This window comes from Felis catus, chromosome D2, assembly GCF_018350175.1.
Source record: "Felis catus isolate Fca126 chromosome D2, F.catus_Fca126_mat1.0, whole genome shotgun sequence".
Classification (NCBI taxonomy): Eukaryota; Metazoa; Chordata; class Mammalia; order Carnivora; family Felidae; genus Felis; species Felis catus.
Window position 1 is genome coordinate 70606169 of NC_058378.1, and position 51613 is coordinate 70657781.

The 51613-nt window shown below is 43.0% G+C and overlaps 1 protein-coding gene and 1 long non-coding RNA gene across 9 annotated transcripts; one reads left to right on the plus strand and one right to left on the minus strand.

The window, feature by feature from the left end:
* The first annotated feature begins 7414 nt into the window (after positions 1-7414).
* On the plus strand, positions 7415-45088 carry PLEKHS1 (pleckstrin homology domain containing S1). Of its 6 annotated transcripts, none has more exons than XM_045040699.1 (13): positions 7415-9402; positions 11376-11422; positions 19792-19880; positions 19992-20098; positions 20725-20859; positions 22215-22290; positions 23153-23272; positions 25045-25170; positions 26203-26309; positions 26801-27007; positions 27707-27808; positions 28914-29049; positions 43731-45088. In XM_045040699.1, the coding sequence occupies exons 1-13, from the start codon at positions 9398-9400 to the stop codon at positions 43746-43748; spliced, it is 1275 nt and encodes a 424-aa protein (XP_044896634.1). In that variant the 5' UTR covers positions 7415-9397; the 3' UTR covers positions 43749-45088. The 6 variants fall into 6 exon arrangements, with proteins under 6 accessions (XP_044896634.1, XP_023096728.2, XP_023096724.2 ...); XM_023240960.2 differs by lacking the exon at positions 43731-45088 and adding an exon at positions 29180-29351 and having other exon boundaries at positions 7416-9402; XM_023240956.2 differs by lacking the exon at positions 43731-45088 and adding an exon at positions 31699-33326 and having other exon boundaries at positions 7444-9402.
* Positions 20087-25049, minus strand: LOC123380920. 3 transcript variants are annotated; one of them, XR_006587334.1, is made up of 3 exons: positions 24833-25049; positions 21110-24278; positions 20087-20225 (listed from the first exon to the last, which is right to left on the minus strand). It is a non-coding gene; the product is annotated as an uncharacterized LOC123380920 (long non-coding RNA). The 3 variants fall into 3 exon arrangements; XR_006587336.1 differs by lacking the exon at positions 24833-25049 and adding an exon at positions 24511-24582; XR_006587335.1 differs by lacking the exon at positions 24833-25049 and adding an exon at positions 24380-24515.
* Positions 45089-51613: the final 6525 nt, after the last annotated feature.

Sequence of the window (51613 nt, forward strand, 5' to 3'; positions counted from 1 at the left end):
GAACATTGTCCCTGGGTTGATTTAGTATCTACTTGGCTGCTAAAGTCTTTCTTCAAAAGCCTTGACACTTCTTTCCCTCAGGGTTAAAAATAAGGTTTCCAAAAATGTATATTCATCTTATGGGTTGCTGTATTGTCAACCATTAATCTCTCAGGCCACCCAGATGGCACGGAAGAGGTCTATCCAATGGTTTCCGAACCCCAAGGAGCTTCAGGAAGCTAAACAGAGCAAGCTAGACGACTTGACTAGCAAAGCCACAAACTCTTAGTACCACCTTGTTTTCCTAGCATGCTAGTTAAGAACAAAGGCTCTGGACTCCCGACAGCCCTGTTCAAATCCTTGCTTTGTCACTTCCAAGTCGAATGACCTTGAAGAATCTCTCAACCTCCATAAACCTTGTTTCTCCATCTTAAAATGGAAATTGTCCTATGTAGGTAGAGCCTGTAAGGAGTAAATGAAATAATGAATACAAAACATTTAGCACAATGCCTGGCACACAGAAACTCCTGAATAAATGTTTGATGGTGTTTTTTGTTTTTGTTTTTGTTTTTTTTATTTTTGGGACAGAGAGAGACAGAGCATGATCGGGGGAGGGGCAGAGAGAGAGGGAGACACAGAATCGGAAACAGGCTCCAGGCTCCGAGCCATCAGCCCAGAGCCCGACGCGGGGCTCGAACTCACGGACCGCGAGATCGTGACCTGGCTGAAGTCGGACGCTTAACCGACTGCGCCACCCAGGCGCCCCTGATGGTGTTTTTTAAACCAGTCTGAACTTATAAATAATTTAGGCCACAGAAAGAAGAGAGGGAAAGGTGGGAAAAAAGGAAGTACAAGTGGATTCTAATATCCAAAAGAGCCTCTTTTGAGAATAATGGCTACCCATGCAGAAGAGAGGAGGGACACAGGCAGGAGCTCAAGCTGGTGAGTTGCTAAAAGATCACAGGAAGGCAAGAGAGTGTTATAGCCTCAAGCCAAAGCTTCAGGGTATACAGATGCCCAGGAAAATACAGGGTGCCCAGTTAAGTTAGAATTTCAGACAAACATTTTTGGGGGATAAGTATATCCCAAATATTGCATGGAACATACTTATGTTAACAAAAAATTATTGCTGGGGCACCTGGGTCTCTGAGTTGGTTGAGCGTCCGACTTCGGCTCAGGTCATGATCTCACATTCGTGGGTTCAAGGTCTGCATCAGGCTCTGTGCTGACAGCTCAGAGCCTGGAGCCTGCATCGGATTCTGTCTCCCTCTCTCTCTGCCCCTCCCCTGCTCGCGCTCTGTGTCTGTCTCTCAAAACTGAAATTAAAACATTAAAAAGTTAAAAAAAAAAACTTAAAAAAATTATTGCTTAATTGAAATTCCAATGTAACTGGGAATCCTGTTTCTGAGAGGTTTTTTGTTTTTTTGGGTTTTTTTGATTGTTTTTGTTTGTTCTGTTTCATTTTGTTGTTACTGTTTTGGTTTTTTGTTGTTGTTTTGTTTGTTTGTTTTGCTCCATGTGGCCGCCCTGGCCCTAACTTCGCAGACAGCTGCTCTGGCTGTCCTCACCTCATCTTGGCCCTGAATTCCCACCTCACGTTGAGAGGAGTCAGAGAAATAATGTGTGGGAAATGGCTTTGCAAACTCCAAAGAACTATAACATCAAGTAAGGAGACATTTCTTTCAGTGGGCGTTGTTATGAAAACACTGAGTCATCAAGCAAGAGCTGGGTCTTTGTGAATTTAAGGAGATGTATGGAAAATTCCGAGGAGTTTGGGGAGTGTATTCAGAAGGGGAGCCTCAAAGGACCCCAACGAGAGGGACTAGACGTGATGCTGGCCAACTGTGGCTGCACTGAGACTTACCTGGAGTGCTTTTCCGGTCCCCAGGGAGCACCTAGACCAAGTGAGTCAGGACCTCTGAGAGTGGGGCCAGGACCAGTGTCATTAAACCTCTCCATGTGATTCCATTTTGTAGCTGAGCTTGCAGACCAGTGGTAGAACACACCTGTAAAAGGGACGTTGAACAGGTGAGACACCTTGGGCCCTGGGGTCCCAGGGAGGGATAGTTAACACCCCTTAGTGAGGTTGGATGTAAGAAGGGGAGGGGAAAAAAAGAAAAAGAAGAAGAACAAGGGAGGAGGGAATTTGTAAGGATAAGGTGTATCCCATCTGCTTTTTAAAATTCTTTTTTTAATGTTCTAAAATAATATAAATACCCAGGGCAAATTTTTTAAGCCAGGAGGTTTGAATGTGAGTGAAAGGGAGTGGGTTAAATAAGAAAAGCAGGCGGGAATTTTCTATATTTAATCAAGCAGCACCTAACAGCCACACACCCAGTGGGGACAGTGGTCCCTCTCATTTGGGAGGGCCAAAGGATCCATTTGTGATTGAGAAGAACTGTGTTGGAGGGTTGTACTTTCCGTGAAGTCACAGATGGCTCACAATTTTTCTTCTAACTTATGACAGGACTTGTGGTAGCTGAGGACCAATTTCTCTTTCAGGCACAAAGATTTAGAAGGTGTGGGTGGTTATGTAAAAATGTAGGAATTCATGTGCTGAGTAAGTGACACCTACATGAGAAGCCACCACTTGTCTTTGATTAGCCATGACAGTCACCTAACGGGAAGTGTGTATTTTCAATCAACAAATATTTATTGAACTATGTGCCAAGCACTGTTCTTGGCATTGGTATAGAACAGGTAATAAAACCCTCTTGGTCCTCGTGGAATTTATATTTCAGTAGAAAAGACAGTTCATATCATTTCAGAAAGTGAGAAGAGGGTATACGGAAAGATATAGGAGGATAAGGAGCTCAGGAATGGTGGAATGGGCAGAGGGCAAGTTAAGTTAGGTGGAAGGCTGAGAAAGCCCTTTCTAATGCCTACATCTGAGCAGAAGCTTGAATAGAGTGAAGGGTGCACCATGTGGATATGTGAAAAAGGGTTGTAAGCAGAACAAGCAGCAAGTGCAAAGGCCCTGAGGCAGCTACCACCTGGCCCTGTTTAAGAAACATCAAGAAAGCCAGTGCTGCAGAGCAGGGTGCTGGGAAATAAGGATGAAAGGCAGACAGGACCAGATCATGTAGGGGCTTTCGATCAAGGTGAGCACCTTGGGTTTTGTGCTAATGCAGTGGGATGGAAGCCATTGGAGGAATTTGAGCAGGGAAGTGGTAGGATCTGATGAACTGTTGTGAAAGACACAACAGAGGGAAAGAGTGGAAGAAGGGAGCCCAGGTGGGAAGCTGTTGCTGTCATTGCCTAGACTAGGTGGGATGATGGCGGGTTGGAGCGGCCATGGAGGTTATGAAAGTGGTCGGATGTGGACTTTATTTTGGAGGTAGAGCCAGCAGGAGTTGCTGACAGATTTGAAGTGAGATTTTGAGAGAAAGCTAGAAACTGAGGATGCCCCCCAGGTTTATGGCACAAGTAGGTACGTAAATGGTGCCAATTCCCAAGATTGGTAACACATTTGGTAGGAAGGGTGCAAGCAGTGAAATCAACATTGGTGTTTTGCACAAGCTGCGTGAGCTACCTATCAGACAGCTGAGGTGGACCCTTCCGCGAACCCCCCCAATCCCTATTCCCCCTGTATTAGTTCTCAATGGCTGCAGGAACAAATGAGCCCACATTCAGTCACTTAAAACAGCACCAATTGGTTCTCTTAGAGTTACAGAGGTCAGAAATCTAAAATCCAGGTGTTGGTAGAACTGTGATCCTTCTGAGGATTTCAGGGGAGAATATATTTCCTTGCTTTTTCCAGCATCTAGAGGCTGCCCACATTCCTTCTCCCTTGGTCCCTTTCACTAGGTTCAACCCAGGAATGTAGCATTTTCTCTCTCCTGTAACCAAATGCCTCCCTCGTCTAATGACCCTTGTGATCACATCAGGCCCCTCTGGCTAAACCAGGATAATCTTTCCATTTCAAGATCCTTAACTTACACCTGCATGCAAGGTAACGTAAGGTAACGTATTCATAGACTCCCGGGAGTAGGATGCAGACATCTTGGGGGGACCATTGTTTAGCCTTATCACTACTTCCTTATCCTCAAAAAACCCTGATGGAGGTCAAAAGAGCAAGGCGCCTAACTGAAACACCACCTTTCCCAGGCCTACTTGCACAGAAAGGTGCCCAGAGCATCTTGGAAAGGAAACCAGTGCATGCTGATGGTGGTCACCCCTATCCCTCATTTTCATCACTTCAGGGCAGTGGCCTGCTCTCAAGTGCCAACAGCCACAGGCCTTTGCCTGAGGAGTCCCTCTGGTCTCCTGAGCCCACTTTGCTACATGTACGACAGGCCAGAAGTGCCCAAAATTAATATCCCCCCGGTGATTGACAGGAGTCGGTGTATAAATACCCCAATTCCCTCCCCCTGGATGAGATAACAGGCAGGGGGTATGCTGGCTCCCCGAGTTTCTCAGTGGGCTTCAGCTCCAGTGACCCTTAATGGTAACTTACCTGATATCAAGCCTTTTATCAACCAGCTTCCCTTCTTGGTTGTGAAACAGGAAAAATAATATAGTATCTGCCTTGTGTCCCTCAAAAGGTTTTTGTGTGTCCAGAAGGAGACATTGCAAATGCTTTGTAAATGGTAAACTACAGAATCATTTAAGGGGGTATTACGAGACCCACAGACTATTAGGGCTGTTGAGTACCTGAAGGTCATCTTGTTACCCCAGAAAGAGAAAGAGGACAACTCCAAGGGCTAATGAATGGAAGCAGACCAGAAGGATAAATGTGGTGTCCTAATTCTGGATCTGGTGGGGTTTGGCTCTATCATGATGTTTATTACTAAGTTCTCTCTTAGATGATTTCTAAGCCTCCTGGGGCCTCTACTTATTCATATGAAACATAGAAAGAATGGCCTGCAGTGACACTGTCACTATGTAGAGTACTTTGGGAGAGTCTTCAAAATCAGGGAGCCCAGCCCCTCTCATTAGAGGTGGGGATTATGCATAATCTCAGTTGCAAATTGCAGACACAATGCCATTAATTTATTTGACAAAGATTTGTAAAGAACTTACTACCTTCTGAGCACTATTGTAAATTCTTTACAAACATCTGCTCATTTAATTCCTATAACCACTCTATCAAGTAAGTACTATTATCATTCTCACTTTAGAGACGAGGAGACTGAGGCATAGAGAGGTTACATGACTTCTCCAAGATCACAGAGCATAGCAATGAACCCGGGAAGTCTGACTCCATGCTCAAAAATGCTGTGCAGTGCTGGGGCACTCGAGGGGCTCAGTTGATTAAGCATCCGACTCCTGGTTTTGTCTCAGGTCACTATTTCAGGCCCCATGTCAGGCTCCATGCTGACAGTGCAGAGCCTGCTTGGGATTCCCTCCCCCTCTCTTCTGCCCCTCCCCTGCTCACTCTCTATTCCCCCCCTCAAAATAAATACATAAACATCTTAAAAAGAACACAAAAAAACTATGTCAAAAATACTGTACTATGCTGAGTTGCCTTCTTTTTTATCATTTTCTCCTTCCAAATTACCTCTCACATCTATCCCTGGGCCAGTTCCTAGTGTTCAAATCATAACATCTCTCAATCAAAATGATTTCCATTTGCACAAGACAATTTAATGTAAATTGACTTAAATAGTCAAGGGAATATCAGTTCCTCCTAATCAGTGAGTCCAGAGGAAGGATGGAATTCAAGCATGGTTTGACCCTAAGTTTGCCAGTCATCAAGACAGAAGCTCTGCATCTCTGTAATTCTTTCAGCTCTGCCCTTTCCTTATCCTGTCTTTTTATTTATTTATTTATTTTGGTTCGCATCCCTCAAGGAAGCAAAATGCTCTTCCATCCACACATTGCACTATCCAGAGAAAGAAAGGGAGCCTTTGACCCAGCATCCCACTCATGAGGCAGGTTACTTCTGCCTCTGAACCAGTGGCTGAGGCCAAGGCTGGGATCCAGAGAGTGTCTGCTATCTAAGAATCATGTGCACCCCAGGGATAATTAGGAGGAAGTGGGAGGGTAGGAAGGCTTCAAGGCCCAGATGAGGTGCCACCTTCTCCACAAGATCTCCCTTTTGGTCTCATCATCTTCCATCTTTGGAAGAGTAGCTCCTTTCTCTGAATTCCCGTGACTCTTGATCTGCGTTGCTCTGACACCATTCACCACTTCATATTCATCATTTTGGATTCCTCCTGGATCATCTCCACTTGACTCTCCACTATTTTCCACTCTTTTCTGCTCTGTTCACCCCAGCAGATGGGCCATTTCTCTTTTGTAACCCACTCCCATCAGATTTTCTATTCTACACCATGGCACGAAAATAGCTCTTGCCAAGATCGTGCCCTCCATCTTGCCAAATCCAGTGACCAGTGCTCAGTTCTCCCCTTGCTCACCCTCTTGGCAGCAAGTGACGTAGGGGACCCCTCTCTCCGCTCAAAGCGTTTGCTTCCATTCCCAGATACCACATGGTTTTGTGTTGTCATGCACTTCTCTGTTCTTTTCTACTCTCTTTTGCTAGCATCTCCCCCATCCTACCCCACCCCCACCCACCTCTGCTCTCTCCACGAGGGCCGTGGTTTTGACAGTGGCCACGTTCCCCTTCCTACAACCACTGCTCCCATGTCATGGCACCTGACCCACAGCTACTACTCTCATCAGAATCTGGAAACGCTGCCCCCTCTCTTCTTATCCCCACAGACCTGGAGTGGGTAAAGGTTTCCCACTATTGCTAGACAATGAATGCTTCATCATGCCTTGCTGGGTCTCTTAATGCAGCCAGCACCCCTGTAGACCGTCCCTTCAATAACTCTCTTCCATAAATCCTTGGAGTGTGCTCTTTCCTGATAGGACTGACTAGCACTCTGCTTGTTTCCTTATGTCACTTATCTCCCATATTAGCTTATAAGGTCACTAAGAACAAAGTCTGTTTTTAATTCTTTTATCCCCAGGAGTGCTTGCTATCCAATTGGTACCAATAAATGCTGAAACAAAGCATTCTTTCTTATTAACTGCTTTCAGCTTAAACAAGAAGTGAAAGCAATAAAAGCATTTAAACACACACACACACACACACACACACACACACACACACACCTCCCAGGACAAAAGGCAGAAGGATGAAATAATGCTAAATTCTGATGTTATGAGTTTTTGCCTGATTTTTCAAATTCATGATGTATTCAAAATCCATATGGATCATGCTTTTTCCTCTCCAGGCCCAGAAATTAAAGAGAGTTACTTCTATTACAATAGAAATTGAAGTACAGGGGCACCTGGGTGGCTCAGTTGGTTAAGTGTCCAGCTTTGGCTCAGGTCGTGGTGTTATGGTTTATGAGTTTGAGCCCCACTCAGAGCCTGGAACCTGCTTCAGATTCTGTGTCTCCCTCTCTCTCTGCCCCTCCTCTGCTCTCACTCTGCCTCTCTCTCTCGAAAATGAGTACACATAGAAAGAAACTTTTTTAAGAAATGAAATTGAAGTACCAATAAACTGAGAAGCAGGGAAACCCCATTGCTGACCAGCGGGGGGATCTAGGAAATACTGGGTGCTGGGATTTGCATCACACCCTATGCTGAGATGGGCTTTGGGAAAGAAGCTCTATGGGGGGTGCCCACCTTTGGGGGTCTCCTTCCTACTTTGCTTGTCTCTCTCTCTTCCTATTATGAACTACATTGCCACTCTTTCCCTACCAACCCTGATCCCATTGCTCCAGTGCCAACCAGGTGGGTAGTATAAGGATTCAGGGCAATAAGGGGAAAGGAAAGGAAGGAAAAAGAAACCCCCATCTTCCCTCCTCTGGCCCTAGTGGTGGTCTTATTAGCTGTCTCCTTCACCTACAATCTTTGGGCCATTCTCTGTCACCTATTGTAAATCCCCTAGTCCCCAGAAACTGGACCTAAATATTCTTTTGAAATAAAGAGGATTCTGACTACAATCTTCTATGGATTCCAGGGTCCTCCTTTGACATCTGTGTCTGCTATTGCTTTTACAAACGAATCCAAGTATAAAAATCGACACTGTTGTGTATATATGTTGGGAGAGATGAGTGGAGATGATTACGTTTATTCTGTTTCTCATATTTCAAAAATCTTTAGAGAGTTTCCAAAAGGATAAACTGAATGTCCATGAGGATGACCAAACACCCTTGCCTCTCAGTTCCTTGCCTTCCTCATTACCAATGACCTTTTGTCTACACTATCACAAAGCCACCCACTCCCTGCAACTGCTCTATTTTTAAGATAATCAGTCAATCATTCTGTCTCCAAGCAGCACCTCCTACCTTTCCAGCCAACTGGTTCCATCTTTCTTCAAGTTCATCAGTGCTTCCTCCCTAGGAGTCCCCTTCTAGTCTCTTTCCTCCGTATGTCCCTCTGATACCATGGTTCATCATTTGGGGCAGTCTTTCACAAATATCTTAACTTCCTTTGCTCCTTCATCTATCTGTGATATCTCCCTGGCATAAAAAAAAAAAAAAGCATTAACTTGAAACAAAGCTTACTCCCCAACTCCCCCATTCTTCTCCTAAATAGCCAAATGCTATTACTAGAGAAAACCATACATCCATCAGACAGGTCTCTTGGCAAATTCAAGATCACCCATCTCAAGAGGCTCTCAACTCTCCCAGCATCAAAAAATACTTGTAGAGTCGGGAAATATCCACGGAAGGTGCTCTGGGAATTCTGAAATGAATGGACTGCGTGGAGGTAGAGAAACAAACAAAGAGACAAAGCTAATAGATGAGGGCAGAAGGGAACCAAATGGGAAGAGTAATTTGGAAGCAAAAGGAAGACAGGATTTCAACAAGGCTTGACTGCCATTCCCTCTTGTGAGTAAAACTCTTATTTTTAAGACTTATTGGGTGGCTGTACAAGACAGCCTGTCTAGTTCCACCCTGTTGATGACAACTCTCTTATAGATGAAGAAGCAGATCATCCTGGAGATTGTTGGTGTGTGCAACTGTGCTGGGAGAAGGCAGGGTTTCGTTTCCTCATCTGGCACAAAGGAATCCTTCCTACTTTCCCCAGGAGGACATTGGGAGGAAATGGATTGGTGGGAAGCAAAAGGATTATTTCAGTAGTAATGACTGCAGGAGGTCAAGGCAAGGCTGAGGCTGTTCTCAATAAGAATCATTGTGACTAAAGACAACGGCTAGTGGGAATTTTTTTTCTTTGTTTGCTTTTATTTTTTGATGCTAGACAGCTGGAATGCCAAGGGCAGTTCTGTGCCAAGCCACAAAAAGACTGAAAGCCCAGGACTTCCCCTCGGACAATAGCTTCCATTTTAGCTTCGGGCAAGAGTAAAATCTGTCCTAAGATAGTTTAGGAACTTCCTGTTGGCTCACATTTCAAGCAGCTTGTATTTAATTTTCACCTTGCCACTCAGAGCTCAGAGTGAACAGGAGACCCAGGGACAGGGTACTTTGCTGAGAACTGACCAGCGACCGCCTGGCTAGAAATGCTGTAAGTACTGCTTGGTTTGAATGTTTTAGGTTCTCAAGGCTTCTAGTAGTCTGAAATATTAACTGAGCAAACTGCTGTTATGGGCTCTTGGTTCATAACTTTCTTGGATTGGATAGTCAGAAGGAAATAGGACCTCTTGATATCACATTCATCAAATCCCAGGTGACATTAAAATGAACAGGTTATAGACAATGATAGTGGGTGTAGATTCTCTTGAATGGGATCAAACAGATAAATCTGAAAGGCTTTTTTGTTCTGGGGTAATGACAAGAAATGCAACCAGAACTACAAAAAGGTTTAATTTTATTTTATTTTATTTTATTTTATTTTATTTTATTTTACTTGAGAGAGAGAGAGAGAGAGAGAGAGGGTGCACAAGCAGGGGGAAGGGGCAGAGGGAGAGAGAGAGAGAATCTCAAACAGGCTCCGTGCCCGACACAGAGCTTGATCTCACACCCTGGGATCATGGCCTGAGCTGAAATCAAGAGTTGGACGCTCAGCCAACTGAGCCACCCAGATGCCCCAATTCTCCTTTTTTAAATAGAAAGAGAAGCAAAGTGGTTCAGACAGCAACTCTCAAGTTAGAATTCTGGGTCTGTTTCTTTTTAATTATGAGATCAAAGGCAAATTGCTTAGTCTCTCTGATAACAGTTGCTCTATCTGTAAAATGGGTATTGTACCATTATAAAACTAGTATAAGCTTTATAGTATTATATATAAAAATATATGTGAAATCTATATGTTTTATATATAAAACACGTATGAAATTGAATGAGATTTCATATTTAGTGTATAATTTTGTTTATATAGCATAAGCTTAGGCTTATTTTGCTTATGTGAGCAAAATTTATATAATAGGTTTCATATATATAATGGATTTCACATATGTGAAATACATATACTGGTATTCACATATGTGAATACATATACTGGTTTTAATATATATAATATGAAATATATTATGTATGAAATCCAGTATTTATATACATACACACTTGAATCTTGAACAACATGGGGGTTAGAGGTGATGACCCCCCATGCAGTTAAAAATCCACATATGACTTTTGACTCCCCCAAAACTTAACCACAAATAGCCTACTATTAACCAAAAGCCTTACTGATAACATAACAAGTCAGTTAACACATATTTGAGTGTTATATGTTATTATATATAATACGCAAAGTATGTATCAAGGGCCCTTTGCCTCCCTCCCATTTTACCAGCACTGCCCGGGCACTGAAGTGCTCAATGCTTTCTTCTGTTTTGAAAGTCTTACTAATTCAAGGTAAGAATCGATCACCGACACATCCCTGGTTTCGAAGACCTCACCTGCCCTGAGGCCCTTTACCCTGTAGGATCCCCCTTCTCTCACGGCCCCACGTTGGTCAAGGGATCACCAGCATAGCTGCCCAGGACAGGGCTCCACCTCTCAGAGTCAGTTTCACCACGTGGACCTCAGTCCCCAGAGTCAGGCAGACACCTGTGGCAGTTGAAGAACAGGGTCCCTGGTCTTCAGTTTTCCCCTGGAGAAAGCAAGTTCCTGGCATGGAGAAGCACTTATCTTATGCTTCCTCTTGGCTAGAAATGCTTTCTCAGCTGCATTTGGTCCATAGCATCCTGCCCTCTGCCCTGTTCTTGTCTCTTCTCCTCCGTGCTCCTTCCCCCATGAACTTTGTGGTCAGAGTCACTTATGGAGCAGGAGCAGAGAAGGCCCAGGGAACGTGGTCCCTTCAGTCATGCTAGCAACCCCTCCACAGACCTGTCCACTTGGTGAGCACAAGCAGCTTGGATATATCCTTGTAACTGTGGCTACTTTCAGCCTTGGGAACAGAATGGAAAGTGGGGGGCTGATAACCCATCTCAGCAGCATTCCCGGGCACCATCCTGACACTGGATGTTTGAGTGGTTAATCAGTGAAGCACGCTGTTGTTTGAGGACTAACCGACATTTATTTAACTCTTCCTTTTGACAGAGGAGAACAGACAGCCATAATGGAACCCAAACCTCAGAAGAGCCCAGGTACCCAAGGAATATGCTCTCTTAAGGAAAAACTTTATTGAAAATGACAAACGATTCTCATCAAGCTACCCAGGATACAGGAGATAGTTTTAGTGAGGATAATGGGTGGCATTCTGGGACAATGATTCATGGTATGGATAGTGTAACAGAAGCTGCTGTGTTCAGCTAATTATTGTGTAAGCGCTCACCTATCTAGAAATTTGACATTTTCTGACTTTCATTAACCAGATGTTCCATCTGTTGCTTGGAGATGGTGCCGAAACAAACTATAGCCCAGAAGAGACCGAAGAATATTTCATAATTTAATAGGAAATTCTCCCTTGGAGAAACTGCCTAAATTGTTATTATAGGGGTAGCTCGAGGTGTATTATTCAAAGGTCCTTGTTCATGTTTACACAGTTCATTGCAGGTGGGTAGTTAGAAAAGCTGATTTAGGAGGAAATAATTTAGAAATCAAATGATCAAAGCACCTATCATTAGTAAGTCACGGTGCTTCATATTATAGAGGATATACAGAGTAAGTAATAGAGTCATTGCTCCCAATGAGTTTATAAATGTTGTTGGGAAGTTAAGATAAACACATGTGAGTAACTGTGCTGAGAAGCTAAGATAAGTACAAACAATCGGGGTATGATAGGAATCACGAAAGTGAGTGTGAAACATTATGGGAATCTGAAAAAGAAAGGGCATACAAGTAGTTTTGGGAATCTGGAGAGGTTTTATGAGGAGGCATTTGGACCCTAAAAAATGTATAGGGTTTTAAGAGAGATTGGTAAAGAGCACATCTCGGCAGAGAGGGATGGCATGAACAAAGCAATGAGTGGATTAGAGGCAGGATGTATCAGAGGGCAATGTGGATATAAAGTAGGACAGTGGAGAGTAAAGGGTGAGGCTGTGGAAATATGGCAGTATGTTGTACCAGACCTTGACCTCATTAGACCACCAATCCTTGAACAAGAGAATGGCATCATTAGATTTGCATTTTAGACTGGTCCTATTTTTTGAAATAGCCTTTTTCTTTTAATGTTTATTATTTATTTGTTTGTTTATTTATTTTGAGAGAGAGAGAGAGAGAGAGGAGGGTGGGGAGGGGCAGAGGGAGAGGGAGAGAGATGATCCCAAGCAGGCTTCACACTGTCAGTACAGAGCCCAACTTGGGGCTCGACCTCACGAACTGTGAGATCATGACTTAAGCCAAAATCAGGAGTCGGAAGATTAATTGACAGAGCCATTCAGACACCCCTGAAATAGCTGTTTACAGTAAAAATGACATACAGTAAATTGCACATATTTAAAATGTACATTTTGTTAAGTTTTGATATGTGTATATGCCTGGGAAACCATTACAACAATCAAGATAATATGCATCACTCCCAAAAGTTTTCTGTTATTGATTTTCGGTTTGATTCCATTATGTTCTGAAAATATACTTTGTAAACCTTGGATCCTTTCAGATTTATTGAGACTGGTTTTATGGACCAGAACATGATCTGTCTTGGAAAATGTTGCATGTGCCCTTGAGAAAGGTGTGCATTGTGCTGTTGTTGAGTGTTCTATAAATATCAATCAGGTCAAGTTTGTTATTGATAGTGTTGTTCAAGTCCACTAAATCTTCATGATTTTCTGCTTATTTTTTCTATCAGTTATGGAGAGAGGGATACTGAAATCTCTGACTATAATTGTGGATTTCTCTATTTCTCTGTGCAGTTCTAGCAGTTTTTGCCTCAAGTATGTTGAAAGTCTGTTATTAGGTACATAATTGTGTAGGATTATTATGTCCTTTTGGTTAATTGACCCCTTTATCATTATAAAAAGACATTTATCCCTGGTAATACTATTTTGCTATACAATCTGATCTTACTATAGCCAGTCCAGCTTTGTTTTGACTGCTGTTGGCATGGTATATCCTTTTCCTGACCTTTTACTTATAACCTATTTGTGTCTTTGTGTTCGTTTTTTTAATGTTTATTTATTTATTTTGAGAGAGAGAGAGAGAGAGAAAGTGCACAAGCAGGGAGGGGCACGGAGAGAGAGATAGAGAGAATCCCAAGCAGTGTCTGTTCTGTCAGCACACAGCTCAGATGTGGGGCTCGAGTCCACTCCCATGAAGCATGAGATCTTGACCTGAGCCAAAATCAAGATTCAGACATTTAACCAGCTGAGCCACCCAGGCACCCCATGTGTCTTTATATTTAAAATGTGTTTCTTGTGAGTACCATGCAGTTGGGTCTTGCTTTCTTATCCAATCTGACAGTCTCACCCTTTTAATTGAATTTTTTAGACCATTTACACTTAATGTGAATATTGATGTGATTGCGTTTGAGTCTATCATAGCATTGTTTTCTATTTGTCTCATTTTTTCTTTGTTCACCTTTTCCCTCTTTTTCATTGTTTTTTGAATTGAGTATTTTTATGATACTATTTATCTCCTTTCTTGGCTTATTAATTGTAACTGTTTTGTTATTTTAGTGGTCACACTAGGGCATATAGTATATCTTTAACGTATCACAGTCTATCTTACTACAAATGATATTACACCAAATCACATATAAGAATTTTATAAAAGTATACTTACATTTTCCCCTCCTGGGCTTAATGCCTTTTACTTAATGAAATTGCGTTTTACTTACACATATGTTATAATCTTCACAGTATGTTGTTAGTATTTTGTTTGAACAGTCGGTTGAATTTTTAAATGTTTTAATTAATACAAAAACAAAATTCGTATATTTGCCTTTGCAGTTACCATTCAGTGTTGTTCATTCATTCATATAAATTCAGATTTGCATCTGGTATCATTTCTTTCCACCCAGAGGGCTTCCTTTAAGCTTTCTTATAGTATAGGCCTCCTGTTTATGGATCTCTTTAGCTTTTGTATTATCTGAAAAATGTCTTGAAATTGCCTTTATTTTTTTTTTTATTTTTTAAACATTTTATTTTATTTTTTGAGAGACAAAGAAAGACAGCGTGAGCAGGGGAGGAGCAGAGAGAGAGGGAGACACAGAATCTGAAGCATGCTCCAGGCTCTGAGCTGTCAGCACAGAGCCCAATGCGGGACTCAAACCCACGAACGTGAGATCATGACCTGAGCTGAAGTAGGACACTCAATTGACGGAGCCACCCAGGTGCCCTGAAATTGCCTTTATTTTTCAAAGATATTTTTGCTGCATATAGAATTCTAGAATGACAGTGTTTTTCTTTCAGTACTTTAAATATTTGCTCCACTGTTTTTTTGCTCACATTATTTCTGATGAGAAATCTAATGTCTTTAGCATGTTTTTTTTTTTTTCCTTCTGCATACATATTTTCCTTCCTTCTGGCTGATTTTAAGGTTATTTTCTTTATCACTAGTTTTGAACAATTTGATCACAACATGCCTTAGTAGAGTTTTTTTCATGTACCTTGTGTTTAGGGTTCCTGACCTGCTTGGATCTCTGGGTTTATAGTTTTCTTTAAATTTATACACTTTTCAGCATTATTTCTTTAAATATGTTTTCTGTATCCCTACCTGCTTAGGGATTTCATTACTTGTATAGTAGGTCACTTGAAATTGTCCCACAGTGAGGCACCTGTGTGGCTCAGTGGGTTAAGCATTTGACTCTTGATATCGGTTCAGGTCGTGATCTCACAGATGGTGGGATCGAGCCCCGCATCAGGTTGTGCATTGACAGCATGGAACCTGCTTGGGATTTTCTCTCTCTCTCTCTCTCTCTCTCTCTCTCTCTCTCTCTCTCTCTCTCCCCCTCTCTCTCTTCCTCTCTTCCTCTCTCCCTCTGCCCCTCCCCCACTCACTCATAAGAGTGCAATCTCTCTCTCTCAAAAGAAATAAAAAGATAAAGAAATTGTCCCACTGTGCATTGGTGTTCTTTTAACATTTTTTTTTATTCTTTTTTCTCTCTGCATCTGTGTTGATAGTTTCTCTTACTTTGTCTTCATGTGCACTAATCTGCTGTTACTCCTATTCAGTGTGTGTGTTTGTTTGTTTCTGAGACATTATGGTTTTCATCTTTTGAAGTTCACTTTAGATCTTTTTTATATCATCTGTGTCTCTACCTAACTCCTGGAATATATTAAATACAGTAATAATAACTGTTTTTACAACTGTCTCTGCTAATTCGAACATCTGTGTCAGTTCTAGGCCCATTTCGATAATGTTCCTAATTATGGGTCATGGTTTCCTGCCTCTTTGCATATTTGGTAGTCTTCAGCTGGTTGCCAGACATCGAAATTTTTACCTTGCTGGGTGCTGCCTATTTTTGTATTTCTACAAATCTTGAGCTTTATTCTGGGATGCAGTTAAGTTTTTTGGAAACAATTTGATCCTTTTAAGACCTGCTTTTAGGGCACCTGGGTGGCTCAGTCGGTTAAGCATCTGACTCTTAATTTCGACTCAGGTCATAATCTCACGGTTCATGAGTCCGAGCCCCATGTCCAGCTCTGCGCTGGCAGCTTGAAGCCTGCTTGGGATTCTCTGTCTCCCTCTCTCTCTCTCTCTCTGCCCCTCCCCTTCTCGTGCATGCACACTCTCTCTCCCTCCCTCTCTCTCTCAAAAATAAATAAATAAACTTTTTTTTTTTTTCAAGGCTAGCTTTTACGATTTGTCAGGTGGATCTGGAACAGTCCTCAGCCCAAAAATAATTATTCCATACTCTTGAATTCTTAAGAACCTTATGCATGTTTCTGTGATTCTTTCCATGTGCAGCTCTTTCCTCTTTGGCACTCTGTCCCTGTGAACTCTAGTGTCTTAATTTCCCCCAAAGCCTTAGCTCTGTCTCCTCAACTCAGGAATTCACCCAATTCCACCTCAGTTCCCCTTTCCTGTGCTATAGCCTGGAAACTCTCTCAAGGGAGTCATAGGGCCCACCTTGTTTCCCATCTCATAGGGATGAGTGATTTTATTGCCCATGCCAAGGGTCTTGAAAACCACTATTGTATATATTTTGTCTGGTAAACCCAGTCCCTGTTATTCCATCCTTGCCCCAAGTACTGAATCAGTCAGATTTGGTGTTTACTCTCAGGGATATGTCAAGGATGGGTTTGAAAACGTCAAGACTGGAATTAGGGCATCAAACTGGACACTACAATGCACAGTGAAAAAACCTATGAAGGTCTTGAATGCATATGCATTTGAATACATTGAAACATATGAAGGTCTTGAAGGCAGCAGTGGTGGGAACAGAACGATCAGGATAGATCCCAGAGGTGTTTGGGAAGTGAAAGTGAGCATGATTTAATCATTGAGTGGCCATAAGACTGATGGAAGGGTGACGGTTAAGGGGATTCAGAGGGTTCTAGGTGGGGAGGCTGGACAGGTGTTGGTAACACCACTTCATAAAAGGCACCTGGGGATAGAGTGATGTGAGAAAGAAGTTTATGGGAAATCCAGGGGAAGATGTTTAGGGGCAAAAATTGCATATACAGGGGTAAAAATACTGAAAATTTGTCCCATCAGTTTCCCACAGACTAGATTTTGCTGAAGACATCTCTGACATGGTGTTTACCATATTTCTGTTTTCTGTATTTCCTACAAACTGGACCTAGAGGATGGGTGAGATTGTCCCACTGGTTTTTGTTGTTGTTGTTGTTGTTGTTTGGCAAAGCTAATTAGTGGGTGGTCCTGTCCATTGGTTTTAAAATCAAACCCACTATATTGGCCTACGGCCTTCCAGGCCCAACTGAACTTGTCTCTAGCCTCGTCTTAGACCACTCTTAGAGTCCTCACTGGCTCATTATATTCCAGCCACTCAGTGCTCCTGTTCTCTTCCTAGAACACCTCTCCCCTTTCCTGTCCCTGGGCCTTTGACTATGCTACTTCCTCTGCCTACCCAGCTGTTTGCACGCTTGGTTCCTTCTCATCCTCATAAAGGTTTCCCCTGACTCCTCTTCCTCAAGGGGCCTCCCTGCCTGGCTATCCCGTCTCATCACCCTGGTCATGCTCTCCAATGCACGTATCCCAACCGGCACTTACCTTGCTTGTTTTCGTTTCTTGTTTATCACCCACCTTCCACACGTGATAGGAAGCTCCATGAAGGCAGGGAATACAAGCAGAAGCCAGGTGGCATGAAAAGACCTCATCATTAAGTGTCTCTAGTAGCTCACTTTTAAGCCCAGAATCCTACTATGGACAAAAACCCCAGTACCCTTATTAACAATTAATGCCATCATGGCCAGAGTTTTTCTGTCACCATACCCTCTGAGTTTGCTTGAATGGGGCAGTGAGGCAGACGCATAATATTTCTGGACTTCACATACCTTAACCAGTAAATTGGCTGAATACTGATGGCTTCAGTACTGATGGCTTCGTAAACTCAGATTAAGATAGCCACATTGTTTACTGGGTTATTTTCCTCAGCTTCAGTTCTGGAGAAAACAGCACCGTTGCCATGGTCAACGAGCACCGTCAGAGTTTTTGTGTCCTGGTAGTCGATGTGAATACCGGGGACAGACACCCTGGGAGTGACAAACTGGGCTACGTACTAATAGATACTTTACTTTAAGGTTCTGCTAATTGTATACGATGTTATTAGGGACTCCTAGGCCCAAATTTTTATAAAATACTGTATCTGTTGAACCTTTTAAATTTAATACAACCAAAGAGCACCTGTATTAGAGGCAGATGAGAGACTGGTTTATTCTGCAAGCCATAAAGGCTAAAGTTTCCTCTGTTGTTGATAACAGCCCTACTGTGTGCCAGGCCCAGTACTGAGAGGTTTCCATGCATTAACTCCTTCAGTCCTCCCCACATATCTGTGAGGTCGGTACTATTGTCTCCATTTTACAGATAAGGAAGCAGGGAAAGTTAGGGATTCTAGGTGCTCTATCAATATTTGTTTAGTAAATAAATATGTGATTTTTGTCCATGGCCATACAATTTTAAAAAGGAGCCAGCCAAAACTTGTTTTTGCAATATTGCTGCATTGTTTTTCTTTTCCTTTTCCGTGTGTGTATGTGTGCATGTAAAGGGATGGAGGGTGGGGTGGGGAGCAGGCAGAGTTGCTACAGAGGAGGGGAAGGAAGCAAAGTGAGGACAGCTGCCTAGGAATTACTACATTCATGTAGTAATTTTGGCATAGTTGGAACAGCATCTGACTCTTAATCCTGGGGTCATGAGTTTGAGTCCTACGTTGGGTGTAGAGATTACTTAAATAAATAAGCCTTTTCTTTTAAGTTTACTTATTTTGAGAGAGACAGAGACAGTGCAAATCACGGAGGGGCAGAGAGAGAGAGTCCCAAGCAGGCTCCACACTGTCAGTGTAGAGCCTGACGCAGGGCTTGAACTCACAAAGCTGTGAGATCATGGGCTCAAACCCACGAAGCTGTGAGATCATGACCTGAGCTGAAACCAAGAGTCAGACGCTTAACCAACTGAGCCACTCAGGTGCCCCATTAAATAAATAAACTTTTAAAAGAAAATGTTTAAAAAAAAAAAAAGAAATACTAAATTCTAGCATAATGTCCCCATCAGTTGTGCTACCTAATCCTGATTCTGTTTTCACTTAATTAAAAAGCTCTAACTCTTTAGTAAAGACGGTCTTTTATAAAACCATGAGCAAACTAGAACTACAGCCTGGAGGTGAAAGCAAAAAAAACTTTAATAACATGACATTTTTCTGAATAATGAAAGTAGTACATATTTCTTGAAGACATTTTTGAAAATACAGGGGAAGAAAACCCTCTACATTTCAATCCTTACGGAGAAGCAGTTAACATTTTGGAAACCTTTTGATGTAACCACGCTGCCACCTCATTTTCAAGAGCAGGTGTTTTGGGGGCTCCTGGGTGGCTCAGTCGGTTAAGCATCCGACTTCAGCTCAGGTCACAATCTCGCGGTCCGGGAGTTCGAGCCCCGCGTCGGGCTCTGGGCTGATGGCTCAGAGCCCGGAGCCTGCTTCGGATTCTGTGTCTCCCTCTCTCTCTGCCCCTCCCCCGTTCATGCCCTGTCTCTCTCTGTCTCAAAAATAAATAAACGTTAAAAAAAAATTAAAAAAAAAAAAGAGCAGGTGTTTTTGCTTCTGTTTACTAAGCCAAGGAGCAAGGCAGAATTATTCTGCTCCTGTGGCTGGTGCTCTGACAAGAATAGAGAAAAACCTTTGCTCACATCTGGAGAGCCAGTGGTGTGCCCCAGAAATGAGAACCCGACGTTAAAGAGCTTCTAAAGGTCATCTGGAGGGAAGTCCTGGCTCTGGTCGAATAAGAATAATGCCCTCGGTCCTTTGGGCTCTTTGTTTTCCTGCTCTAGGATCGAAGTTCTTTTCCATAACTGAATAATTGGAAGACCTTTCCAGAGGGAAATAGCGTTTTCCAGTTGAAGCAGTTCTTTCCCAAAATCTACAGGGAACAAACTGAGTCTGTTCACTTTCTTTTATTAGGCAAACAATTTACATTTTATTATGAAAATGAAGTCTGCAAACAAGATTACTTTATTAAATCACCACCTCCTCAGCTTTTCTTCTCTGCTGTAAGTACGCACCATGATCTAACGGGCCTCCCACTAGCTTCCTGAGAATTTTTCAAGTCCCGTCCCTTCCTTGGAGATCCGACTAAGATGCAAAATGTTTTCATTTTTCAGTCTTCTTGGAAAAAGCGGTTTTTCATTCTGTCAAAGAGTGGGGGAAGGAGACTTCACGTCTCCTATTACAAAGACGAACATCGCCGAGGTTCCATTGAAATTGACCGGTGCGCGTCCAGTCCGGAAAACGTGTATAACAACGAATACTAACACAGGGCATGCAAATTGAAATTTAAATCATTGACTGAAAGAACCAAAGCCTTCATGCTTACAATATTGGTTGCTGAAAAGAAGCTGAAATGAAGAACATCCTGAGTAAAACACGGCCACATACTTATTTCACGTTGTATATACCAGTTCATAAATTATTCATTAATAAGCATTTAGTTACAAAAGACTTTGATTTGCTTAATTTACGGATGAGGGAGAGCAGATCAAATCATCATTTCATAAACCCAAGATGGATTTTTAAAAAAGTATTGAGATTTGCTTTTTTTTTTTTTTTTTTTTTGGCCTTCTCTTTAAGAAATTCGGTACAAAATGAAAATTAGGAAACATGATCGTTTGTAGAACAAAGAATTCAACAGAAATAAGAATTTTTGAATTAAATGTGAGGCTGAACTAAGTATTTGCAATCAGTAATGAGCCAGATCTAAACTTATTTTGTAACATTATTGGACAATTTCCAAGACATTGATCAAGCAGACCTAAATTTTATTCAGTTTGCATCTTAATATAAAACAGTAGTCATTGTGCTTGAATCTGTGTAATACTTTGTGTCTATATCTAACAGAAACTCCAGTGTAGAAGTTGGCATAAGTAGCCATGAAAAAATGCAATCTGTATGTAAGATGTTCAAATGCCACCCTGATGAGGTGATGTCCATCAGAACCACTAACAGGGAATATTTCCTCATTGGCCATGACAGGTAAGTAGTAAGATAACACAGTGTTTCCTGTGTGCGCAATAAAAAGTGGACAAGCAGACAGAATATCTCAAACCAATAACCAATAAACAGACTTTGAACAGAAATCCATGGCCACCCCCTGCAACATTATTGGGTAGTGTTCATTATTTGTTGAAACATCTCAGAAAGTAACCGTATTCATTCCCTAGGGCTTCTATAACAAAGTACCACAAACTGAATGTCTTAGAACAACAGATACGTATTGTCTCACCGTTCTGGAGGCCAGTCATCTGACATCAGGGTGTCACAGGGCCACGTTCCTTCTGAAGGCTCTAGGGAAGGTCTGTTCTAGGCCTTTCTCCTGGCTTCTGGTATTTCCTTGGCTTGCGTCAGCAGAACTACAACGTTCACACAGCATTCTCCCTGTGAGCGTGTCTCTGCATCCGAACTTTTTATAAGGACGCTTGTCATAATGAATTAGGAGGCCAGTATAACCTCATCTTCACCAATGACATCTACAATAACCCAACCCAATTTCCAGATAAGGTCACATTCTGAGGTACTGGGGATTGACACTTCAACAGATGAATTTTGAGGGGACGCCAGTCAACCCACACCCCCATCCCCATCACCCCAGTTGCTTTTCACATAAGAGAACCCAATACACAAACATCTGTACAAGCTACCTATGTTAGGGAGGGGCCATGTTCATCCCTGAAGAAGTCTTCGGTTTTTAAGGGGGGCTCCCGGTGCAAGCAAAGGTGCCTAACGGATCCTTTGTAGATGATTGTCTGCTTGACAGAGAGGCCAAGGCCAGGGGAGGAAGCTGGGCAGAGGAGGCACAGAACGCTCACGCCGAAGTATGAAGGGCCTTGATCTGCTGCAGATTAAGCCCAAGGCGAACAGCCTTCTTTTTCACATTGTCATGAAAGCCAATAGAAAAGTTGTGATTTATATAAATTCATTCAAACACAGGCTTCATAAACACACGCATCCCCCAAAGGGAGGCACACCTGGGTAGCTATACAAAAAAATGGTGCTGACGGGTTAAGGGGCTCGCTTATGAACACAAAAGAAATCAGTGTCAAAGCCAAAAGGTCCCAACCCTATGATCACTACTGTTATTTTCGACTGTTCTTCCCATTTCTCTGAGCTTTCCTCGCAGAGGCGGCAGGAAGATTAATTCTAGTGTGCAAGTGTGGAGGTGGTGAAGAGCCAGTGGGTCATTGAAGCTACTTCGGGAAAAATCTTTATTTCCCTGGTACCTGCTCCCACTGCCTGTTCCAACCTTAATAAAAGAATCTTTTTCTGGTTCCAAAGGAGCACAGGTGCTATTGTTGCCACACGCCAACTGAAAAGTTTATTCCTATCAACAGGGAGAAGATTAAAGAGTGGGTCTCCTTCATGTTATCATTTTGCTGGGACGCCAAAGCAGCACGCCAGAACACAGAGGTGACTCTACATTGCCGATAAAATAACAGGGCACCTGAACACAGCCTCTGTCACAAGGAAACAATGGTAGCTTTTTTGCTTTTCCTCCTGAGCAACTGGCACTAATACAAGGAAAAACTAAGTGAGAAAATGTACATCCTTGTTATTTTTGTGATGAACAATAGGAAAAAACGCTTCCGTGTTTTTGCAAGAGACCTGAAATGCAGACCCTTCACATTTTCATTATGGGGTCGGAGGAGTGAAATGCACTTTTTTAAGCGTAGCTAAGACTACAGCAGTTCCCATCACTGTTATTCAAGGTGCATAACAGCTGCCTTTTTCAGTGAGTAAGTCTAGGCTGGTGTCTGTACAAAGGCTCTTCATATCTCTTGCGTTTTCAGTATAATATCTCTTTAATGTAAGGGCTAGTAGCTTTAGGTTTTTAATTTACTTCCCGAGAACCTTCGCTGATTTACACAAGTCCTTTATGGGGGTAGACCTTTATAAGTGAAACTCAGTGTATAGGTATCATTTTGACATGTTTTCTCCAAGTTGTTCTGTGCCCACAGCAAGGGCAGAGGCCGTGGAGGAAGGAAAGTGAGGTGTGTCTGTGAGTAGACCCAAATGACCAGAAAATAGTGGCACAGGGTCAAAAAGACAGGTTGAGGGAAATTCAGGACATCGGAAGCCCAGGCTGAGAGTCCTCAAGGGCTTGGAAACAGGAGAGAGCTATGATCACCTTGTATCTTGGTGCGAGAAGGCTGGCTGGGGGGATAAATGTTAGCGGAAAAGAGTGAAGGCGGGAAGCCCAGCGAGGAGGCTGTTGCTTCGGTCCAGGTGAGACATGGATTGTGCCCTGATTGCAATATTCCTCTTCCATAAGCAGGAGAAATTCCCCCTGGGTGGTAAAAGGCCTTCTTCAGACCCCAGTCCTCTCCTTGGTCCTTCCAGCGCGTCAGAGGCTGTCAGCCCCACCCCACCAAGAAATAGTCTTCCAGACATGGTAATCAGACTTCCATCTGTCTGTCTGTCTGTCTGTCTCTCTCTCTCTCGACGCCTTGCCTGGGAGTCTGCTGATGCTTCCAAAGTATTACCCATGTATTTGACACCTTCCTCTAAGCCTAACCCACCATCATGATCTTAGCCTTAGTATTTATCCTATATTTAGTCTGTTTCTTATACCACAAATGAGCCTTCCTGTTTGCCCTGCCTACCTTGAAATGTATTCATTCATTTTGGGTGCGCCTCACCATGCATCTGGGTATGTTGGGCAGAGAACCCTCCAGCTAAACAGAAGCCTGGCTGGCAACCTTTTCCTTCCTTTCACACAAAGGGTGCGGATTACCTCTGTAAAAAAGATTCCCAACACACCACTCGGTCTCCTGCCATACTGTCTCTATTTCTGGGGTAAAACCAAGGTTCTCACTCATCTTTTTTATTTACCCAGATCAATCTTGCTTCCTCTTAAGTGTGTGTGCGCACGTGTGTGTGTGTGTGTGTGTGTGTGTGTGTGTGTGACTTCATTTCTAATGAAACCCATTTGAGGAAAACAACACATCTGGCTCTTGAAAGTGATTTGTGATTGTGCTCTCAGCTCTCTTGGATTCAGTCTTCCCAACTTTGGATTAACGGACCGAGCGGTTGGGTTGTTTTTTTAATCTCCTGCCGTGGATACCATTTCGTCCGTTAGAGATGTAACCATTGACTTTCCCTTCTCCCTGGGTGCCAAGCACATCTTAATATGGCATAACCTGCTGTTTTATCTAGTTGGGAGCTCTCCAACTATGTTAAAAGCTTTCTTACCCCCTGCTTTTCCAAAGATAACGTTACTGGTCGTCTTGCCTTTTCACACTTTGCATTCGAATTCGGAGATTTTTCAGTCAGCTCCAGTTAAAAGTACCATCTACCTTGTTGGGTTTTGTGGTGGTGATGATGGTTGTCATTGTCGTTGTTGTGGGAACCGTTCTTCACCCCCCAGCTCAGCACGGTCTGGCTTCATGATCTTGGCACTAGAAAAATGGACACCATTGAAAACATTTGGTTTTTAAAATCACTTCCCTTCAAGGACTTCCTAGAAAACTTTCAAGTTCTTTTCAAAACCCTTGCTCACAGGCATTGTTCTTGGAAGAATTAAGTTGTACTTGTAACAATTTTCCTGCCATGCAAAGCAGCTGCTTTAGTAGAGGGAGGATCTTGTATCCACTGGGGAGGGAAGGTGGTGGTTGCTTAAACCTACATTACCTTGTAGACTGTAATTCATATGATCACATGACCAACACTAGCAAATTGCATTGCTATGGAAACAATAGAAGTGTGTGAGCAGAACACAAAAGAGGAATCTTGAGCAGGAAGAGGAAAGGGGTGGTGCCCTGACCGTGGGCTGATTATCTTCTCAGGTGGCCCCGGGGGGAAAACTAGTATCTGGGAGTGGGGGGACTCAGTGGCAGTCCTTAGTGCCTTAGAGTATACCCTCCCCCACCGCCCGCCCCTGAGAGAACTGCTTGTTCTAAGTTACGGGTCCCAATGGTAGAGAACAGCCTGAAATATGGGCTGGTGTTTTTACCTCATCAAGGTGACCCAGACTCAAGAGGCGAGTTCAAGTTGTGTGGACTTCTGCATGTAACCTTGGGAAATGTTCCGATCTTCTCAACTTAATTAATCTAATATGGCTTCCCAGAAGGCACGTGGTTGAATTCCGTCTCTCGCAAAAAAAAAAAAAAAAAGAGAGAGAGAGAGAGAGAGAATAGAATTAATTGTCTTCCTCTCTTTATTCAGCATTTAATGGAAAACAATTCTCCAGGACTCAGACAAGCTCATCTGCCACACGATTTCTTGTCAGAGACTACTGAAGAGACAGAAGAAGAGAGTCATTATGTTAGTCCTCAAAGTATCCTTTCACAGGTAACCCCTTCCATCCACTAATCCTTCCTTCCTTGGACGGATATTTGCCGGGTCCCTGCTGCGTGCTGTTCCTGAGGCAGGAGGCTGGGCTCGGTGGTGAATCAGGCACGGGTGATGTGCTCACGGTGCTGACCCTTGAAAAGAAGGAGGCCGTGGTACAAGACAGAAGGGGCTCTGTGCTGAAGAGAGATGCTGATAAATGCCTGGAGTGCAGGAGGGAAGGGAAGCGGGGAGGTGATTTCCAGACAGAAAGAAAAGGCCATTCAAAAATCCTCCCCCCGCCAAAAGTAAGTACAAAACTATGCAGTGACAGTTCAGAGAAGGAGGAGTTGGTGTTGGCTGAGGTGGTCGGAGGGGGCTGCGGGACCTCATAAGGCCCAAACACAGCTTCATCGGGCCAGAGAGGAAAGGGGGGCTCCAGGTGACACAAGTGGCCTGAAAGCTGGCTCTGGAAGAGCACCATTTGTAGGTGAGCAGCGGGCAGACCGGCTTGGCTGGAAGGAATTTTTCCAAATATGGGTTAATGATTCAACTGCCAGGCAGGCGATTAAAAGCCCTGAGGGTTTTTGAGCAACCAGTCCCCCAAATGCCTTAGTAGTGAGGGGCTAGCCGAGAGCCTCCCAAGGGCAATGTCTTTTCTAGGACTCCCGCAGCCCCTTGACGCAAGTTGGCTAGCCTGTGAGCACGGTGGTCCGAGGCCAGCTTTGACCCAGCCGGGTGACACGTCTCTACAGCAGCACCAGTCGGGAGAAAGAGTGCATATCATTAAGTTGCCTAGTGATGAAACAGAAAAATAAATAGCAATTTAGTCCAATAAAACACCGCATCGGAAACACGGGGAATCCAGGAGGAGAAAACAGACTTTGAGTCAGTCAGAAGCTTTGCCAGTTCAGCCTCCTAGCATGAGCACCATTGCTCATCCGGCGGTGGATGTACTGACCCTTTGAGGGCCCAGAGCCATCACGTAAGGGATAAAAAGGTACCCGGTTATTGGTAGACTTGCATCCTTACACTTATGCCTCTTGTCTGTAGTTGGATGATCTTAATGCTTCCAATGATCCTGGTCAACCTGCTGAGCCTGATAGTCCAGAACAGTTCTCGGAGACAAATGAACATCATTACATGCCAATGAAATCCTGGTACGTGAAACTGTCATGTTCTTAAAATTGATTCCGGCTAATGTACTCTTATAGAACAACCACCGTTGACATAGTCATTCAAAAACATCACCATAGACCAAATTCAACACATTATTCCGCAATCTCAAAACAAGAAGTGAGAATGCTTTCTCAACCCACCGAAACGCTTTCACTACCCATGTAGTGACCCCCTCGGGTCATTTTCTGTCTCCTGGGGAACTTATTTTCTATTCTGAATTGAGGTCTCATCCTCGCCTCTGTCCTTCAAGCCCTTCCAATGGAAAGGGTTATTTTGACTCCATATCCATTTTCAGAAGGGAAGTTTGTTGGATTTGATTCTAACTGTGGCTGTGATTCTGAGGGCTGGGCATACTTGAAGACCTCGTTAGTTTTCACATGGCTCCTAGCTACTGAAATCCGATTCACCCACCAAAGAAAGTTGTAAATAAACATGGTGACAAAGGGTATTGTATTAACTTCTGATTTTCCAGTTTTTTCAGAGAGACATCCCACAAGTCTGCTGATAGCAAAGAGGGATCCCAGGCCCTTCCAGAGATCCAGAACGGGGGGCTTCACTTGCAAGAACAAGGCTCACAAAGTGACTCTTGTCTTCCACCTGCCAATATGGAAGCACAGACCATGAATGACAAAAAGGGGTTGGCCTCACTTACTGTTGTGCAATTATCTATACTAATCAAGTAAAGTTCTATTTTCTAAAACTATGCGCCCTTAGAGCAATGCAGCCTTCCTTTTTAACTCAGAATTCAAGTTTAAATGGTTCCTAAAAATCTTCAAGGTGGCCAACAATCCGACTAGCTTCCCCTTCTTACCGATGTGGTGGCCAAGGACAGTGAGTAACAGAGCTGGAAGCAAAGCAGTCCCCTGGGCTGTGGGTAGCATTTCCAAATATTTCTAAAAATTATCCCTTGGCTAGTCTTTCGGGCCCTGGAACTCTGGATCACGCTGACCTGGGTAGCTTGTCACCCAACGTCTATGGTTAAAATTATGGGCAAGTTGCATGAGGTTTGGTTATAGAATAAGAGGGGAAGATTTAGGTTTTAAGTGATGTCAAGGGCATTTGATGAAATTGTTCTCAGTTTTAAGTCTTTCCAGTATATTCTTCTATGGAATCATTTCCAGTGGAGAAATAAGCAGACTGGTGTGATATATAATCAGTTTAGTCCATTTTTTGTTCTTTTCCCATTGTCTGCCATCCATTAGCACATCCCAAGAGGGGTGCGGGAGGGCATTAATGAGTAACTTAAATTCATATTCTCCCAATGTCTTGGATAATTTTTAACTGGGAAATACCATCCTAGAGGTAGGAAGTAAAGTCTACTCGGAATGTCCAGCTCAGAGCTGCCTGAGGTGACTTTTATAAACATCTTATCTCGTAGTAACATCCCTGATGAAAGCCAAGTGGAGAAACTGAATGTGTTCCTTTCTCCTTCTGACGTCATAAATTATCTTAGTCTCATGGAAGCTGCGGGACGGATATGGTAGGTTGGAGATTTGAGGGTTCTTGATTATAAATGGGGTTGGGAGATAGGCAGACAACGATTATATCCTGAAACTGTATGTGGCAAAACCGATCAGACAGCTTGGACTGTTGAGTTGTTCTCACAAAAGATCTTTGGTTGAGGCAAAAATGAAGGTATTGCTGTGTAAGAGGATCAGCTGGGAAGTGGGTTGGTAGTGGAGTACCCGAAAGTCCAGTACCCATTTCTGATTTTTGGAAGGTAAAGAAGAGCCGGAAGGAATAGGTATGGTCCAAGGAAATCATTCCCAATCAATGAGCAATGACTGTTTGATAAACGGATGAAGTAATGAAGTTAGTGAAGTCAACAAGAATCTAAGTTCTAAAACAAATGGTCACACCAAGGTCTGAGGCTTCGAGACGCCTGTTGGTCTGGGATAGACACAAAAGAGAGAATCTTCTTAAAATCAGCACCGTTTAATTTGATTCTAAATTCTTTTAAAAAGTTCATAGTTTATTCTGAAGGAAGATTACATTTTCACAAGGGGAGAAAGTCCTTTAACGTAAAAGGCTTATTCGTTCTATAAGAGGGCAGTAAACAACTCTTCCACTTTTCCTAATTTCCCGCCATCTAAGAGGCTCACTAGAGAGTCACTAGATAGTCACTGTGTAATCATCATGTGCTCACTTGCAATAAGCGCTTATTAAACGCCTTCTGTTTCCTTGGAGTTATAGGGGTCTAAAATTTTTGTTTTGAAGGTAGCACTCTACTTCTGGGGTCTCATAGTCTGGTGAAAAAAAAAACAGCCACTTAACAAGCAAACATAAAATGCACTGTACTTAATAAATGGGTGCTCGCCTCGTGCAATAGAAGTCAGGGATGGGGGGTTAATTAAAGGAAGAGGAATGTAGGAGGGCCATTAGAGGTGGTATGATTAGAGTTGGCTTTGGAGGGCAGGTCCAACAGCCGTGACAGACGAAAGAATAGTCAAGCAGAAAATGCAGTTTGTCTACTTCAGACGGGGTGTAACATAGCTGATGAAGCTGGTGATGGTAATGAGGGAACCCCAGTCTGTGTCCTGTGAGCACGATCTCACACTTGTGTTGAACGCTGTGTTCCATTGCAGTGTGGCTCAGTGGCAAGGCCCCCCGCACCTGGGATGTTTATTTTTTCACGGAGATCACATCTTGGCTGTGAATGACCTGATGCCCCAGGGCCTGGAGGAGGCTTCCTTGTTTCTCAGTCGGTCTGTCCAGAAGGAGGTGAGTCCTGCTGACCAGCTCTGGCCAAGAATAAGATCAAGGTCTTGGGTGGAGCCTGAACGGCTCATGTAAATACATGCAAATAACAGACTGTGACTGTAGAACCCTTTCAAAATTCTTTCATATAAAGTGATATTTGGAGAGGGCTCCGGATTAAGAGACTGAGCATCGGGGTCCAGGACCTCGGATACACAGCATGATGTGGTGGAAAGAGTTTACAATGGAATCGCATTGGCTCAGGATTGGCGTTGCATCACCTTAAGTCAGTTTGTGCCTCATCTCTCTCTTCTGCAAAATTGGGGGTAAGGATAATACAAGTTGTTGGAGAATTAAATGTGATAATATGTGTAACATGCTTACACACGTGACTGGCACCTAGTAGGTACTCATAGAGTTATCTGTGCTTTTACTTCTCCGATTGGCTGGGGAACATTGGCCAGGTTCAGCTTTACACACTTCAGTCCCCTCGTCTCCGAAATTGACCTAGCCGTACCTTCCTCACTGAGTTATTGTAAGAAGTAAACAAAACATGCGAGCGTGTACAAACTATGTATGTTTTTAAAGGGCTAGCCGTGGTTCTGCCTGTGCGTATAGTCTCCCTGTGGTAAATTCCCTCCCTGGCCTGTGTTTATTTCTTACGTGACCTTGGGAAAATCACGTTCTTCTCTTGGCTTCAGCTTTTTCTCTCTACAGGAAGATAGTTGGTTTTCAAACTGTGCTTCTTGGGTCCCTAAGCGACAGGAACTTGAGGAAGAGGTAAAGAAGGGGACAATACGTAAGGCTTCGATGAGCGCAATCTACGTTTATCATTTATGTTTTTTGGATGTTGGCTCTGTTAGCTCTCCTTGAAGAAACATTTCCTTGTCTTGAAATCCTAAAACCTGAGGTACCTGGGTGGCTCACTTGGTTGGGCACCTGCCTCTTGATTTTGGCTCAGGTCATGATCCCAGGGTCGTGGGATCGAGCCCCATGTTGGGCTCTGCACTGGGCATGGAGCCTGTTTGAGATTCTGTCTCTCTCTTCCTCTGCCCCTCTTCCCAATCGCGCTCGCTTTCTCTCTCTCTCTCTGCTCTAAAACAATCATAATGATGAGTAAAATTAAATTTTTAAAAACTCCTGAAAACTGCTGTGCTAGGTGATCTCTCAAATTCCTTCCAGCTCTGAGGGTTTCTGATTACATAGGTCTTATCTCTCCTGCCTGACACAATTACCCCATGCTATTCCCATTACCTCTATGGGACAAGCAGCCAAGGATGAGTGAATTGCCAAAGATACAGAAGTAGTCGTGGAACAAGGACTCATTCTCATTCATTCACTCACTCGCCATTTGCGAACATCTCCTTTAGTACTGAGCTAAGTCCTAGAGCTACAAAAATGGCCTCAGCCTAGGCTTGAGGAGCTCACATAGTATGGATCAAACAGGCATGTTGTGTGCTGGTTACAATAAGGGGTGTGCCCCAGGATGTGGACAGAGGGCCAGTGAAGCAGAAAGAAAGGAGTAAATCTATCTGAGGAAGTCTAGGAAGGTGTCTCAGAGAAGGTAGTGTCTCGCTCGGGTTTTGAAGACCAGGTAGGAGTTTGTGTGCTGGAGGAGAAGTACATTTCAGGGGCTCAGTCCAACAATCAGGTACTTCTAATATATTTCCGTTGCCAAAAACCCACCCTGAGGCCACGTGCCCTATACAGTCTTCCGAATCCTTCCAAAAGTTACCAAAAGATACTGTGACCTCCAAGATCCAGGCATCAGCTCTAAAGCCAAAAAAGGATTTTTACCTGGACCCAAGAGTTTCACCTGGGCAACGTTGGCTGCAGTATATCAAGACTGCCTTTCTGGACAGTGGAATCGTGTATGTGGGAGGGGACAATAGCATTTCTCCTGGGCTGAGTCGGCCTGCCCCTTCCGATTGGAGAACAATTAGATGCTATGGAGAAACACGAGGTGCTCACCCAAATGGTTATCTGGAAGACAAAAACTTCTACTTTCCCACCCCACCATTCCTGACTATTGTTTATATTAAAATGAATGTCCAATTCTTCAAAAAAATTCAAATAGCTGGTCCCCGGAAGGGAAGAGAATGTTGGAAGAGGGGAGATGTGGAACCACAGGAGGGGCAGGCCATTTGTTCTAGAGCATTCGGACCAATCAGATTTACTTTCCCTCCTGTTGGGCTACAGTTGAGAGACAAGGAGGTCAGCTTGGGGACGGGGTAGGGACAATGTGAGAGTTTGAAAGGAGGGGAGAAGAGGTGTGTGTAAAAAAAGAAGAAGAAGAAGGAGATGCTAGATTACAGGGCAAACCCATCAAACTTCAATTTCCCCCTGATCTTGTCAGGGGCTGGTTTTGTCTGGTTTCATCTGGATCCTCTAGTTTCAAGAGGCTTTTACTTCCTGGTACAACTGGGCCCATCTGGGATCATCGGTGTTCTCTGGAATCTTCCCTAAAGGCTCAGGCCAGTGGCTGCCAGAGAATAAAAATCCATCTTCCACCTAAGTATACCGGTCACCCTGGCTTCCTCTGGCCCAGATGTTATGGTTCATCGTAGGATTTTCTTCCAAACCAGTTCCCAAGGGTGCTAATGAGGACAGACCAAGAGCAAACAACGAAGGAAAATCTTTCCTCACTTCATTTCCTTCTTACTTGTGTTTTAGAAAATAAAACTCACCATCGGCCGGATCCCAAATTCAGAGAAATTCCATGCTGTCGCCTGTACGTGCCCCTTAAAATACAAAGGTGTTGTACCTTGTCGACTGGGTGAGCCTAGACTGGAGAAGACCCTGAAGAGGAGTCCAGCCATTAAAAAGGGTCAACACCAACGAACTGGAGAGTCACACGCCAGGACCCACTGCTGAGGAGCAAGGGTGGGCCCTAGACTCTGCTGGGGCCCTGCCTCTGCCTCTCACCGCCGTGTGAGATAACGCACATCAGCACACCTCTCTGATTTTCCGTACCTACCCCTTAACGGCGGGGAAAACGATCGCCTCTCCGGCTATTCATCAGGGATGCTGAGAGGGTCGAGGGGGATAATGACTGTGGAACGCAGAGAAAATGTAAGGCCTTGTTAGCTCAGACGTTGTCCCACACACCACAGAGATTGTTAAGTCCCTCATCTGAAATGCACTGTGTGTTCTCTGAGGTCATGGTCCGCACAATCGCTTCTTTGTTAGGGAACATACGGTTGGAAACACTCATTCCAGGAATGCCAGATTCCCGAGAGACGTGATACCATATCAGCCTTCCCAAACACCTCCCCCCCTATTCATCACACCCACCCACGGTCCAAAATGCTGAGGCAGGGTGGCCCCTTGGCTTCAATAATCATCTGGTTTTCTTAAAGACCCAGAAACTATTCTAGAAGTTGAAGCGGTTTTAGGTCGCCTACAGCAAAGGTCTGTTTTCTCTACAAGTAATAAGGCAACAACGTAGCACTTCTACGTTTGAAAGGTCGTAACTGATTGGCGCATTAACTAATTGATCCTACAAGGCCAAAAACGTCAAATCTTTTTTCATAAGTGGGAAGACAAAGGCAGCGAAAGGACTAATCGAATCCGGGAACGTTCGAGCAAAAGGAGGCTTCAGAAAATATATCTCACTATGCTGTCATTTTTGTGCAGGAAGACGTCAAGGCCCCAAACGTTTAATACAAACAACCAAAACAGAAGCAGACTCATACGTACAGCGAACAAAATGGTGGCTGCAGAGTGGAGGCGATGGGGGGGACAGGCAAAGTAGGTGAAGGAGATTAAGAGGTACAACCCTCCAGTTATAAAATAGGGAATGAAAAATCCAGCATGGGGAATATAGTCAATAACATTGCAATAACATTGCATGATGTCAGATGGTGACTCCATTTATGTGGTACGCATGGCATAATGTATAGAACTGTGGAATCACTAGGTTGGACACCTGCAACTCATATAACATGCTATGCTTTAAAAAATAATAATAGTAACAATATACTTCCTTTGTAGTTCCCAGTTTCATAGCTGTTTAGTGACAGACCAAGAATCTAAAACCAGCTCTGAGAAACAGATGTCCTGCTCCTCACTTTGTATTTGGATTTAGGTTTGAAAAGACCTTGTGCAGATAGAAGAAACATTCAAATACAGTTCATTTTCTGTCTTCCAGATTGTACAGAACATATACAAATTTTTAGTTTACTGTTCCTTTTTTTAAAAAAATGTTTTAATTCTTATTATTTTTGAGAGGGAGACAGAGACAGAGAGCAAGCAGGGGAGGGGCAGAGAGAGAGGGAGACCCAGCATTGAAAGCAGGCTCCAGGCTCTGAGCTGTCAGCACAGAACCCAACGTGGGGCTCGAACTCACAAGCTGTGAGATCGCGACCTGAGTGGAAGCCAGACGCTTAACCAACTGAGCCACCCAGGTGCCCCTTACTGTTTCTTTTTTAAAGCTGGATTGAAGTTAAGACTTTGCCTTTTTTCTAGCTTTATTAAAATGTAATTGACATATAGCACTGTATCAGTTTAAGGTGTGCAACATAATGTACAACCTTATGCAACCTCCTGTTTCTATTTCCCAGAAATTTGTGCTACAGAACTACTCACACAAATATACAAAAATGATTTTTTAATGCTCACTGTAGCATTGTCTGTAATAATACAAAAATTCTTCAGGGATTGCTTCATTGGGATGACTTCATGTAATTCAAAACTCTGCAGGTGTTAACTGTTCGGCATGTGCAGTCATGGAAAGATGTTCACAATATAGTAAGAATGAAAGAAGCAAGTTGCAGAACAGTAGGCATAACATTGTCCCATTTTCGCAAAACTAAAGTATTGGTATTCGTGTGTATGTATGTGCGTGTACACAACTTTCCCAGCTCTAATAAAAAATACCCACCTTGAAGGCTTGTTATGAGGTTTAAATGGGTGACATTCGTACAGCACCTAGCTCACTGCCTGATAGGTTGTGAGCACTCAGTCAGTGTTAGGTCTGCTGCTGCTTTGACAATGCCTTTTTGTTCAGTCTCGATGAACTTAGATCTAGTTCTTAATAAGAACCATCTCTGAGAAGTAGGACCAAGATTGGCCATGTGGGGGAGGCATTTCTGTAACGTTTGAATTTTTTTTTTTTTTTTTTTGCAGTGAGCATGTCACTTTTATTAAAAACAAAATAGAAGTGTGGAAAATAAATAAATTTTATATATTTACATAAATTTATGTTTATTAGATAAATATATACTTATATAAGCATATATTTGCTATTTAAATATATTTTATATATTTACTATAGATATTTATATTTTTATAATAAATATAAATTTAAATAATGTATTTTAAATAAATATATGGTAAGTATATAATATCTTTAATCATATATAATAAATATATAATGGTGCACTTTAAATACATGTTTATATAAATTATATATATATCAGCTATATAAAATATTTTATAATTATTATAAACAAATTATTATATAATTATTATAAATAATTATAAACATTACAAATTATAATTATTATAAATTATTATATATAAGCTATATAAAATATATTTAATAATTATTATAAATTATGTATAAATTACATACATATATATATAAATTTTAAATCTTTATAGGTAAGAAACCAAGACACCTCAGTAAAAGAAATACAAAACCATCAATGTCAAACTGTCAGGCAACCAACAATGTGGGTGGACACATGGCTTTGAAGCCCATTTTTGGTTGGAAAGTCTACACCAAGAGACACCTGGGTGGCTCAGTTGGTTAAGCATCCAACCTTGATTTTGGCTCAGATCGTGATGTCAAGGTCGTGAGATCGAACCCCAACGTGGGCTCTGAGTGGAGCCTGCTTGGGATTCTCTCTCTTCCTCTCTCTCTGCCCTTCCCCCAATCTCCCTCTCCCAAAAAAAAAAAAAAAAAAAAAAAAGTCTACACTGGAATGCTAATAAAAACTAACATTAGATAGATGGACAAACCTGGGCCACCAGGCCCTAAGCCCCTGATGGGATGAGCTAAATCCTTACCCACCTCATAGAACTCCTTGCTTCCACTTCTTTCTCAGGGGTGAGCCAGCAGCCGGCCCTCTCTCCCTCCCCAATGTTCTGCCTGCAACCGAATCAGTTGGGATGGTGGGGCTTGTTAGGAAGATTCTGCCTTGGGGCCCCTCCCGCATAAGGGCTTTCTTCCCAAAAGGAAGCCTCGGGGCGATTCCAGTTTCCCCACCCACGACTCAACTGATTTTGATTCAGTAGGTCCAGGGTGTGGCCCTGGAATCTGCATTCTAATGGCCACTCCCAGATGATTCCACTACATGGGCAAGGGACACTTAAGGGGCATCACCCCCGGGGTTACAGGGGGAGGCACGTGTGTCTCCTGAGAGGCTGCAGAACACGCAACCTGGGTAACTTAGTCGGTTGAGAGTCCGGCTCTTGACTTCAGCTCAGGTCATGATCTCAGAGTTTATGGGTTCAAGCCCCATGTCAGGCTCCGTGCTGGTACTGCAGAGCCTGCTTGGGATTTTCTCTCCCTCTGTCTCTGACCTTTCCCCGCCCGAGCGCTCTCTGTCTCTGTCTCTCTCTCTCAAAATACATAAATAAACTTTAAAAAATAAAAAAGGCTACTCTATGACCCAGCAATTGCACTACTAGGCATTGATCCAAGGGATACAGGAGTGCTGTTTCGAAGGGACACATGCACCCCCATGTTTATAACAGCACTATCAACGATAGCCAAAGTATGGAAAGAGCCCAAATGTCCATCGATGGATGAATGGATAAAGAAGATGTGGTTTATATATAAAATGGAATATTACTCGGCAATCAAAAAGAATGAAATCTTGCCATTTGCAACTACATGGGTAGAACTAGAGGGTATTATGCTAAGTGAAACTAGTCAGAGAAAGACAAATATCATATGATTTCACTCATATGTGGAATTTAAGATACAAAACAGATGAACAGAAGGGAAGGGAAGCAAAACTGATATAAAAACAAGGATGGGGACAAACCATAAGAGACTCAAATAAGGACTGTTGGAGGGGTTGTGGATGGGGAGATGGGCTCAATGGACAAGAGGCATTAAGGAAGACCCTTGTTGGGATAAGCACTGGGTGTTACTCATAGGGGTTGAATCACCGGAATCTTCTCCTGAAATCATTATTGCACTAAATGCCAACTAACTTGGATGTAAATTTAAGAATAAATAAGTAAATAAATAAAATTTACAATAAAATAAAAAAGGCTTGTGCCTTACATGATCTCCCCAGAGCAAAGTGCATGGGACAGACCCTCCTCACTGCCCACCCCCAGCCACACCCACACCCATCCGCAGTGCCTAATGCCACTTGTGACCTCTTTCCTTCCAGAGCTGCCCTGGATGTTCATTCCAATCCATTTCCAGGTGGATGAATGTGAGCAAAGTGGGGCTGGAGGCCACAGAGTGACCCAGCTGTCCCTATGGGGTGGCCCTGTGCTGAGCCATTTTAAAGCCAAACTGTGGGCCTTTTCAATGTAATTTTGTCTTCTCGACAGTTAACAGGTTTCTCTGAGTAATCGATGTCCACTTAGGAGCTGTTGTGGACACACACACATACACACACGCACAAATACAGGATCTAAAACCCTTTCACAAGAGCTCATGACGTGGCTAAAGGAAGGAAAACTGACAGACTGCTCTTGTTTACCTGATGTCATTTGAGAAGGTACTGTTCTGTAGGTTTAATTTTCAAATGATGCTAATCATCTTCCTAAAGCTTGCTAACACATTCTCGCCTTCTTAAACTCTTCTTACTCGGGTCATGGCTCTGGGCATTCTTTCGCCACTCTGTGTATTTCCTAAAGAGTACTGAAATCCAGAAAACCCCTTCCTCCCACACAAAATGCTCCCGGACTGCTTGCGTTTATGCTGCGGGCCGGGAAAGCAGATGACACAGCTTGTTCTAAACATACATAAACTAGGGGCGCCTGGGGGCTCAGTCGGTTAAGCGTCCGACTTCGGCTCAGGTCATGATCTCACGGTTCGTGGGTTCGAGCCCCACATCGGGCTCTGTGCTGACAGCTCAGAGCCTGGAGCCTGCTTCGGATTCTGTGTCTCCCTCTCTCTCCGTGCCGCCCCCCCCCCCCCCACTCACACTCTGTCTCCTTCTCCCTCAAAAATAAACATTAAAAAAAATTTTTTTTTTAACCTACATAAACTAAGAGTTAATAGGCTACAGGTGTGAGAGATTTTGTGACCGAAGCCCATTAGTTTCTGGCCCGGGGTTCCATGACATTGATGTGGGATGCCCAGTTATCTTGATGGTGATGTGTGTGATATCGTCACCTCCTTGCCTGTTGGCTTCCAAATGTGTTCTGGGATAGGTGACACGGCCAGGAAAGTGACTGGAGGCCAAGTGCAATGACTCCATCAGAAAAATTAGAGAACAATTAACTACCAAACTGCCCAGTGTGGGCACGCTCCGGAGTCTTACCACAGCTTTGTAAGACCAGGGCCACCGCTATCCCTGTGTTTTGGATCTGGAAAGTACAGCACAGAGAAATTAAATAATTTATTCGTGGCTAGCACGTGACAGAGCCAGAATTTAAACCAGACAGATTGCGTCTGCAGGCCGCAAGCCGAACTCTACACCGCGCCAAAAGCCTCCTGGAGGAGGAGGTGGCTTGAGATCAGAAAGAGGATAATCCCTGGGGCGCAGTGATGTAGACAGGGGCGAGCCTGGAGCGCGCTTTCCCAGTGAAAACAGGGAATGTGTGGAATGACTCAAGTTTTCTCATCCGGCACTGATTTCAATAATATCCATTCATCTTCTGGGCCTCTCGCCCAGGAGAACCTTAAAAGTCCACACCGTATGTTCCAGGAACCAGGAGAATTCTCTGGAGGCTCCTGTCATGACTGGTTAGCATTTTTTACACCTCTCCTTTTAGATGGCCATCTGGCTCCGTATAACATTCTAGTTAACAAGCAATTAATGCACAGCTCCAATGACACAGGCTGTTAGGCTGGTCCCCGGGATGGAAGATGAGTAATAAAGAATCCTTGACTTTGCAAGCCTTGTCATCAAGTGGGGGTAATACACACATAGAGAGAGAGAACTACAAGGCAAGTCCAATGAGCCTAAATCCTTGGTTAAAGTACAAAGTCAGTGTCAAATGAGTAAACAAATGTAAAGACTAATCCTATAGAATAGCTTTGGGAAAAGCTTCATATGAAGGGTGGCTTTTCTTTTTTTGCAGGTGTAGGGGGTGAAACTTTACATCTGGCCAAACCCCCAGTGGACAGCCATCACAATATAATTGGCAGGACCAAAAGAGTTCTCAAGGTCCCGTAGAAACCCTGAATCGTTAGGCATTTTGAATTATCCCCTTTGAATTATCACCATCAGCACTTTCTGAGTACTTCTTGGATTCAGGGGACAGAGCCAAACACTGGTGATATTAACAAGAATAAAATATGTTACCTCGGGGAGGTGATAACCTAATTAAGGATATGGGTGTAAAAATTGCTTAGGGGTAAAAACTTCCCAAATAGGATTGAGATATATATTCACACAAAAACTTGTCCATGAATATTCATAGCACCATTATTCATAGTAGTCCAAAAGTGGAAATGTCCATCAACTGATGTAGGAATAAGATATGATATATACGTATAATGGGAGTATGATTTAGCCATAAAAAGGAATGAAGTACGGATGTGCGCTACAACACGAATGAACCTTCAAACATTATTCTAAGCGAAAGAAACCAGTCACAAAAGGGCCTATATTATATGATTCGGTATATAGGAAATTCCCGGAATAGACACGGTGACACAGACAGAAAGTCGACGAAGGGAGGAGGGAAGATGGGGGATGGTGCTTACGGATACCGATGGCGTTTCTTTTCGGGGCGGTGAACGTTTTTTTGTTGTACAGCTCTGTGGATATACTAAAAACCACTGGATTGTACACTTTAAAAAAGGTAAATTTTGTGAGATGTAAATTACATCTCTATAAAAATATATAAAAATAAATTTCACTCATAGATTCTAAGTGGGGTGGGGAAATCGAATGCCAAGGCATCCCCCCCACCAACCTCGAAGATAGGCTTCATTTATAGTTAATGAAGAATAAGGCAGGAGCAGTCTTCCCCATGGACTGATTTAGCAGCCTTTTCTAACACATTACTTCATGTGAAGATGGTAAGGGCACCCCCAGTGTAAGAAACAGTGGATTACCAGAATAATAATACTCTTTAACTTCCTTATAGGTGATAATTATCACCTATAATTATATCAATATAATTATAATTATAATATCAATATAATTATCATCCAATCTTAAAATGAAAGTACCTCAAGGACCAGAGAACCTGCTTGTACTGCAAAGACCAGAGAACCTGCTTAAAGACTCGTTCAGACTAAGGTGTAAATAGCTATATGAGTCTTAGAGCAGAAAAATGGCGGAAGAAGACAGGAGAGCACCCAGTTACCTAGAAGGGTCAGATATGCAGTGCCAGACCACAGAAAAAGAGGAAAGATACCAATAAATCATCCAAGACAAACTATTTCTCAATTTATCAATAGCCGAGTAGTTCTCGATACCGTCTAAAGGAGCTAAAAGTTATATGCCCTCCTCTAAAGACTTCCAGGAATTGTTTTTGAAAACATAACTGCCTTTTTGCTCAGAGTCGTATGTAGGACTGAAAGGATTTCTCAGGCTCGAAAGAGAGGTAACTCCTAGATCAAATGTGATTTGCCTTATATACTAATCTGATCCAGTTTTCTCATAAACTGTCTTGCAATCCCCTTATTTTTACCACCACCCCCCAAAAAAAAATACACGAAATGTAACACTATAGGAGAAAGGTCTTCACAGAGCCTGAACAATGACCCAGTCGTGAGGGCCAACTAGCAGGTGAGAAGCTCAAGCAACCAGCTAAGCAGAGGAGGAGCAGGGCTTGAAGTCATGGGGGAGATTGAGGAAGGACTTGGTCTTAACCAATTGCAGACGGCTAGCAAGCTGCTGCCGGCTCAAATCAGCCTGCATGCTGTAATCCCACTTTTCTTTAATTAATATCTCACACTTCCAAACAAAGTAGGTGAAATCGTGGAGAAGTCTGCCAGGAATCCTCTCGGCTTACATAAGCCAAACTTGAGCTGGGCTGTGGATTTATTAGGCAGTGCTGTGAACATTTTTTTTTAAATTTTTTTTTTTTTCAACGTTTATTTATTTTTGGGACAGAGAGAGACAGAGCATGAACGGGGGAGGGGCAGAGAGAGAGGGGGACACAGAATCGGAAACAGGCTCCAGGCTCTGAGCCATCAGCCCAGAGCCCGACGCGGGGCTCGAACTCACGGACCGCGAGATCGTGACCTGGCTGAAGTCGGACGCTTAACCGACTGCGCCACCCAGGCGCCCCGACAGTGCTGTGAACATTTTTAATGCGGCATTTATTTACTGAGCTGTATAAATAGATTCGATACTAGCGTCACCATCAGTTTAGGAAAGATGCCTCCCTTCACACGGTCTTGCGGTGGCTGTGAGGCATGTGTACGTTATTCGGTGCTTCGGAGCATTTTCGTAGCCACCCCCCGCCTCCCGCCATCCTTCTCCCATTTTGCTGACTTTGAGAACGGAGACAACAGCCCCGATCGTTGAGACTGTAGCAGAGCTGCCTGATTAACTCTCTACGATCCAGGAATGAAAGGAAAAGTAAGAGTAAAGCAAACCCCAGCGCTGGGAGCACTTTTCATGGAGCATTTACTCACTCGGCAAACGCTCGGCCCACAAGGTCCAGCCTCCAACCAAATGTCAGCTCTCTCCGTCTCTCAGGTGCTGATTGCCCATCCATGTCTCTGCCTCACGTGGTACCTAATTCCTCTGTGGCCGGTCCATCTATTAAGGGTAGTTGTCAATCTATATGTTATTCCCCTGTAAGTCTTGATTCTTTGCAAGCAAGCAGTATCTTGATCACTTGTATGTTGTTAGGGTCCTTAAGAGTGCTCAGAATAATAATAAATGCATTTTGATTTTTTTTAACATTTATTCATTTTTGAAAGGCAGAGAGAGAGCGCGAATGGGGGAGGGGCAGAGAGAGAGGGAGACACAGAAACAGAAGCAGGCTCCAGGCTCCCAGCCGTCAGCACAGAGCCCGACGCGGGGCTCAAACTCATGGACCATGAGATCATGCCCTGAGCCGAAGTCAGCCGCTTAACCAACTGAGCCACCCAGGCGCCCCAATAAATGCGTTTTGAATTGCGGTAAAATACAAGGTTACCATCTCACGGTGTGAACTCCCCCAAAGTGCAGCTACAGGGCCCATGGGACACAACGTCTCCACTTGGTTTTGGTTACAAAGATGAGTTCTTAGGCTACGTAGGTCACAGACTCTTGGGAGAAGAGAGTTCTGACGTCCGCGGTTAGCAAATGCCCTCTGCTGGGCCCTAAGTCAGTAAACAAGTGTTTATTCTGTGCTGCTTGATCTAGGCTGGGAGCTTAGAAGCTGTACAAGGTTCCTTCTTTATTCTTACAGTCATAGAAAGGAACGGAAAGGGGCTGGTTTTCATTTTTTGTTTTTGTGTTGGAGCACCTGTTCAACAAAGCGAGGCGCTGCATGGGGCTTTATGTATATTATTCCATTTAACCTTCCAAACAACCTTTGGGCTAAGTGCTGTGACTTTACGCATGAAACACCTCGTTTTCCAGGTGACAACGATGAGGCCCACAGAGGTTAAGTAATTGTCGCAAGGTCACAGATTCAAACCCAGGTTGGCCTGACTCCCAGACCCATGTGGCACAATAGGAGGCATGGTGTTTGGAGGAGTCCCACTGACCTGTCACTTAGCTGCTGTTTGACCTTGGGCCTAGACGTGTACTTCACCTCTTGGGCCTCGACTACAGCATCTGTAAAATGGAAATAATGCTACCTTTTTGGACAAATGAGAACTAATCTTTTAAGGAACGCTGGTAACCCTTAGGCCTATCATTCTAGATCCACTCAAGGGGATGCGACTAATCACCATGAGACAAGTGCGTAACATAAGAATGTATTTAAGTGCTGAAATCTACCCACACAAACAGCAGGCAATTCAGGATTTCGGAGGAAAAAGAGGTGCATCCAAGCTAACATCCAAGGCCAGTTGGAACAGACCAGGCTTAAACTGGAATGAAAGGGATGAATAACATTTAGAAAGACGAGGGAGAAAGTAGGTTGAGCTAAGGGAGAAAGGTGAGTTTGAAGTGAGCATGATAGTGAGCATGTCACTGCACGTAATAATAATCAAAAATATCGTTTATCGTGTGTTTGCTGTTACAGCAGGAATTGTGCCAAGCCCTTTGTTGGCATAATTTCGTTTAATCTTCCCACTAATCTTGCAGATTACCTCTTTGGTTACCTCTGTTATACTCACGAGAAAACGGAGGAGCAGAGGAGTGAGGTGATTTGCTCAGGGTCACATAGTTAAGTTGCAGAAACGAGTCTGACGAGCCCCGAAAGAGGGCACACCTTGGAGAGAGGTTACGAGAAGTGTACGGAAAGCCAGGATGATAGGCCTACGTGAGCTGATTTTCCCCACAGAATGTTAAGAAATGCAATACCTTAGAGATACCTCCTCCAAATTCCTAAAACTCGTCCTACCTTTTGATGGAACAGCAAATCCTTCTCAATTGATTTGACCTTTTCTGGGTATTGACTGTATCATTGCCGCCAATGTCAATAGATTTCACGTTTTGTTTTTATATCCTGATGTGACCACGAAATCAAGGTGGTTTCCAATAGCCACTTTCCCTTTTGAGAAATTATCGTTTCTTCCCCCTTTTCAAGTTAATATCTAAACAAAATGTTTTTACTGATTAATTTGTCTATTATTCCACGTTGAAAGACAACAAGGAGAGGTTGGCTGGTCAATGAATAAGCAGATTTATTTCCTTAATCCGATCTGGTAAACAGCAGTCACATGAATCATTTTATAGAGAATATTTTACATGTCCTAAGGATTCTTTAGAGGAAGATAGCTCAAAGATAGAGATCTTTGTTTTATAGTCTAAATTTCTTTGAATTTCATTGTGTTTAACAAAGAGTCCTAAGTTTTATTATTACTGTAATATTTATAGATGCATTTCTTATGTGCCTATTGGCATTTTTTCCCCTCTTTCTCTTTCTCCCACACTTTTAACTTTCTTCTCTGCTCCTTGAGCTCTTTAACTAACAACCAGCTCTCTATGTGTTACCGTATCAGAAAATTTCTAGGCGGGAGGCTTTGGCTCTATCATATATTTGGTCCTGTGCTCCAAGCAATTCAAGAATTTAAAGCTAGACCTCTAATACGGAAATGACATGATAGAAGTCACTTTCTCATATCCCTACGCAAAACAGAATCATCAAAAGCTGTGACTATGTGGTTTGGGGGGGTCAAGAAGTGATCTGGCTTCAAATTAATCTACCTTCAATCATGCGCCCTTTTTGGTTCAGAAAAACCCACTCTTTAGGGGCGCCTGAGTGGCTTAGTCAGTTAAGCCTCTGACTCTTAATTTTGACTCAGGTCATGATCTCATGGTTCGTGGGACTGAGCCCTGTGTCGGGCTCTGTGCTGACAGTGTGACAGCACAGAGAACTGCTGTCTCTCTCTACATATATATATATGCCTGGCTCTCAAAATAAATACTTATTAAAAAAGAAAAACCCACTCTTTAGATGACCATTAGTTTGAAGCACCCATTCCTACTTTTATTCATCCATAGTGGCAAAGATTCAGTTGACCTGTCGCCCAACATCACGGCGTGTATGTTGTGCCTTCGAGGTTGGGCATCCCAACCATTGGCAGGAGTTTGTGCCCAGAGCGCCTGGCAGGAGGAAATCACTGGAAGACTCAGTAGTCATCAGGTGAGGTTGCTACTATCACACGCTGCGTTGACTTTCTCGAGACACCAGTAATGAGAAGCCAAACTGAATACCCTGCGCAACCAGAAGTCTTTTCAGATGGGAAAATTGTGGATCCTGTGGCCCTCGGTGTGAAGATTACTGCCTGGACAGGAAGTAAAATGTGTTGAAGGTCAGCATTTAGGGGCGTCCGGGTGGCTCAGTTTGTTGGCTCTTGGTTTCCGCTCGGGTTACAATCCCAGGGGCGTGGGATCAGAATCTCTCTCCCTCTGCCCCTCCCCGGCTTGCGTGTGCACTCTCTTTCTCTCTCTCTCTCAAAAAAGAAAGAAAGAAAGTCAGCATTTAACAATAATCACTGCCCTCACTCTGAGGAATACGTGTGGACAGTGGAAGGTGAGGCGAGGCAGTGAGAAGCACCCTCCCTGTATCCTCTCCTTGGGTGCCCAACGCCCCCTGCTGGCCTCGTGTGGAAATTCAGCCACACAGTCTCCAGGTTCGCTACTTGAGTCCCGGTTGGGTGGGGGCTGCCTAGAGCAAGCTTAGCCAATTGCTGTCAACTCACCTGGCACTTGAGGGGGCCCCATATTAAAATACTTAACCGAAGCATCTTAATAGAATATAAATCTATTACAAAACCGCATGGAAAATTACGCAGGTCGCACTTAATTTTGAAAATGACCGGCAAGTGCAAAGGAATCGTGCAGCATTTCTCCCTACTTTAACCGCTTTGCGTTTCAGGTCTGGAAATGAAACCAAACTTAATCATTATGGCAGGACTGAATGGCAACATGTCTATGTGTTCAGTCCTTATGCCGATTCGTTTCCAGATTAACATTTGCCAAGAAACGTAGAAAGCTACACTTAAGATGGAAGTCACAGTCCAGTGCAACTCTACCGATGTGTATTGAATACCTACTGTGTGCAAGACACCCTGAAGCTAGAAAAGTGGATGAAATATAACCCTTCTTTCTATTGCCATCTCTGGCGTTGCAAATTGTCAAGGTGAGCACCCACCTAGAAACACATGGACTGAAGATGGGGGAAACAGAAATCGACGTCAAAGCTGAAATCCCTTCCTTAGTCCCAAATCGATGATCAACTTCAACCTGAAAGTGGGGGTTAAGATCCAAGGTTTTGGTTTTTTTGTTTTTTTAATTTTTTTAACGTTTTATTTATTTTCGAGAGACAGAGCACGAGTGGGGGAGGGGCAGAGAAGAGAGGGAGACACAAAATCTGAAGCAGGCTCCAGGTTCCAAGCTGTCAGCACAGAGCCGGATGTGGGGCTCGAACCCATGAACTGCAACCCATGACCTGAGCCGAAGTTAGATGCTTAACCGACTGAGCCACCCAGGTGCCCTAAGATCCAAGTTTTAAATGCTCTGTAACCTTGGTAAATCCTCTAAGTTTCCAATCCTGGGTACTTGCTGGCCAATTTGTACCTGTTGAAGAAAAGCCATTGGTTCAACAAATATTTCCAGCACCAATTATGTTCCAAGTACTATTCAAGGCACCAGAACTACAACAATAAACAAAAGAAGCAAAAATCGCTGTTCTCATGGAGCTCACATTTTGGTGAAATCATCCACTCCAGCATAGAAATTATAATAATAGATGTGTTTTCCATACAAAGTTGACAGAGACTATATATTTTCTACCAATTTTTTTTTATTTTAGGACTGACATCTGAATTGAAAATAAACTAAAGAATCTGGATACTGGTCATTAATAATACCCGTATTTTAAAAATTAATAATGTATGTATTTTTAGTTGAGTATAACCATCCTATTGATGAAATAGATCTATTTTTAATTGTTTAAAATATTAAATCTACTTAACACGCTAGCCATATCAAAACACTTTCATAAATTTTCCATTACTCCTAAAGTCTTGGGTCTTGCTGGATGTGGTTTCTGCAGCCAGTGTAATCTTGGCTTTCCCTTCCTGACAAATGTAATCTCTTGAATAACATGTTTTTGTCCTGAGAAGTAGTAATCCCACATGTGTAGCCTTGCAGAGACCTAAGATATTTTTCACTTCATAATTTTGCCGCATTTCTGCAAGGTAGCTAGAATGGATCAGACATTTCTTAGCAACATCTTTCGGATATAAAGAGCTCTGAATTTCACATTCAAAGGATACAGTGCACCGTTTGAAGGGAAAAAAGGGTTTGCATCTATCAAAAGAACTAAAAAGCGGGTAATGTTGCCAGTGAATTCAACAGTAGGGTTCCCAAGGCAGCGGAGTATTAGTGAACCATAAAACATCTGGATTGAGTTGGAACTCTGCCCCTGACTCACTGTGCAACCTGACATGGGTGGCAGGGTCTCTGGTTCCCCACCCCCTCCATTTCAAGCCTATGTCTGGCCTCCAAATAATAAGCCTTCCCTCCTGAACAAATTGGTATTTGAGTCAAGTAGATTGGATCTCTGTGAGTAATCCCGTTTGGTTTAAAATAGAACCAGGTGGAACAATTCATCTTAGCAGATAGCATTTTGGTTGATAAATCAACACTGATCTCAGGAATTTAGAGCTGGCTGTCTACTTTTCAGGACCAAAGGGCACTGAAATGATTTCCTCCCGTGTACAAAATGATTTTAGCAGATGTTTACAAAGTCACATGGCCTACCTCCCCAAGGTCTGTTCTGGGTGATCAGAATTGGAATCTTGCCTAATCCAAAAGTATAATATTCGGAAATTCACAGGGCTATAATCTAATCCTGTAAATAAGACAAGGATGAGACTGGGCTGGTGGATTGTTTTTAGATTATTTCAAGATCACATCTCCCTAGTTTTGCAACTTATTTCTTCAGCCATGAGAACAAATCATTGCACAATATTTTCAGAACTTCAGTAAGGTTGAAATCAGGCAATAAGACTAAAACCAACTGAATTTGCTCTGCCTCCCTCTCACATTTCCTTATTTTTTTTGTACGAGTTCTATTTTTTAGACACATTTTAAGTTCAGGGGAAATTTCAGATTCATTTTATTGAGGAATAGGTTATAGTATATAATTTTTTTGTCCCGCAGTAAATATTGCCATCGAGGCTAACAGTGACAATTCTCCCCCATCAGACTGGGAAAATATTCCTTAACAAGAGTGTGAATTTTTTGTGTGTTCTTAAAATCTTTAAAGCTAAGAAAAGGCCTAAGGGCTGAAAGATACCAGGTGGGTTTTTTGATTTTTGGTTTGGGTTTAGGTTTTGTTTTGTTTTGTTTTTTCTAGAAAGTTCACACAGTACAGGAGAAGATACCGCAGCTACAGTATCCTTGATAGGAGGGACTCTAGCAGGTCAAAGGCTAAAGGCCTTGTAGGTACAGGTGATGATACAAGATTCTGGCATTCTGTCCTGACAAGATACAAGGTATCCCAACACTAATGAGGATGTATAGAATAAGTCGGCCATGTTTTCCTTTGGGTTTGAGGTTGGGTTGGCTATGGGGACACTTCCTAACCTGCAGGCATATGGAATATCTCCTGGGAACAGAGGATAAATATTTACTTATTCTAACAGATGTTCTGTGAATCATTTGTTCACTTCACTTCCAAGAACATCAAACCTTTATTCCCATTCCCTTGCAATTTATGAACATACGCAGGATCTATACGTGAGGTGACAGTGATATGTGAGTGGTAAGTATTTGTATGTTTAAATCATTATTTTCTCCTTCTGCAAATTTCAGTTTTCTTCATGAGTGAACAAAAAGTCAGTCTCAGGTAAATTGTCTTTTTAATCTTCCTGCTTGCAATAGTAAGAAAGCCTCTGATTTCTTTGTTTGTTTGTTTGTTTATTTATTTATTTTGAGAGAGAGCGAGAGCACATGTGTGCAGGCAGGGGAGGGGCAGAGAGAAAGGGGTAGAGACAGAGAATCCCAAGCAGGTCCCACGCTATCAGTGCAGAGCCCGACGCGGGGCTCAAACCCACACACTGTGAGATCATGACCTGAGCCGAAATCAAGAGTCGGTGGCTTAACCGACTGACCCACCCACACATCCCAAAAGCCTGTCATTTCTTAATCTAACATGGACTCATGGGTAAAGGAAGGTTAACTTTATAGGAACACTAATTTGAAATGCCAGGCTACCTCTCTGAATTATGCATTTTTCATAATTCATTTTATTTTTTAGTATTTGTTTATATCATAGGTGATAAATATGTGTGAGAAATAATAGAGCTGACTCATTTTGGGCCGGATTCCTGTTTAGTCATGAGGAAAATCCTAAAAGTTTGCAGAGAAAAATAATTGATTTCATTTCTTCTTAACTCATAAAAGTCACATAAAGTAGAAATGAATTGTATTAAAGGTATGAAATAAATTGGAAAACTGGTCTAGATATGACAAAATGGCATATTTTTCACGGTTACATTAACCTTCCTAATTACTTCTGTACTAGTGAGATTTGACCGATAAGGTCAGTGGTTCCCAATCCTGGCTACATATGAGAACTCTCTGGTGAGCTTTTCAAAAAATACCAATGCAGGAACCGCCTCCCAGACCAAATTGAAACAGAATCCCTAGTGGTGGGGCTTGGGCATCAGTGTTTTTGGAAACATTCCATATGTTTCTAATATGCGATCAGAGTTGAGAATCACTGATTTAGGCCTTCAGGAGAATCTGACTCTAAAAACATGAATCATCACAGGGTCTATGTTCTGGAAGGTGCCACTGCAGACCTTCCACCAGCAGGTAGCAGCAGAGGAAAATAAAAAACCAGGCTGGATGCCAACTCTGGTTAAGAAAGCATTTGCCAATGCACGTTGGGCACCAAAAGGAAACTTTAAAGACTGAGGGACTTCTTAAAAATTATCCTCAAGGTTGTGTTACTTGGCTTTTTCTGAAACTTATACTTGGGTATGATATTTCGAAAATCCAGCACATGCAACCAAGGCAAGGGATATGAAAGTTTGGGAGATGGGGGAGGGGATGTGGAGGAAAAAAAAAAAAAATCACCAAACAAAACACTTTTCCTTCTCAAGGACTTCCTTGCCTCCAAAATATGTCAAGTTGTTGGCAGACATATCTCTAGCCCTATTTATGTCTGTACTTACCTATGTTCTAACCCATCAGGACTTTGGAAAGAACTATGGCATTTACAATTGAAGGTGGAGGAATCTTGATGCCCTGGCAATGTGATCTTGGGTAAGTTCATCTCTGTAAGCCTCAGTTTCCTCATTTGTCAAATGGGGTTTAGATGAAAAAATAATGGAAATCCCCACCACTTATAAAATTTTCACGTGTGCAAGTGTTATTTTCTTCAACTAAAATTGGCTTTCGGGTGTATTGGAATTTCAAGGTCATTCTATCAACAATCATTTTTTGAGGGCCTCCGATGTACACAGCTTTATACTAAGGGCTGTGGTCTAATGCAGATCCTGACTCATGGTCAAGTATGGCTGAGAATACACAACATGTAGCCATTGTTCTAAATGCCTGTACCTACCTTGACTTTTTCTCGGTGTTTCGAGAACTAGCTAAAAAGGAGTTAATAGTTCAATTAAAGTTGCTTAAATGTGACTAAAATAGGACATTCTCTTCTCAGCAACTGGAAAGAACATTGCTGCATTTTAGACTGCTGGCTTCTGGAGAGCCGCCGAGTTTTAAAATGTTTATATCCCCATGTCCTCCTGCCCCAAAAGGCTTAATAAAGATTCTGGTTGGAATTAAATTTATAATATGGTGACTGGACATTTCATTTTTACTGAAACGTAGTCTAATCCCCTTAGAGTATTGTATTTCATCTGTGTAAATATCTACAATTTGCAGATGTCTGTCCCTGTGCCAACAAATTGCGAAAGACTGTTGATGATATTTGGCCTCCCAAGAGCTCACAGATTTGTTTACAAACTATAATCAGTATTATTTTCAAGATTTGCAATCAAAATTGTGAGCCTCAGAAGTCAGCTGCTTGGGCATTTCATAACACAAAGCCCGAGACTGATAAACTTGACTCGTGTTTGCATGCCTGATCTCCCCAACCGCACCATAGTTACTGAGGGGCAGGCTCCAGGACTTCTGTTATATGTCTCATTCAGAGCAGACACTCGAAGATTCTTCATAAGGCATGGAGTACCAGAGCTAAAGGGAGTGTGGAACACCATCGGACCTAACATTCTCTTCTCCGGACTGAGATCGAAAGACCCCAGGAAGTCCAACGACCTGCCCAAGGTAACTCAGTTAGTAGCAAGATGAGAATTTGCACCTAGGACTCCGAACTCCCAGATTCATCGGATGGGTTCATAAGAAACATCAAAAAGCTCAGAGAAGATTCAATAGTTTGAAAGGCTGCCACTGAGAAGGAATCAGAGGTATGGAGTCACCCTATTCCCCCAGTGTCCTGCTGGTCCCCTATGATGGAGGGACACTAGGTGGCAAGTGTGAGTAGCACACGAAGGCAGAATTGGTGGCATTCAGGGGCATATAAGGATACAGAAAAAAAGTAGGTGGATTGTTCTATCCCAGCCTGCCTCCAGGAAATTTCCGAGCTTGTCCAGACCTGGTTCTTGAAAGAGAACTAACTGGTTTACCAAAGCTCGGAGTCAGGGCTCTCAGGACATCTGCCCATATCAATCTGGATCTGGGAAGCAGGAGAGTGGGAAACAGATTTGTAAATAACAGTGCACCAAACATGCAAGAGGGCGATTGCTGTCCATCATGCATTTCAACGCAAGAGAGGCTCGGCTTTCATTTATATTGTTGGAATTTGGAGTCAGAACAAAACAGTATCAAGGATGCTACAGGGTTCACTCTTGGCTTTTAAAATGCAGAGTGGCCACCCTTGTCCCCGTCATCCCCGTCATGGCGGGAAAGGCCCAACGGCTAGCAGTGAAGTTTCCTCAGCGTTTCCTTACTCTAATGTAAGTAGGAAGCACACATCTTTTATTGGATTGAAATCCACCCGTGGCTAGGATTTCAAAGGCTGACAAAACACAAGAACAGAGGGATGCCTTTGCGAATAATCCTCGTGTCATAGAGTGATTTCAGGCATTCCAGCGCTTGAAGTTTACAAAGTTAAATATCAATTTCAGCTATGTTACTTAATCCATGACAAGAAATCGCTGGGGTACAAAAACGGAAAGACAATTAGAATTGCAATGTGTGTCCCCTAGTGAAGACCGAGCGCGTGTGTTGGCACAACGCCCAGCAGAGGAGAGTTAGCAGAATAGCTAATACGGCTCTGCACTTGGGGTCAGAGAAGACTCAGTGTCTCCGGACTGAGGACTCCATAAATGTTCGATAATGGGTCTCAGGCTAAAAGCTAATTGTGCGTTGGGGCGCCTGGGTGGCTCAGTCGGTTGAGCTTCCGACTTCGGCTCAGGTCATGATCTCGCGGTCCGTGAGTTCGAGCCCCGCGTCAGGCTCTGTGCTGACAGCTCGGAGCCTGGAGCCTGCTTCAGATCCTGTGCCTCCCTCTCTCTCTGCCCCAACCCACTCGCATTCTGTCTCTGTCTCTCTCAAAAATAAACAAACATTAAAAAAAAACTTTTTTTTTAAAATAAATAAAAGCTAATTGTGTGAAAAGTCACATCTCAGGTAGAGATCTAAAGCGAACATGTAAATTAGCATAGGCCCACGGATTTAGTCCTCAGATAAAATAAACCCAGACCAGGAGAATTGGGAACTCAATCAAACATTAGGAATAGATGGATGATTCTTCTCCGAATAGAAGACTACAACTATTAATGACTTCTCAGGAATGTGTGCTAGAATTAGTCCTAGGTTTTTATACATGATCCAGAATTGGA

Bases quoted from the DNA above. Each gene is read 5' to 3' on its own strand.
- PLEKHS1 (XM_023240956.2), top strand. The intron at 27,809-28,913 runs GTAGGTTGGAGA...GTTCCATTGCAG, and splicing joins GAAGCTGCGGGACGGATATG to TGTGGCTCAGTGGCAAGGCC. The intron at 29,050-31,698 runs GTGAGTCCTGCT...CTTGTGTTTTAG, and splicing joins GTCGGTCTGTCCAGAAGGAG to AAAATAAAACTCACCATCGG.